Source organism: Triturus cristatus, chromosome 6, assembly GCF_964204655.1.
Source record: "Triturus cristatus chromosome 6, aTriCri1.1, whole genome shotgun sequence".
Lineage (NCBI taxonomy): Eukaryota > Metazoa > Chordata > Amphibia > Caudata > Salamandridae > Triturus > Triturus cristatus.
The window spans coordinates 1,592,441,707-1,592,513,795 of NC_140589.1; positions in this window are offsets into that span (position 1 = coordinate 1,592,441,707).

Consider the following 72,089-nt stretch of genomic DNA (forward strand, 5'->3'; position numbering starts at 1 on the left):
ATTCTGTAGGGACTGCATAGAGGGATTAGTGTTCAAAGTAACTCCAGATCCCGTAGTCGCCAATGCATGTGTTATTGATAATTTCAGATAGGAAATAACAGCACAGCAATTACAGCAGTACATGTAATGTGGGCCGCTGACGTTTATCAAAAATTATTAAAAGCTGCTAGAGTGAAAAATGTACGTTTAATAATGCGCATTAGCTAATAACAATATCAAATTATCAGACAAGGCAAGACTTACAGAAAATGGCGTAGAGTGAAGATAAACTAGTGATGAAAAGACATATTTTAGAGAAGTAATTAACCTCCTTTTCTATTTTTTTTCTAAATGGTCATTGTGGTGAACAATGAACTCTAGTATGAATTGGTTTGGTATGGAGCCAAATTCTATATGGTGAACTAACTACACAAGTAGGTTTACTGTTATTTTTATGTTCTGTTAAACAGATAACAATGTCTGAAAGGACTTCTTACTTTTTGTTAGACTTTGCTTGGCAAATAAAATTTTAGATATCCCAAAAATTCGAAGATGTTTATTTCCAAAGTAATTGTCAAGTTATAAAAACGAATTCTACAGGAGCACATAACATATTATGCTCTTGGTGGAGGTCGAGGACTTTTCGAAATTATGAAAGCGCTTCCCTCTTGTTCTTAAAACTGTTGTCATGAGAACAGTGATTGCATTAGTAGAAACCATCCTGCATTTTAGCAGCCCACGTAGATAATGCCCTTAAAAGTCAGGTACAAAACAGGCAAATCATAATTAGAAGAAAAAGCAAAAAACACTGATATGAAACTAAAGGTAGATGGAAAATGGAAAACAAACAGTGACTGTATGAGAACAGCCATGTTCCTGTTTACAAGTTAAAGAAACAAGGTGATTGTGAGAAATTGAATTAATAATTTGGGAGAGCCGTACACAACAATTTAACCTAATATCTTGTTAGTTCAAAACACAGTTCACCTCAGAAAACTCTGCTCCACCCCTGGAAGCCTAGGCACAAGCAGCATGTTTTCCCCTGAAAAAAGTGTGATTGGATCGAGTAGCATTACATTCAAGAAAAAACAAAATAACATTGCAAAACTAAGTTAAAAAAATCAAGACAAATTAAAAAAGAAAATTACACAAAATGGAAGAAATAAAATTAAAAGAATCAGATGTATGATTTGTTTAAGTATTAGGGCAAAAAGTATTGAAGAAACACTAAGCATCATTTAAAGTCAGTGTTCGGAGTTGGGCACGAGCTAGGTCTGATTTCAGGCTTAACGTGATGGAAAGAGGATCATGCAAGCATGCAAGGGTGGTCTGCACCCTACAAGGTCCGTAGAGGCCCTGCATTCCACTCCACTGTTGGAGGACTGCCAAAGATATCTAGACATCCCTGCTTACCTGGCAGGGTTGCCTATACCTTCAGAGCTTCTGCTGATGTTGCAAAAGTTCTGAAAGCAAGGATGGATGAGGAGTCAACACCAGCCCAGATTCGGTAACAATTCGTGCCATTGCAAAGTATTGAAAAGTGAAGCACAGTAACACATTGGTGTTTACCTTCCATTGCAAAAATACATTTCCCTTGGAAAAGTGGCCTTTTTTCATCCCAGAAAGTGTTTTGCTGTGCTTTGCATTGCCGTACATCTACGGGGTATTCTTGGATCGATACATTGCAAAAACTCATAGTTTTTGATTCGAAGCATGATCAACTAAGGTCGACAGATAAGGCTTTGCGTCCAACAGTAAGACCTCCTTAAAGTAAGCATGATCAGGGCCACACTTAACGTTTTCACACAACTCAGTAAGACAAATTGCTACACTGCACTGAGTGAAAGGGAAAGAGCAGGAATGAATCATATCTATCAAAATATGGTGCATTCCTCTGCCTGCACTGATGCACAATCTGCAGCCTAGCGACAATACAGGCACCCTTGCGCCATGGAGCAAGGTGGCCTGTGTTGCAAGTAGGACTATTTTTGTGCAGGAAGTTGATCCTCTGTGCACAAAAACAATCCTTAGAGACATTTCCCTCTTTCTAAGTGTGCTGCAGAATGCAGCACATTTAGAAAGAAGAACCAATGAAGAGAAATTTAGATATTTCTCCTCATTATGCATCTGGTGGGAAGGCGCCCACTTCTAATGCATTCCGAGGATCACCCGGGAGTGCTTCAGAATTCATGGGTGGATGGGTGGGAACACCCAAGCTCCACCCATGTAGTGCCCCTACCATGCTTAGTAACGCAAAGCAGCGACTTGAGATGCTTTGGACTCCAGATCTACCAAGCTACACAGGGTCACACAAGATGGCCTTGTGTGGCTTGGTAAATCTCATGCTAGGTTCATCATCATGCATCCCCTTGTGAGGTGCAAGGGGGACACAAAACCATAAGAAATCCGGGCCCTAGTGAGTGGATTGGTCTATGTTTCCCTAGACATAGGAACTTGTACTGGAAGGTTAGGATTCAAGTACGAAACCTAGGTTTCTCAGTGCACACTACTCTTTGTGAGGCTGTATGTTGCTCAAGGCAGGCTTTAAGAGATCCAGAGGCAGGGAAGACAGCAGCAAAAGACCATTTTTTAAATAAATCTGATTCGTCACTATTTTCTATCCATTGCGCAACACAGTACAGTAACTTTTCATGCTGAAATGTGTTGCAGCAAAAATGTAATACATCTCAGCCGCTGTACATTTCATGCCCACTTTTTTAGTTTTATTGAAATAAACTCCAACTTTGGAGTTATTTCAACTAAACAAAAAGGTAATTACCCTGACAGCCAGGGAGTTTTCTCGTGCCATTGTTTGTTTCCCCTGGTAAGGTATGCCATAATTCAAACTAAATTCCTCAGCATAGAAATCCAGTGATAGGTGTCCTGGGAAGGTGACTCTCACTGTGACCTGCGGCCTAATGGCAGACATGCAGCAATGTCAAGGGTCTTCCCTGGTGGAGCCAGCTGAGGCTTTCACCCTTTTGCCCTTTGGTCTCCCACCTGAAATGGGATGAGGGAACCACAAAGTTGGTGGGTGAGGCACCCACCATTTTTGGCATTTGTTCCACATCTTCCCACCTTTAAATGAGGCCCTTATTCTTTTTAATGGAACTCATACTCCTTCAGTAGGGATAGGCAGGGAGCCAAAGCCGACAAGGATCTCTTAGAGTCAAATATAAAGAATTCCATGGATTTTCTTCAGTTTTGGTGCAAAAAGCTTCCAGTAAGTCAAAGCTGCCAGTTGCAGCTGCTGAGGTTGCTTCACCAAAGGAAGAACGTTGCCACCTTGTCCCTGTTCTAACTTTCATATTGAGACTTAGTCACTTTTTAATTCTCATAAATCTCCATGGGGCAAAGCAGGAGAGTGTAGCTATTGAAGGCTTTACTGGGTTGAGTACTACCTTTTGATGGCCCGACAGTAACTCATATTTTTCTGGAAAAGCGCAGAGTAGGACAAAGTGGCAATATGTAGCCCACAAGAACACACCATTCTCAGGTAGCTTTGTCCTGATTCTCCAGAGGTCAAACATAAATGACAAAGTATCACATTTTTTCAGGTGCTTAAAATGTCATTCCTTCTCTCACAGGTCCAACCAAGTGAGAAAATTGTAAACAAACATTGGAGACTCCTGGCATGACGGAAACCTCAACCTTCCCAAACCAATATTTGCACACAAAAGGGGAAGGAGCCTGAGGGACATGCTGGTCCACACAAGACCACAACATACCTTATCAATTGAGGCAGAAAATACCCTCCTACCCCCAGTGAAGGTCCATTATCCTTGTGGTAATTGCAGCACTTGACACCTGACGAAGAAAATCAAAAGTATAAAATTCAGGAATGGTTCGGAATGGGAGCAGAGGAGATTTACGAACTGCAACAGCAAGGAATGTAGTTTATATCCTCACTTGCCCACGCGGGATGGAATATGTCGGAATGACAACTAAACCTGTCAAGACACTCATAGGAGAGCACAGGAGCAATGTACGTTGCAAAAGAAGCACTCAGAAAATGACTACCCACTACTTGACAACCCAACACACAATGGAAGACCTACAGTGGACCATTATCGAACAACTGAACAGTGAACATGGTCTTCTCGAGAAGGAACAGCAGTGGGTGTTCCGATAGGGGACACACATTACAGGTCTGTACGACGACATCCCCTGGGGACAATTTAGCTGATTTGTATCTCCCCGTGACTTTTGTCACTATCTCTGGGAAGAGAAAACGACTGCAAATACATTGCATAGAAACTCTTGAAACGACTGGGCAGAACCCTTATGTTAGCCAACCTTCTATTAAACACTTGGGGCCAGCAGGAAAACACCCCTGAAATAATGTGACCTGTACATTACCATGTGGAATTTAATGTCCTGCCACACGTTTTTCCACTCCTATTCACTTATGCCATCTTGAGCTCACCCTTATGTAAAGAGGTGTCATTACCACTATATGTCCTCTACATAAAAATCTGTTGAAGCAACTGGGCGGAAACCCAGTTTTGTTAACAGATCGTTTTTTAAGAAACACTAGGGGCCGACATAAAAACCTCAACAATGTCACCATGAGGGGCCGAATAGAAACATGGGAAGTCATTGCCTTGCCACAAGACTTGCCACTCTTGTATTTATTTGTTTATGCCATCATGAGCTCACCCCTCTACTGTCAAGTGCCAATACCCCCATTTTGTTGTGCATATTATGAAACATGAAAAAAACACTTTGGAGTAACCCGCATGTCTGGCTGCACACTCCCTTGGTACAATGTCTACCATAAACGCGATTACATGTACCATCAATCAATTCTTGCACAGACCTGGTTTGCTTTATTTTTAATGTTATTATTATTTTTTTCATTATACGCTCGCACAACAGGAAGCTTTTTTGGTGAGCCCTCCATCTATTACGCTCTGTATACGCTATCCGGCTGGTCCACATTTTACGCTCGGATAGTTTAAAGAGTTAGGAAGAGGTATTGTCCCTTTAGTTAGCGCACTAGTCTTTTTCGCTCCTAGGGCTATACAACAGGCACCCTTGAGCAACAGGAAGTGAGGAACAAACACCCTCGAGCAACAGGAAGTGAGGAACAAACACATTCAGCCATCTAGGTCAACATCTTGGATTTTCTGACAGTCCTGTGTTTGTACCAATTTGTGCATTTTTTTGGCAGTAAAACTACAAATTATGCTCAGTATTTAAGGACACTGCCCACACAGGCTCAATGTTCCACAGAGCCGGGGCGAGGCAATGTCCTGGTGAGGAGGTAACCAATTTGCAACAGTGAAACGCTGCTCAATTAGGACGGATCTCAAAACCAACAGTTTTTCTTTTTCAATTTCTTTTAACAGTGTGTGACTATAGATACCCCTTCCCTCCCGTTTTGAAGGCTCATGGGGCATTATCTGGGCGATATAAGAGTACGTGAACAGCCTAAACTTTGGAGACTTCTTTATCTGTCACAAAACAGTTTTTTGAAGGAGAGATATATTTAACAGATACTCTCAGTTATACTTATCATATGGATAAGGACACCCCGCGGACCTTAGATATAGAGTGTGTGTTTTATGTTTTGTGTTTGTATGTTTTTGTATTGTCCCATCTTGCCAGCATAAGACAGCACTGATTACCAATTATAATGGATAAAGATAAGAAAGAGGGGTGCTAGGTGGCGCACAACCAAGATGGCCGCACACCTGTGAGGCTCTGGCAGCTTGGCGGCAGGATCCTTGATTTAACCTGAAATCTACCCAATTAATCCTGCCTTTCCAGGATGCTGCTTGTGCATTAACCTATCCTTAGGCTCCGGGGCGGGAATCAAGGCTCTACGACCCCACCAGGCTAATCCAGGTTGGACTCTGGTACACATGGGAAGAGTGGGGTGACTCTCATTGGTGCCCTGCTAGGCTGTTCCTTCCACGCGAGTCCCGGGGCTTCCATGTGGCGACAGGCCCCTCTGCTCAGCGGGCAGTGGGGGCTGGTTTCCCCCCGCCTGGCGATCTCCCGTATGTTTGCCTATGTCGGCTGCTGATGACCGGGGGGCCACAGCCTGTGAAGATACTCATTACTTCCCGGCGTATGCAGTGAGATAAGCAAATTGTCTAAAATGGACTAAGTGCGCGCCATTGCAATCTCGTGCCTACATCCATCTGTCAACAGCTTTCCATCGCTGCACCGCCACCCCTGCCATGTTGCTACATCCCAGAGGCTCCACTTTGTCCTAGTCCGGAGGGCGCTGTCTACATCCCGCCTTCACGGACGTGCTGCCAGCATGCAATACCAGTACTCCGTCTACGGGGGTCTCGTCGAGCGGGGTGGAATTGGCTGCCAGCCTTGCTCCCTGGCCTGGTCTCCGGTGCGTGGTGGGTTGCCCTGGGGAGCCCCTACCATATACCGGCCTGGCTACTCTTGTTGGCCAGTGATCCTCAATAGCCTGCCGCTCCCTCCGGATATACGCTCCGCATAACTTCATCCCTCAGTACACAAGTTGCTCTGCCACCTTCAAGGGCTCGGAAAGGCCTCGCCTGAACCACTTGGGGCAGTGTTGCTTTTATTCACCAACTGCAAACAAATTTCACCAGCCGTGTCAGGCGCTGCTGCTTGGAACCCCCACGGACCGTCGAGACTCTTTCAGCACATAGTGACGAGACGGGTGTTTTTCTTGTTTCTGGGTGGACAGTACACTTCCGGCACCATTGGGGTGCTGGTGTGGGCGGTGGGTTGTTGGGGGTTGGGGATTGTTGAATTATACTGTTATTCATGTGATCCATCAGCAGATAGACATGTCAGCGCACGTCAAAATACCTACGCACTTTCCACTCACTAGGGCATCTCTTATAGCAAGTTCATTCTTTCAGAATGCCTTCCCACGCTGAACCCTTAAATATAAAATTCCTCACATGGAACCTTAGAGGTCTTGGTGACCCGTGCAAACATAGACAAATCCTCACATATCTAGATAGGCATCAAATACATGCTGCAGTGCTTCAGGAGACACACAACGACCCCCGCCGCCCTATTGTTTTTAGGTGCAAATGGGCCTCCGACCGAGTATTTTCCTTTTATTCCACATACTCATGAAGTACTCTGATCTTAGTTAAAAAGAACACACCCTTCATTTTAGAAGGCACTTTCGGAGACTCTTAATCCAGGAGCTGCATGCTTTGGGGTACTCTGGGCACGCAATCGATCACACTTGTCTGCTGCTACAGACCTAACACAGATAATCCTGATTACTTCACTACTCTCTGGGGCAAATTCTCAAGCTGGGATCCACTCATGTCATTTGGGGAGGGGATTTTAACACTACCCTATGCCCCTCAGCTGATAGGTCCAATCCTCTCCCACACCTCTACACGAAAACCCAGGACACACTTTCTCTGCTACTTCTAGACCATGGGCTAATAGATGTGTGGTGGCATATACACCCAGATGAGAGAGCAGGTACCTACTAAACAATGGCACACTCTTCCTGGTCGCGGCTCGATTACTGGATTGCTCTCGCGGGGTTGTTCTTTTGATCATCTCAGCAGAGCATATGGCCAGGACCTACTCAGATCACGCCCTAATATGCATGACAATTGCGCCTCCCAACCTGATTGACACTCCACGTTGCTGGAGGCTTATGCCGGAGGCACTTTTGGATATCGTCTTCAAGACGGAGATTGGGGAGGAGATAGAAGATTTTTTTAGCAGAAATAAAGGTTCGGTCACACACATGGGCACGATCTGGGAGGCATTTAAAGTCATGATTCATGGCTCGTGCATTTCGTAAAGCTTTGGAGCCCTCAGAGATATTTGGTGAAACTTGCGACAACTTGAAAGTGAGTTGTGGCAGTTGGAAAAGGGTCTGGGGTGCGGCGCATCAGTTGCCCAGAGAGCCTCACTCCACGATAAGCTCACTGAGTATACCGCCACAGCTGAGCGTGAGGCTGGATTCCCGGGGCAAATACTACACTGGGGAGGGGGAAAGGCCAGGTAGGGCATTGGCGACTGAAATTCAACGGCCCCACTTTTCTAATTACGTCCTAGATGTGTTGAATGGTGCTGGGGTACGCCAAAGGGATGGTCTTGCGATCTTGCACACATTCACTGAATTCTACACATACTGTTCTCGTAGGACTAAACCCCCTGATCTCTCTCATTATCTTGAGGATGTGGCATTAGACTGGCTAGGGTGTTGTGTTTCGATTTAGATGTCCGTATATAGGTTTTCCTAAATAATGTCCTTACATAGGCACAATTCGTATTGCCCTTATTTTGGTATAGAATCCCAGTCCTTATTTAGGCATTAGCCATGCTATCCAAATCCAGGCATGGTCACCTCCTTCCGTCCATTCCAACGTCACAACGAGTTCTTAGAAACCAGACGCTTAAGCCTTTGGGACTTTCCCTAGCTAGGATTATTGATTTCTCCAAGAACTCATCTATTATGCATGAACTACTATTCCTTAGGGGTTCATTCTCTGCCTGATTTTACGTCAATGCTAACATTCCTAAGCACTTTCCAGGTATAAATATACTTTCCCTTACCATGGCAAACCATGGCTCGGCTGCACAGCTCGATACAGCTCGCCACAGTAAGTTCGGCAGGAATTTGACTCCCCGCCTGACGCACTGACCAGACGCTATCATCCCTGCTCGCAGAGAATCCAGCTTCCAGTGTTCTGACTCCCTTCGCGGGGTGTTAGAGTTTGAGACCCAGAAAGAGATTCCCACCTCTCTCATTCTAAGGTATGGAGCTGACTAGAACGTAGAGGGACTCTTGGCATATGCAAAACTATAGCATACCATACCATAGAATACAGCACCTACTTCTTACCTTGTACTACAGTTAGGTTAGGTACACTGGGGTAAAACTATTTAGAAGCATCAAACAAGTATCCACTTTTTAGTCTAAATTATTTTTGTATGTGTAGATGAATATACGTCATAGCTAGAAGACAATGCTGTTGCAGTATTATTTCTTCTTACTGCTTATGCTGTACGTATTATATTTCGCATACTGTCTTGCGATTGTAACAGCTCATATCTCTTACACGAGAAACAAGACTGTTCAATAAATCCTTTTTATTGAAACACCCGTCTATCTATTTCTGTGTAACTCTGAAGAAACTAAGCATGCATGATTGACTGAGGGAAACTGTTATCTGTTGTTTCCACGATTCTGAGACATGTTCCGATTCTAAGGGAAACAAAGTTACCATGTTTATGCGGTTGCCAGAAACTACTCCCTTCTTGTTTATTCAAGGAGTTTCTAGTGGCCTCTGAGTTAGCTGGCACACAAAGTAATTAAGTTTAATGTACTCTAAAGAGGCATACTGACCTCAGTCCTATGCCACAACTTTAGTGTATATTATTCCAATGCGCAGAGCCTATAAGGGAAATAGGAACTACACTACATGGCGCCCAACGTGTTTGGTAAAGCACTAATTTAACGCTAGATACTGAAGTAACTCAGTCGTGCTGTTCTCAGAGACCCCTACTCATAATACTCCGTTAGACGTCTGGAGTGGGTAGGGTTAATATCCGCCATAGCTGAGTAGGACGAACATCCTATGTACTAGCTGTTTGGTTTGCTCAACGTTGAAGGATACAATGTTCCAAAATATTGTTCACCTTATCTTTGTTTCCTTGAAACTTGTTCTACATTTTTCAAAAACAATGTCCCAAAACGGGGATAATAATACCATGAGTGGTGAGGCTACGACTGACCAAGTCGTAACAGCTTTTCATCTTACAGGTATAAACATCCATCCAAGTTTAAGGAAAGCTATCACTCTAAAACCTATAAAACACGGCCTTACACCAAGAGGTGGTAGAGCAGTTTTTGTGATAGAGGCAGATAAATCTTTTCAGACAGAGGTATTCTATTCATGGATAGTATTCCCAGAATCAAATCCAGTAACAAAAGTGTTTTACTTCTATAAAGAAGATGAACCACCTGAGGGATATATTTCACTCACATACCAGGAGCATAATCTCTGGTTTAAAGGCACCCTAAAACATTACAATCACATTACCAGGCTCGGTCCACTAGGTAGACCAGGAGCAACATGGCCAATTTTAGCCGGCTACACACCTCATCCTGACATTGAAGCAATGTCAGACGAGGAATTACTTAATCAAATACAAGAATTAATAGAATTACACAGTTAAACCACAACTGTCTGAAGGTCCTGAGAAGGACTCTATTAAACACAATCCTACATCTTCTAAAAAGAAGTGGGAAAATAGCAATCAACATTCAAAAGAGAAACATTCTCAATCCCGAGGTAGGTCTCCTCAAAAGTAGCCCTCTGAAAGGAGGTATAACCTCAGGAATAGGGATAATTTGAGATAACCTGACAGGCATCAAGATACTGCTACACGTTCCTCTTGTGCCTTTCAGATATCGACACAGACATCCGACAGAAGAGGACGGTCAGATCACAAAGAAGAACGTGTGAAGTCCAAAGATGAACAACACGTTTAGAAAAACAAGCCAAACCCTAATTTCACTAAGAAGAAGGTAGCAGGTCTGAAGATCAGACATGTGCGAGAATTCTGAGAACACAACTCAAGAATGGAGAATGGGCTCAGACAATGCTGGACAGTTCAGCAGAAGTAACAATAGCTCGCCAGAACCTGAAGGAACTTCGGGAGATAGTGGACTTGAATGAGTACATCACAGTTGAGACTGTAGACACCAGGGTTAGTACTCCACAAAGGTTATATGAAATAACACTCCGGATGGAGGGAGACACACCAAGAAAAGTGAGAGCACTCTTTTGGGAGAAACTTTCAAGGGGTTATGATATACTTCTAGCAGAACAGGACTGCCACCAGAATTAACAGGGAGTGCCCACATGGTGAAGACATCAGTATGCCAGCCTTCTCCAACCATGTTCCAATACACCTAAAATATACATATGCCAGGAAATGGGGAGTTGCCCAGGCCCCAGCATTATACAAAAATCATGTAGGATGGGATGAGGACTCGCCTCACCACAAGATACAGTTAAATAATCAACCTACTGCACAAAGGCAGTACCGAATTAAGCAAGAAGCTAAAAAAACAGGTCAGGGAGATCTTAGATCAACTTGAATACCAAGGGGTGATTGAAACATGCACCTCATCAATGAACAATCATTTGTTTCCTGTCTCCAAACCAGACAATACATATCGTCTAGTTTTGGATTACCGACACATGAACACTTGTTTTAAGACATTTGCAGTGCAAAATGCACACAGTACAGCATTAATGAATAACATTGTGTGTAAAAAATATAAAACCACATTAGACATTTCAAATGGCTTCTTTTGTCAAAACATAGCAGCTGAAAGTAGTTACTTGACAGCTTTCTCAATAATGGGGACCCAGAGTCACTTTTGCTGACTCCCTCACGGGGTCAAGAACAGCCCGGGGTTATTCTCAGCAAGAGTAACAGAGTTACTACAAATTTATATGACGAGGCATTGTCATATGTCGATGACATCTATCTGACAGACGATGACCTGGATAGGCACTTGAACAGGGTGAATACCATTATACTGGGCTTCGCCTCTGAGGGCTATAAATTCAACTTTAAAAAATGCAGAATTGTCAATCTCAATGTCCTTTTCCTAGGATATGAGCTTTCAAGTGAAGGCAAACGCCTGGCAGCTAACCTTTTAGAAAAGTATGCACTGCTCCAACCTCCAAAAACGCTGAAAAACTTACAGTCGATTCTAGGTTTACTGAATTTTGGAAGAACTTACATTCTAAATTACGCAGAAAGGCTTAAACCTCTCTACGAACTAATCAAACCTGATTTCAAAATCAAAAATTGGAGACAGGAACACACAGATATCCTGCATTCACTTCAAGCTGACATGTTAGCAACAAATCACTTACAAACACGCGTAAATACACGCAATTTAGTGATCCGAATAATTACGGGTCAATGCGGATTCCCATACTTAACTTTTAATGAAGGTGAAAAAAATACCAATTGCATACAAATCACATTTGTATACACAAGCGGAAATGCACTTCACTGCGACAGAAAAAATTCTGACAGCAGTTCAAACCGCAGTGGCAAAAGAAAGAGCTCTAGCTCAGGGGAAACGCATAATTGTCGTGACTCCGGTACCAGCCTTAGAGGCAGTTACAAAAGCGAGCATTCCAAATGCAAAAGCTTTACATCCAAGATGGATAACATGGGTTAATTCTCTTGCTGCAACGGATGTTGAATATGTTTTTGATCCTTATTTAAAAACACAAGCATTCCTGCAATATGAACATGAATGTCCTCTGCCTATTGAGATTCTCCCTCTTGATACGAAATTATAATTTATACTGACTGATCAGCACAACCCTCTACAGAAAGTAAGCAAGCTTACAGTGCAGCGTGCGCAATCGTTATTGATCGCATGCTCGATGGTAAATTCCGACCAATGGTCACTAAAACACAATCTCTAGGAGATTGTACAGCTCAGCGAGCTGAACTACCAGCATTCAAATTGGCACTTGAAAATACAGATCGCGAATTCCCCACACTAATAGTGTGCGATTCTTTTTACTGTGTTCAATCATACAATGAATATTTACAGAATTGGCTTCACAATGATTTCAAAGATGCAAAAGGTGGCACGATCAAGCATAAAACACTTTCGGAACAAGTAGTTCAGTTGCGAAACGGAATACAAAACACTCACGTGATACACAAGCTGAGTCATCAACATGATGGCGTTCACGTTGCAGGGAATTCATTGGCTGACGAAGCCGTGAAGGGGGCTGTGCAAATGGCTTCCGTAGCTGCGATCACTCTTTCAAAAACGAGAATAGACAGTGAGATATTGTTGGCTGTCAATGCATCAAGCAAAGGCAGTGGTGCAGCGTTACCTAAAAAATTTCCACTCAAATACTCGTATATAATTGATGCGAACAACGTTCCGTTTGCTCAAATCCCTGGAGTGGGGGATAGGGTAATTCCAAACATGGAACGTAGATTAGGACTAATCCTAGCAGCATATGAAGGGATAGCCTCTGCCCATGCAGGTGTTTCTGCCATAGTATCGTCATTAAAACAGAGATATTGGTGGCCCGGCATTAGGAAACAGACCAAAACCTGTTTTGGAATGTGAAATATGCCAACAGATGAAAGTCTCCACAGTGAAACGTCCTGCGCAGACGTCCCTGTTAATTTCAGATAAACCATTAGCTTGTGTTTACCTAGATCACTGCGGTCCCTTGCAAAGGAATGGTAACTATAAATATATAATGGTCGCAGTGGATTTGTGTTCAAGGTTCCTATGGATGTGGCCTCAGCGCTCGGCTGACGCTCAAACTGTTTTAAAAGATTTGCGAGTCTTTATCGGCACATGCGCAATTGGCACACTGCATTCTGACCAGGGCCTTGCTTTAGCTCTCGAACTTACAAAGAAGTCATGGCCAGGAATGTGGGTTTCAGATCTCGAATGTAAAAGCACAGTGGTGGAAAATAAACAATTTGATATCAAAGATCGTTTGGCTGTTTTACAGGACTTAAATGAACTAAGATCGAAACAAAGCAACGTGTTCCTGAAGCCAACCACCACAGGGGAAATTCCAGCCTTCCCAGCAAGGCCTGTCTGGATCCCAAATCTTGGGGATCTAGTCAGAGAGAAGATCGCGGACAAGAAGGAATTTTGGCCTTCTTACACATAACCAGTACCTGTCCTAGCCATCCACCGAACAAGAACAGTACTTCTGCCGCCCCTTGCTGGAAAAAAGGAGAAAAGATTTGTGTCAATCGACCTCATCAAACCACACTATGTGGCCAATTCTAAGCAGTAGGCCTTTTGGACTCTGACCAAGTAGCAGACGCACTCCTCTAGCTACCATCCAAGAGGTTCAGACTGAAAGACTCATCACCATCGAGAATTCAGCAGTAAGAAATGAAGGACTAAGCAACAATGCTATGGAACTCATCCTTCTTGAAACCCAAATAACAGTTCGTCCTGATACACCTGTCTACAGCAATGTAACACTTGATCAACTGGTGCCAGCGATTTCAACGAATCCTGATGCAATTTCAACCATTGACAGAACTGCCTCTGGCTATTTCATTAACTTTGATATGTTTTCTGAGGATCCAAGCAAACCGGAAACGTTGCCAGCCAAAAGAACTTTCAAAGAACGAGCACAAGACTTTTTTCATCTCCTGGAAAAGACTTAACTGGTTTCACCATGGATTGATCTATGGATTATTTCTGGAATACTTTTCTTTCTGCTTTGGCTAGCTTTAGTAATGACTCTGAGCATGCTGATAAATGGAAGATATATTCACTTGGTTACAGAAAGTAAAAATGTGAACTTACTTTTGAAACCACACAAATCAACCCATCGTGAAGCAAGAGACTTGTCAGCAGTGAACATCACAGCCGTTCCTATACAAGATGGTATAGCTTGGGACAAAACAGATTTTTGATATATTCGGCCCGTCAGAACATTTGAAGATTCCACACTTACTTAAAATTTTATTAAGTGACTTTATTACCTCCAGTTCCTATTCTGATTATTGGGACTTTGAAACTGTTAATAACATGATGTCTGATCTAGAAAGTTCTGCAGCATTCTCTAACCATGAATACTTATAGGGTTCAATGGAATATGAACAGCTTTATTGTTACAACCACTATGCTTATCATTTCTTGCTTAGATTGGCAACACCTAGAAATGCATTTATGTATAACCAATGGGAACACTGTCCTACACCACCAAGGGGTAGCTCAAAAACATTTGCAATGAAGTTTCCATATTTTTTAGGGTACAATACATCCAATCCGGAAACATTTTACTTTAAAAATGGGAACAAAACAGGAACGAAAAATATGTTAACTAATCAAAACAGATTTAGCCTGCAGCCTTTATTGCCCAACTGTCTAGACAGGATTTTGACTTTTGGAAAAACACAATTGACACAAACTCTGTCTAGGGTACAAAAGATTGGCAAGTGCAGGGGATAGAAGTTTTGTTTAGAGCCTGCATCATCCCACAGCAAATAATGTTTTTGAATGACACTGTCCAACAAACGTCTTGCCTTGGGTTAGCCAAGATCAAAGACATGAACACACCGTCCATAACTACACCTCCAAGTAATAGTACTACACAGGGGGAGGTTGACGTACATACTATTTTACAAAACAACAGATCAGATCCTGAATGGGAAAAATGGTTGCTCTGGCCCACAGTCACAAACATCTGTCATGAAAGATTCCTGAACAGAATACAGGGTTTTACAATCGGTAGGCCAGACCCACGTTATGTTCAAAGACAGCATCCAGGGGTAGTAACAACATAGAGTGTATGAAAATTATGCCTTGATTGGGTGCAAAAATCTACACTAGAGGATGTGAAACAACACTTATCTTTACTTAAAGAAGGCGCAGACCGTAGGGATTTCTTGCTAGGTCCAAGAAAACGCATCAAAAACGTTTCATATATGCCGGCATCTCAGCTGCTTATAATTAAATATGGAAGGTTACCCAAGCAGACGCCGCAGAAAGAATACGAGAAATTGATCGTATTAATTTAGAGAAATCTCTCGCTGTGTTCGACAATGGGTTAACTACTATGTCATCCAGGATATATTCACTGGGCAACATTGTAACCTCTGCTATAGACATTGTGAAACAAGATTTGGTCCTGCTGCGACAAGGCCAGTCTAAATTACATTCTATTCTGTTATTAGGCTGGACGCTACAAAACATGCGTGCAGGCTATGTGCCTTGGCATGTCGTCTCTGTTTTCAGAATACAATCTCACTGATAAACAGATCAAACTGGCACAAAGGGGAGCAAAGTATACAGTGCTGAGCATTGAAAAACTGGAAAAATTGCCATTTACAGTAGCAGAAAAACCAGCTACAGAATGGATCATTCATGGCAAAATAACTCTGCCTGTTACAACTTTCCATTTTCAGTATTGCCTCAAACAAATGCAAGCAGGCAAATATGAAAGATTGGGTAAAGAATACATCGAGACATCCTGGGATTTACCTTACACACACAGATGTTGGAATGGGGTGTGTGAAGTGTTTCTTAGCAGTACACACTGTGAAAATGCACTGAGCGGTTCACTCATATGTCGGGATATTAGTTTATACGGGGCCTGTAGCGGTTCTACTGCAAATTTATCATGCCACCTCCAAGGTTCACCAGCCGCTGTGATTAATCCAACATTTGGCCAACTTTCAAATGGGAGTTACCTCATGTTGAATGATCAGAGCTGTTGTGGCATGTTGGCAACATCTCATATCTCATATCTAGTAACGGTTGGTTCCAGGGTCACTTGATGTATGCAAGTTTTGTTCCCCCAAATAGACACAGTCAGGGAGTCGCCTATATGGCCTTCACTGAACATCTCTTCTATACGACTTGATACTTTAAGCAGAATGAAAGCCATTCTTTTACAACAAACCGTGCCTTTGACCTCGGCCAAAGAAACCTATGATCTACAAGTTGCAAGGACTTCAGCTGAGATACAGGCTCTGTTACGTACAAACTGCCCTACACATTTCACAGAAATTTTGGGACGTATCTTAAACATGTCTGATACGAGGGGTATTGTACATGTATATAAGACCATATGTTCAGGACTGTTAACACCTTTTCAAGCAGTCCTCGGAATCATTCCAAATTTTGTGCACTCGGTGTTTGGTGGTCTGCCGCTTTATTCTTGCACTCATTGCAAGAATCCTGTTATTATTCCTACTACTACACTATGGCAAGCCACTCCACCAGCGTCACTCCCAGCACCTTGGAGAAAGCTCTCCTGGAAAGGAAGTGTCGTGAGCACATAGTACAACCACATGGTTTATGTCATTCAGACCAATCTGGCAAGGTTGCATCTTACCTGTTCAACGCTGCCTGCTTTGCAGTGAATAATGCATGCTAGACATCTGTCTAACACTCCCATCAGTCATGCCAACGGATATCTATAATCTACTGGACCCGATAACGGCCCATGCTCTGTGTTGTCCCCAGAGGCTCCCAATCCTGATGATAGCATTCGTTGAGATCTCACAGACGCAACATGCTACTGCTGAGGCACGAGATGGATCAGCAGGCACACGGGTAACATCGGAAACAAACATTGCTACTGGCGATGCTTCACATCTATGTTCAGTTAATCTTCTAAACAAGGTATTCCAACTATCACCGACATCGGTAGACAATCTTTTGTCTACAGGAATAGAGGATTTTGTGTTTTCACCAGCCCCTTACACTGACTTTTGATTCGGCTCACAGTGTACCGGGAAAGCTACGAATTTGGCCTTCATTTTTCAAAACAAAGACAAAACCATGGAACTTGTTCATACAATTTTTTTTTTCTACATTTGAATTTTTCTTTTTATAGCAAAGTAATATGCTTAAAATAGAAAAATTCATAGAGAACAGACTTCTTTGAACACTTCCAGGGACACATTGTCACCTTTCTTCACAACAACTTCATTTATGTACCATGACATGAAATGAACTTTTCTCATGTATTCGTGAACCATTTCATCATATGTATATATTTATGTTCATTCATTTAGCATTCACTGTAAACATATGCTTAGATTGAAACATTGCTTTAATATGTACAGCACCTTTGCAATTCATGTCTAGCAAATGTTTTTTAACAAAGACTTATTTTAGTATGCTTTTACAAATGTTTTTAGCGACATGTGGTACTCAATTTTAAATGTTTAGCATTTCATGTTTAGCATTTAGAATTATCGTTCATTCGAAAGTGGAGTGGGTGTTGTGTTTCGATTTAGATGTCCGTATATAGGTTTTCCTAAATCATGTCCTTATATAGGCATAATTTGTATTGCCCTTATTTAGGCATGGAATCCCAGTCCTTATTTAGACATTAGCCATGCTATCCAAATACAGGCATGGTCACCTACATCCGTCCATCCCAATGTCACAACGAGTTCTTAGAAACCAGACCCTTAATCCTTTGGGACTTTCCTTAGCTCAGATTATTGATTTCCTCAATAACTCATCTATTATGCATGAACTACTATTCCTTAGGAGTTCATTCATGATGTCTTCCTCTGCCCGACTTTACATCAATGCTAACATTCCTAAGCACTTTCCAGGTATAAATATACCTTCCCTTACCATGGCAAACCACAGCTCGGCTGCACAGCTCGATACGGCTCGCCACTGCAAGTTCGGAAGGAATTTGAGTCCCCGCCTGACGCACTGACTAGACGCTGTCATCCCTGCTCGCAGAGAATCCAACTTCCAGTGTTCTGACTCCCTTCACGGGGTGTTAGAGTTTGAGACCCGGAAAGAGATTCCCACTTCTCTCATTCGAAGGTATGGAGCTGCCTAGAACCTAGATGGACTCTTGGCATATGCAAAACTATAGCATACCATACTATAGAGTACAACACCTACTTCTTACCTTGTACTACATTTAGGTTAGGTACACTGGGGTAGAACTATTTAGAAGCATCAAACGAGTATCCACTTTTTAGTCTATGTTATTTATGTATGTGTAAATGAATATATGTCATAGCTAGAAGACAATGCTGTTGCAGTATTTCTTCTTACTACTTACGCTGTACGTATTATATCTCACATACTGTCTTGCAATTGTAATGGCTCATATTTCTTGCACGAGAAACAAGACTGTTCAATAAATCCTTTTTATTGAAACGCCCGTCTATCTATTTCTGTGTAACTCTGAAGAACCTAAGCATGCACGATTGACTGAGGGAAACTGTTATCTGTTGTTTCCATGATTCTGAGACATGTTCTGATTCTAAGGGAAACAAAGTTGTCATGTTTATGCGGTTGCCAGAAACTACTCCCTTCTTGTTTATTAAAGGAGTTTCTAGTGGCCTCTGAGTTAGCTGGCACACAAAGTAATTAAGTTTAATGTACTTGATAGAGGCATATTGACCTCAGTCCTATGCCACAACTATAGTGTATATTATTCCAATGCGCAGAGCCTATAAGGGAAATAGGAACTACACTACAAGGGGATAATCAGCGAGAATTCTTAGCAGCACCATGATGGGCTCCCAATAGACTTTTACAAAACATACCTCGATCAATTACTTCCAGTGTTGAAAGTCTACATAGAGGCTCTGGAGTCACAGATCCTTCTGGATTCAAGGAGAGAGGCACTTATTACCTCGCTCCTGAAGCCCAGCAAACCCTCAGATCGATGCGATTCCTATCATCCCCTCTCCCTCATCAATACAGATGCATAAATTCTTGCCAAGGTGTTGGCCAACCGTCTCAGTCTCCTGATGGAGAAAGTAGTCTTGCCGGACCAGGCCGGGTTCATCCCTGGCAGGGCGACCTCACACAATCTCCGCACGCTTTTTCTATTTTACAAAATGTTGACCCACAACTGGCTCTCGTGGCGGTCTTTCAAGAAGCCACGAAGGCCTTCGACTCTGTAGAATGGGATTACCTCTTTACTATTATTCAATGCCTTCTCTATACTTCACCAAAGGCAAAGGTTTTAATCAATGGCTATGTTTCCTCCTCATTCCCTCTTTCCCGTGGTACCCGGCAGGATTGTCCACTATCCCCTCTACTGTTCGGCCTTGCCATTGAACCCTTGGCAGACAACCTCAGACAACATCATCAGGACAAAGCCCTCCGTTGCTTTCTTCCCCCAATCCTTATTTCTTTATACGCGGATGATGTTACACTGTATGTTAAGGAACCACAGCAAAATCTCAACCCGCTCCTTTGTGAATTTGTTAGGTTTGGTGGCCTCTCTGGTATCCACATCAACTGGTCCACATCCCAACTTTTTCCACTTACTGCTCCAGTGACACCATATGACACTGATTTCCCTATTGAATGGTGCTCAACCGAAGTAAAATATCTGGTGATACATGTCACCACAGATCGCGAAGAATTGATGAGGCTTAACTACAGGCAAACACTAGAACATATTTCTAGCTGCATAACTAGATGGAATGCACTCCCCCTCACTATGGCAAGATGCATTTCGCTTATTAAAATGGTGGTCCTCCCCAAATTCTTTTATTTGTTTTTAAACATCCCATATGATCCAGGCAGGTATTTTTTCTCATCGCTTCGTTCGGAGCTGATCAGACTAGTGTGGGGCGGCAAACAATGGTGTTTACAATGGGACACACTTGCACGACCTTACTCCCAGGGGGCATTCAATATTCCCAACTTTGAATAATATTATCTGTGCGCCCAAACACATTATGCTCACTACTGATTCCTCCCTCCCAGATACTCGTCTCATGTGGCGATTGAACACTGGCTCGCGGACCCAATGCCGCTAGACGGGGTCATACTGACAACACTCGCACCTCGCACATCTTGCCCATCCTCTGTGGACTGCACGGTCAAAGCATGGCATCGCATTGCGCAACATATGCAAGCTCCTATACTGTATTCCCCATTACTCCCACTTACCTATCATCAGCAGATGCCTCTCCTTCAGGAAGGTATTTTTAAAAGAGTGAAGGCTACACGCCATATTCAGTGCTGGGGCGACCTTTATTTAAACGGCAGGCTTCGCACTCTGCAACAACTATTTTCAGACCCTCCACCGTCCACCATGGATATCTTCCTCTATGTTCAACTGCAACAAGGGCTTAAAGAACATACTCCATCATACCCTTTGGAGCCCCCAGTGGTTGCCACCTTGCACCACGTACTGCGTACCACCACCGTCTCTCACCTCGGATCTGCACTCTATCATAGCCTGTATACTGACACTGATTATGCCCCTTATGCTGCTCGGGATAAGTGGTCCAGTGAGCTTGGGCAGGACATCACTGATCGCAAGTGGGTGTACTGCTGTAAACAGACTGAACACACCTCATCTAGTAGTCGGCTACGCACCACCCATTACAATTTTTTACACCGCATCTATTATACCCCAGTTAAGCTCCACAAATTTGGGTTACAGAACACAAACCGGTGCGACAGATGCAAGGCGGAAGCAGCTGATTTCCTACATCTCGCGTGGGAATGCGGCTCGCTCCTTACCTACTGGCAACAAGTGTTCGCAGCACTAGAATCTATGACATCCTCCACACTCCCATTAACCCCTCTCCTGGCACTTCTCGGGTACACAGAGGGGATACAAGTGGCTTACCGTAAATTTGTCTCATTCAGTTTATTACTGGCCCAGAGGCGGGTGGCCTGTTGGTGGGGTCATGGCAGAGTGCTCAAATTCAAGGACTAGATTGGGGACATGACACTTTGGCAAGACCAAACATGCACATATGCTGATCTACTACCGGCTTCGTCACGTCCCCGTGATATTTGGGGCCCTTTCAAATCATATCTCTTTAAACCCCCCCAGAAATCAGACACGATCTATGACCCCCTCCCAGGTATTGCACCCTACGGCCTGAATATTGACTGCTATTGTGTACTGTCTCTACAATTGGATGTATTGATTCCTCCTAAATCATACACTGCTTTGTGTTATCTATGGTAAGCGAGACCTGTGGAAGGTGTCCCTGCTATGAAATGTCCGCTTTTCTTTTATCATATAATTCTTCTACTCTTGGAATTTGCATCATATAAATTCACTGATTCAATGTCACTGTAATGCATGTACCTATCTATGGAATGTCATTATTATGCTGATTTTCTTTCTGTTTGTTTTATGAGAAAAACTCAATAAACAAATTTCAAATGAATAAATACATAAAGATAAGAAAAATATATCACAGAAATATATCACTTTTCTTTACAGGTCATCACCACATATGGTGCAGTTTGGATGAATTATGTTATTTCAACTCTGTTTTTATTCTTCCAGAACCCATTCAGCAATATACCTACTGGGGTATAGTATACTGCGCATGTTACATTTAAGTTCACCACTTAGTTAGGATTACATGTAAATACACAGTTGTTTTGATTTGAGAGTAGAAGGGATCTCTTCTAGGTCCTGATGAGAAGCCAGGGGAGGGCTTGGAAACATGTTGACACAGGAGACACTGCTCATTAAAGCATAGTATCTCCATCTCATTCCCCACTTTTAATGAAACCAGCTCAAAGGAACATTATAATGCATTTTTTCCACTGAGCCAGGTATTTTTTAATTTTTCACCATTCACCATTCACTCACTTCTGACCCTTCCACTCACACTCCTCACCACACACAGTACTGTTTTTCATAACCAGTGCTCCCATGAAGTCGTAGGTCGCAGCACACCCCATCCCGCAGCGGGGCGGGAAGACCCCGTTGATGAAGCATGCCACCAAGGGTCCTTTTGGTGGGTGAGGGGTATTTAAACAAATCTGTGTGCTCTCCACCATTGTAGGAGACACACGTAGTCTGGAGGAACACTTTGATACTTTCCCATAAGGGTGGATCCCTTTGTTTTTTTGACAGTATAACTTGAGAAGGACGTATCCACCTCTTCTGCTCTTTTGAGCAGTACCTCTTCACTCCCTTCTTGTGTTACTTTGAGCTTTGGAGCTTTGTCCTGATTCTCCAGAGGTCAAACATAAATTACAAAGCATCAGGTGCTTAAAATGTCAGTCCTTCTCTCACAGCTGCCAGCCTTCTAGAGAAGGCCTCATTGGTCCTGGGTCTCTCTTCAGACGTGGCTCACAACATGTTCAGTGTACTTTACTCCCAACTGGGAAGCTTTTTATCCCACACAGGATAGAGACTTTCTCTCAATGTTTATGTCCTGCAGGTGGTATTGGGGGCAGCCAACAAGACAGTTGAGAGGATTTCCTATCCCTAGATTCCAATTGACAGCAGGTCTCCATTACAAGCATGTTCAGACAGAATCCTCTGAGTCTGCACCATTTCTAGGAGTATTTTTATGAGCTGGTGGTCAGGTACCCTAGTTGGTGATTCCTGATCTAAGCCCTTCTGTAAACTATCCCAGAAGCCTTTGTTCGAGATTATAGGACCTATTCCCATAGCTCCCAAGTTCCTTCTAGAAGCTCCCATATTGTAATCAGAATCCAGCTAACCTGGCTGTCCTGGACCAGCTTTTCCGACAACTGAGATCATAGGCAAATATCTCAGATTGAGCACCATAAGCCCCTTGTTAACCAATATATGACTATACCAGTCCCCATCTTTGGACCGTGTACACTGTCAAAATAAGTAGCCAGTGATTACCTTTCCTATTATTCGTGCCTGCAGAAGCAGTCTGTTGTACTTGGCCCTCTCTGCAGGGTCACCCTCAATCATTTTGCCTTTTGCCCTCCATTTATTTACTGAATTCATTTTTGTTGGCCTTGTGAATCGGTTCACTTTATCACATCTAATCAAAGTGCTTGTGCTCACTCCCCTCTAACATGGTTACATTTGCTTATACCCAATTGGCATATTTAATTTAGTTTTAAGTCCCTTGTAGAGTGGGAAACCATATACCCAGGACCTGTAAATTAAATGCTACTAGTGCCAGCCACTTAAGTAGCACTTCAAAACATGTCCCAGGTTTACCACTGCAGCCTGAATGCAGGTTTAAACTGGCATGTCGACTTGGCATTAAATCCCTTTGTCAAGCCTCAAACTCTCCTTTCCTTATGAATAAGTGATCCCTAAGGTAGGCCCTATGTAGCCCATAGGGCATGGTGCTGTGTAACTAACAGGTTGGACATGTGCCTTTAGGTTTTGCATGTCCTGGTAGTGAAAAACTCCCAAATTCGTTTTTCACTACTGTGAGGCCTACCCCTCCCATAAGAGAACATCGGAGATCCCTTATTACATTTAATACGCTGTAGTTTCCAATTGGTAGCAGGGGGCTATATCATGGTTGGTGTCTATGAAATTACAATGATAAACCCTCTTTAATTGCAAAGTAGGATTTTCGATTATAATTTCAAAAATTGCACTTTTAGAAAGGTGGCATTTTTTTCTGTCCTTAGCCTCTTTATGCCTGTAGCCTGGTCTGGGTCAAACAGGGTGAAACTGACAGACTTTGTGAATTCCTCCCAGCCAGTCAAACAAAAGAGAAATTTTGTGCGCTAGAATGGGCCATCTGCTGGCAGGATGGGGGACAGAGCTGAGCATAGCCCATTTGCAACTGAATAGCCTGTCCTCTGCCTCCAAACAAAGGGCTTAATGACCTCACATTGTCACTGCAGTCAGCTCACAGCCAGGGCAGGAGAGTCAGGAAAATCCAAGCACTCCAAAGCCACTGTCTAGAGCTTCTCCCACATTCCAGAATCACGGCACCAGGATAAGAAATTAATCCCTCAGACACCAACTCTTCAGTACACATCTGGACCTGGGATACTCTGCTCTGCTGGATTGCTGCCCTGTTGTCCTACTGTTCTTCTACCTTCTGCCTGGGTGCAAGAACCAAATCTTCAACTGTCCCAGGAGCGTCTGAAAGTTCACAAGGGCAAGTTTTCTGGCCACCTGATCAGAGCCACAGGGACACAAAAGCCTTCCTCCATCTTAAGCCAGCACCCAGACCCAGCCTGAAGGAGTCCTGACACTCCAAGTAGTGCCCCTCCAGTCCTGGACCCTTGGAAGTGATGCTAAATGTGCCCAGGTAGCCAAATTCCAAAAGTGAGGACTTAGAAAATATTTGGCTAAAAAATGCTCAGAGAACCAGAAGGAGACCTGTACCAAACGCCTCTCCTAACTGCCCAAGGTTCATCACCGGTCTGATTAACTTTGCGTTTTTCCCACTACTTTCTTTTATGCAGCAGCAAATCTTTTTCAGCCATCCTTCACCAAAGGGGTATCTGGCCTTGTGGATCTGTCTTTGGCTATAGCCCTTTGCCTCGTCCCACTGGAGACTTTTGACTTCCATTTCACATACTAAATCCGAAAGTAGAAATCTTCAATGCAGCTTTGACCCAAGGCTATCTGACGACAACACTCCCTTCTCGTACACCCCCTGCAGTTTTGCCTTGGTGAACTTTACCTCTCTGAACATTTTTCTTAGGAATCTTTTTTAAGCCTGAAGGTATGCGCTGACTGGGCTATATAAACTTCTTGTATCCAAACCATAGTCCATAGCTGTCACCCATATTTTTTTCACATTGACACCGTCTCACACAACTAGATGTCAGATGCTGGTGCTTTGAACTTTTGGGCGCTAGATTAACTAAAAACGTTTTAAAAATCATAACTGCGGGTTTACTGTTTCGATTTGATTTATTTGAGATCAAATTATTTATGAAATTGTGCTCTATTTTTCCAAATTGGTTTGAGATTTTTCTTGTGTTTTGTTTTCACCTACATGCACAATTGAAATTGATTTTTAATAAATATTAACACAAACTTTGAACCAGTTGTTTTCTGAAGTAAATTGTGTAAAGTTAACTTTTAATCACAAGTGGAAATGTACATTCAAAAATCTAGATTTAAGTATATAGTGAAAAAGCACTTTGTAGCTGGTCACTGAATGAACTAATATATAGCTCCTGTCAGTTTTACAAAGTATAGAAAAACCAAAGGAGTTTTACCCATAAACCAAACTGAGATCTGGGTAGGTACAGTATAAATGCAACAATATCTCAGCAGGAGTTATTGTAATTACTTAAACTTGTATGTGCAAGACATTACAATAGGCGAACAAAAGAGAGGAGGCTTCAAATAATTCAATCCATGTGCCCATAGGCGTCATATATTATAAGAAGATCAATAAATATACAAATATACGGGAGAAGCGTTGATTGGGTCCTCAGAAAGGGGGGCGGAGCTGTTACTGAGGACGCTAGGGGTTGGTCCGTGGAGACGACAACGGACCAACCCCTAGCGTCCTTCCCTGCAACTACCTCGATTCATTTCTCAAAGCGGTGAGTTTTCTGTTCATTTCACTTTCGGTTCCTCTCCCTGTTAACTCTCAGCCTTCCGCCCAGTGCTCTCAGCCGTCCTTGTTCCCCACGGTTATATTCCTTTTCTTGATTCCCATAGACTTTGCGGTGGATTTATTCCTGACATACAGATTAATTGCACTCCGACCACTCCATGGCCAGTCTTCACATCGTCATCGCTTCTTCCCCTACGCCAGCGCTTGATTCAATGCGCTTCAGGTATGCCTTTGAGAGTCTTCCTTCCCGCCAATTTTGCTCCCCTTTTCCAATTCCCTTTCAGCCGCCCTGATACTTATTTCTATTCACAGAGCACTCCACGAATAGGCGACCCAGGTCCTGAAGATGATCCTAATTAAATAGGATCGAAACGCCGTCGACCATTGCCCACCAGCTCAAACGCCTTAGGCGCACTTTGACCCTTGGTTCATTAACATAACGGAAATTACTAATTGTATAATTGAACAAGTTGATGTTTGAACCTTTTAATCTGTATATATATTGCAAATTCTCTTGCGCCGTATGCTGTGGTGTTTTTCACGTTGTCACCTGCGCCGTTACTTCACTTTCACGAGCATTTTGTACACATTCCACTAGGGTTGCCTTGGTATTTATACCCAACAGTGCTTTAATAACAGTTTTGTATATTTATTGATCTTCTCATAATATATGATGCCTATGGGCGCATGGATTGAATTATTTGAAGCCTCCTCTCTTTTGTTCGCCTATTGTAATGTCTTGCACATACAAGTTTAAGTAATTACAATAACTCCTGCTGAGATATTGTTGCATTTAAAGTTTTACAAAGTAGGCACACTTAGATGCTCCTAGGTAATATAATTGTAGGTTTTTCTACATGCCAAAGCCCCTTCCTCTGACAGGGTTTTGACCTGCCACTAGCTAGTGCACAGTGGCCGATAGGGAGCCACGTTTTCCCATTTACACATGTAGATAATGTAAATGGATACCGTAGCCCACATGTGACTTTCAGTTTTCAAGCCACTGATGCACATCCCGCATACCTTGCTGTAGTAAGAAAAGTGAAACAAGCCAATTAAGGACAGACAATTTTTCCTCATATTTTAGGAAAGAACACACCCACTGAGGGTCTTAATGGCAGCCTCACTGTGCCCAAAATCGAAATACGAGCACAAAACAAACAGGAACAGTGAAGGAACCACTCAAAGACAAGCATTTCCCACAATCAGCTTCTTCAATGTTCACTAAAAATGCAATAGGCTAGTGGCGGTTGCAGACTGGAGATATCAGTGCTGTATCACACAAAACCTCCAAGCTCACTTAGGGGCATATCAGCAACAACCGGCGATAATTACCGCTCAGCGCTCTTAGCGTGAGGATAATTATCGCCGGGTAACGTGGATTTTTATCGCTGAGATAGCGTGCTATTAGCAACGCTTATCTCCTCAGCGATAAAAATCCTCACGCTAACTGCCTATCGTGAGATTATCGCTGGAAACCCAGCGATAATCTCATGTAGTGTGGCGTTAGCTTGCTGATAGGGACTCACAAACTTAGTCATGATATCCACCTTCCATAGGATATCATGGCTAAGTCAGTCCTGAAGCAGGCGTAAGGAAAGTAGAGATAACAGGGGTTATCGCTACTCTTCCTGCCGCTTTGCTTCATAGCGTGGGGCTTGATGATGGGAGAAATGTCGCTTAGCGTCATTTCTCCTGTCATGTTAGGTCAGGAACTCTCACTTTGCATCTCATTAGAGATGCAAAGCTGGGCGTTAGGAATCCCCACGCTAAAGCAAGGTTTCACCCGTTAGCATGGCCTTGCTAATTAGGCGATAAAATTATCGCCGTTTTTCGCCCGAAAACGGCCGCAAAAGCGGCGATAATTTTTTATCAACAGCTTGTAAATATGCCCCTTAGTACCTTATTTTTGAAGAGCAGATGTTACAGTTGTGATGCGCAACGTATGGGACATTCGGGCTCCTGCATCTGCAGTTGAGATTATACACTAAACACTTGACTTAAACATTACATCTAAATTATGCTAGGATGAGGAGACATGCATACAGTGTCAACCAGGGACAGTAGATAAATGACTAAAAGTATATTGACAGCATGAACAAAAAACCTATTAGCAGCAGTGGACAAAAGCCAACAGCAGCTGCTGATGTGCTGTGTGTGCTGTGGTGTGCAGGGTCATTAAAGTGTCAAGAGTGAGTGAGATCCTTGGGGAGGGAAATCAAATTGTCCTTTACTGTTTCTGGATGGTGTATGCGGTATGAGCTGATGTATATTTTAAAATTGGTAATATTTCAGACAAACCATCAATGTGCCACCTCCCGAACAGAGCCACAGAGGCATGTATCTAGCTATGGGGAGGGTCAGCCAACTTGTTTGTGCCTCATTTTACAGATTCATGTGTATTCTTCCAGCTAACTTCCTGGTCTGTTTCTCAGTTGCTTTGTGTCTTATCATCTTCACAATCCATTGTTTCTGCATGGTTGGAAATGTTTCTCCTGTTTTTTCCCCAATCATTCCTAGTTCTCTGGTCTGTCCAAGGAGTGCAGGAAGGAACACAACGAATCATGCGTACAGCCCAGAAATATACAATTTCCTTGCCTTTAAACACTGAGATTAAACCTTTAAAATAATAGGAATGCGCCATATTTACAACAATATAGAACATTCCTGTACTCATCCCTGAGACAGCGCAAAAAAAGCAGCCTAGTGTCAGTGCAGGCATCCTTGTACCTTGGTGTAAGGGTGCTTGCATTGCAGGGATGATTGTTGTTGTGCAGGAAGGGACACCGTCAATAGTGTTTTGCTTCTTCTAGAGCAAGCAGCAAGGAGAAATAATCAGTCTATCTTTAGTGGCAAAAAAAGACTGATTTTCCATGTTGGCAGAGATGGACGTAGGGTACACTGACCCTAACTTGGACATAGAAAATCAGAGAATGATCCCTATGCCATCAAATGCAAACCTCCATACAGACTATTGCCAACTTGCTAGCCAGACTACATTAACTATAACTCACACATTTTCCACGTGCACAGCTTTTACCCTATCATGTTACATAATTTATAGCAAGTTTAATCATAGCATTCATGACATCATTTATGTAAACATTATCTATGGTAGAGGGGCAAGTTATAGTTAATATAGTCTGCTTTGTGAGTTTACTAGAGGCTAGAAAGAGGTGCACAAGTTTTAGTAATTTTATGGCAAGGTGTTAATTATAACATTTTTTTTTGCTATTGTGATCATTTTATGATAGGGGAAAGTGTATTATGAATCTCAGCCTCTTCTGCTTGATTAGTTTGATTTCAGTGTCATAGCTTAATAGTATCCGCCCCAAAAGCCTTTGTTTTCCTCCTGTCTCCTGTTGAGACAATTTTTTTGATTGGTAATGTTGAAGATGGGAAAAGAAATATAGTTATTTTGATAAGAAATGTAATGTCCTAAAATCCACAGAGCTTGTAACAATATTAATCATATGTTTTGCAAGTATTAGAAATAATACATTGTAATTAATATAGAGACACATGGTAAGTGTAAGGTACTTTACACATGTGACTTGTGGTGGCTTCATGGCAGATGGTAAGTTAATAATAGACTACTACAGTGATATGTGATTGTATTTAATAAACATTACACAAAGCCAACCCACCATTGTTTTACTTTGTATGTGTTTTCTGACAAAACAACCATTTCTCGGAATTATGTATTAAAGAACTAAATGTGCTGGCTACTTACCTGTAAATACCCTTGCTGCTGTTTTATCCTGTTTTACATGTATTAGGTTAAACTGATTACGGATGAGATTGATGTCAAGAGGGGTTCTGGAAATGTGAGACTCCTCAGCCAGGTCGAGGATTCTGGTGAGAGGGCCTAGGACATCCAAAAGACGGTCCTGGCAACCCTTAAGAGCTCTCTCCAAACCTCTTCTAGGGTCTTTGCCTAGCTTAAATAGGAATTTAATCAAGTCCGGATCAAGGTTGGGAGTTTGGGAGACCTTTTCGTGAATAGTAGGTCTCGGGCACTCTGATCTGAGGGTATTCCTGGTCTCCCTTTCCAGTGAATTCCTTATCCATCTTTTAATAAACTTAGAAACATGATCTTGAGGGAACCATTTAGAACTGTTAGGGTGGGAAAGAGTTAGGGGAGAGAACATTTCTTCTCCCAGAGGATTCAGAATAATATTGTCGGAAGAGGAGGGAGATTCTCCTTCAACGGGAAGGTTAAAGTCTAAGTCTTGGTTCGGGTCGTCTAAGTCTAAGACGAATTCGTCAAGGGGATTATCAAAGTGTTCTTCCTCTGAATCAGAGTCTGAATCTGCGACATCCTTAGAAGCATAGCGGCTTGAACCGCGAAGGCTATTAGACAAAGTTGTGCCGCTATGGACACCGGTCAGGTTCGTGCCGCGAAGGGCAGCGTTCTCATACGAGGCGCGAGGGCCTCCCAACTTAAATGAGGTGCTAGGACCTCCCATGTCCACTGAGGTGCCACGACCTCCCATAGGACCTTCCATGTCAACAGAGGTGCCACGACCTCCCATAGGAAAGGATTGTTCGCAGTTCTTGATTTTTTTACTCTTTTTACCCTCGGTAACAAACTCGATGGAACGACCATCTGGATCGGAGGGAAAGGGTCTTTTGGTAGACATCACCTCTTTAAGAGTTGAAAGCATGCATGCACGCATTTCTTTTTGCAGGAATTCTTTAAAGTTGCCACTATTATGGAGGGGAGAGCTGGCTGTGGCATCGTCAGAGTCAAGGTCTGACATTATGTAGGGGGGGGGGATAATTAAGGTAACTTAAAATGAGTAAAATGTATTTGAACAAGGTAAATAATAGAGATTAGAATTAATAGATTTTTTTTTTTTTTTTTTTATTATTTTTAGTTAATTAATCCAATAAAGTTTCTAGCTCCTCTTTTTTTTTTTTTTTGAAATTAATTTGCAATAATATATGAACTAGGGCTTGATTGGGGCAAAGCAAATAAATAAACTTGGCAAATTTAAGCCAAAATCCTCATTTGGATAAAATAGGAAGAATTCCGTTTGAAGATAGTCCAGACGCGATCTCCGGTAACAGCTGATCCGAGTGGAGTAACTGACGCACTCCCTCGAGCTCAGCTGCCGACGGGGAAGCGTAGGCTTAGAGGAAGAAGCCCTGGGGGGTGCCATGGGAGCGTGCACCGTTGCTAATGAGCATTCCTCTGATGCTCGTAACGCGCTCGCACGAGCTAGGCGAGCGCGACGAACAGTTACAAAAGCAGTGAAAAAGGGAATAAGAAGTATGATTTACAAAGAGGTAACGCCGGAATTAAGTCGTAGTACGGTGTTATTAAAGTAGAAAATTACGCGCGCGAGTGTGACCAAAAGAATCGACAACCTTCATAGGAAGTCGATGAAAAGGGTGAGAGGGGGGGGGAAGCCCATAGACGGACACACGATAGCACGGGGAGTACGAAGAAGCGCTTTAGATGTAAAGTTGTAACGAGGCATAAAACAGTGAAAATGATCAGGAGAATATTAACAGCAAGGCCTTGTTATCACCATATTAACAGCAAGGGATTGTTATCACACTTACACCTTCTTTAAAATAAAGGTTAACAACCAACTTAAATGCAATAACTATGGAAGAGAAGAGAAATGTTACTTATCTGCCTGTGAGCCGCATTTAAAAGAGGCAGTCTGTTTGTGCCTCATGCCACTTGTACTCTACTCTCTACATTCTAGAACTTGCTTGTTTATGATGTAGTGCGGCTGTCTGTGTGACGCATTAAAAGGATTAATGCATAATGATAGCCTCCGTGTCTTTAATGAAATCCAGATTCTCTGGTCATGTTAATAGGAGAATCGCAATTTCTTTCAAAGAATATTAGCTCATGTTTCTAAAATAAGCATATTTTAAATTCATTGTTTTATTCTTTTCAATAGTATTTTATGTACCTTGCTGTTAGGACATATGTTGCCGAATAACGCTTATTTGATTGGTTGATTACCTTTTCACATTGTTTCGATGTGTGTACAACTGAGAAACTTCATTGAGGCATAGTTTTTATAACAATTAACTTCTCTGTGGGAAGTATGTGTCCAACGTGTTTGCTTTCAAAATAACTTTGATTGTGGGATTATAAAGTGCAAGGTATTAACCAGAAGATTTTCATCAGGACCGTTATTTGGCCAAAGGCCATAAAAGGCAAATACATACACAAGTACATTTATCACTGAATGAAACAATTATAGAATGAGACATGATAAAAAAACAACTACAAATAACAGCCTAAAATGACAAATAGATAGTAACAATAATGCCATCAATCAGTTTAAAAATAAAAACAATTGTGTATGACATAAAGAAGTGGGTGTATAGGGCAACATGAAATGTTCTAAACAGGCCAGAATAACTACACTAACTACTAAGAGCCCTTTTTTTATGTCGGGCGGACCTGAGTCTGTCCGACAATGATTCGGTACTGGGACCGACTGACCTCCTGTCGGCGGTCCGAAACCAGTAATTAGAATGCGCCTGAATGCTGTTCGGTCGCATATATTCCGACCGGATAGCATGCTCGCATTGTAAAGAGAAGAGGTGCAGTTCACCCCTGCACCCCGTGGCAGGCACCTCAAGGTGCCTGCCACTGGGTGTATGGATCAACAGGGGGTGCACAATAGGTGGCCCCTCGTCCTCCAACCGGAGGCCGTGCACCCATGGGCCCCCCAAGTCGACTTCCAACAGATTTTTTGTGTCAGAAAGGCCGGCATAGAAAGGCTGTTGGAATCTGACATTGTAATCCCTCGGGCAGGTTAGCTGACAAAAAAAAATCCTATATAAAGCAAATGACTTCTATGAATCTGTGTCGCCATTCCCCAGCTTCTTCCCCAAGTTGGCTTCTATCGTCTCTAGATCATCAGGAATTGTACTCACTAGAATCTTGTAGAAGTCTTTATCCTGGACTGGGGGTTGATAATTACTTCTAAGAGAGGAATTCTGCCTAAGGAGAAAAATTCTGTCTTAAGTTGATTTAAGAACTTTGTTATCTGTATATACTTAAAATAAGATCCCGTAGTTACTCTGCTATGGTTGGTGGTGCCCCTACCAGGTATAAAGCCATGATGCCATGGAGAACCTAGATTAGCTATGATCCTACTTAACTGATTTGCAAATATTTGCGTATATAGTTTGGAATCTGAATTAAACCCCCGAAACCGGTCCTAGGATACTTGTTTACGGTCCAGGGAGGACCTGGCTTGGCAGTTCGGGCTGGACTGTTCCCATGAGGGACAGGGTCAAGACTGATTTGCATATGGACAGGTCTAAACAGGTGGCATGGTGAGCAAAAGAATGATGGATTTAACCCAGATCTCTTGACTGGGGGTGAATGTTTTGATTTGTTCTGCATTCCGTCCATCTATTGTGCGTCTTTTGATTTCTCGCCCTAAGTACGCCAGGTATGCCCAGACGTGGGTCATGGGCTCACAGTGCCACTGGAATCAAGCTATCCTGGCTGAAGAGGGGTGGAACCCCGAAACCGGTCCTAGGATGCTTGTTTTCGGTCCAGGGTTGACCTGGCTTGGCAGTTCGGGCTGGACTGTTCCCATGAGTGACAGGGTCAAGACTGATTTGCATATGGCCAGGTCTAAACTGGGGTGGCATGGTGAGCAAAAGAATGATGGATTTAACCCAGATCTCTTGACTGGGGGTGAATTCTTTGATTTGTTCTGCATTCCGTCCATCAATTGTGTGTATTTTGCTTTCTCGCCCTAAGTGCGCCAGGTATGCCCAGACGTGGGTCCTGGGCTCACTGTGTCACTGGAATCAAGCTATCCTGGCTGAAGAGGAGTGAAACCCTGAAACCGGTCCTAGGATGCTTGTTTCCGGTCAAGGGAGGACCTGGCTTGGCAGTTCGGGCTGGACTGATCCCATGCGGGATATGGTCAAGACTGATTTGCATATGGCCAGGTCTAAACTGGGGTGGCATGGTGAGCAAAAGAATGATGGATTTAACCCAGATCTATTGACTGGGGATGAATGTTTTGATTTGTTCTGCATTCCATCTATCAATTGTGTGTCTTTTACTTTCTCACCCTAAGTGCGCCAGGTATGCTCAGATGTGGGTCCTGGGCTCACTGTGCCACTGGAATCAAGCTATCCTGGCTGGAGAGGGGTGAAACCCCGAATCCGGTCCTAGGATGCTTGTTTCCAGTCCAGGGAAGACCTGGCTTGGCAGTTCAGGCTGGACTGTTCCCATGAGGGACAGGGTCAAGACTGATTTGCATATGGCCAGGTCTAAACTGGGGTGGCATGGAGAGCAAAAGAATGATGGATTTAACCCAGATCTCTTGACTGGAGGTAAATGTTTTGATTTGTTCTGCATTCCATCCATCAATTGTGTGTTTTTTGCTTTGCGTGAAGCACTAACAGCTTTTCCCCAGCTTCTCCATACTCATAATTTGCATTTTTCTGTGTCTGAAATTCTTCTACGATCCTCTTGCTATTGTAGCTACCTATTTCAGCTTTTGCCACCACTATTTCTTATCCCAATGCCAATTCTGTCCGTTCTTGTTTATGGCTTATTGCTGAAGTGTGATCTTTTTCTAGAACAGCTAGTCTTCCGATCGTGCCATTAATTTCATCCTTTTGCTTTTTCCTGCTCTTTTCCACAAATATAATGATCTCCCCCGTTAAGTGAGCTATAAAGCTGTCCCAAACCATTCACATGAGGTACTATACCGGTTTATATCAAAGTAGTATACCACCCAATACCTAATGTGTTGGACAAATGAATTGTTGCAAAGCAGTTTTCTATCAAATCCATAATTAAGGGGTTATGGTCAGACACAATCTTGGACTGCTTCTTAATTCCTACTTTAGTGGGCATAGTGGAAGAGACCATGAAATAGTCTAGTCTAACATACTTCTTTTTTTTTTTCAAAAATTCTTTTTATTGAGAGTTCATAAAAACAGAATACACGATACAGAGCATAATTGTAATAAAATTAATTTGGTACAAGGCACGTAGGTACAAAAACATTTTCAAATTTCATCAATTTGGAGCTGGATTATAAAAAAAGAAACAAAAAAAAGACGAGTTTTAACAATTCAGATCTTAATTATAAAGTGCAATGTGCAATTGTAAAGTGCAAAATGCATGATGGGAAACAGTCTAGCCGACTATTAGTAAAGATAATATAATTAAAATTGAATTCTGACAGACAATACAATAGAGAAGACTACATTTCAAACACACTCCAAAACTTCTCATATTTCTTAAGTGCCCCTGATCTCAATGCGTATTTTCTTTCCCTGCCCTGGGTTCGTAATAATTTAGCCTTCCAAGCCTGAAAAGTTGGTACTTGATCGGTTTTCCAGGACTGCAGAATAAGGGATTTGTCTATTAAAGAGGCTATGAAAAGGGACTCATCATATGGAGAATGGTTCATAGAGCAGCCTATTACAGGAATTAAGTCGTCAAATATTATAGTGGCTTTGAGCTCAAGGGAGAGGTATTTTTCAATTTCCTTCCAAAATGGCTGGATTTTAGGATATTCCCAGACAATATGTTTCCAGTTCCCTTTCTCCTCGCACCGGAAACATTTATCAGCAACTAGGGGGAAGATACTATGGAGATAGGAGGGAGTTCTATAAATCAGCCATTTATTGTAAAATTGCATGCGTCTAAAATTCGCACCGCGGAAAATTGTTTTATTAAATTTATTAATCTTATCCCATACTAGCTTGTTGATTTCAATATTTTCCCTCTTTTCCCACCTCTGAATGATCCTACTGGGGAATACCTGCCCTTTGTCCTCTTTAAATACTTTGATCCAGATACACATCTTTTTTTGAATTTTGTTATTCAAAGCTGTCGAGATACTTTCTTTATGGTATAGATTTCCCATATCCAACTCTCTAAGCCTTGGATTAAACATACAGAAAGACCAATTCAAGGTGGAATAAGAATGATGTATCTGCCTGGAGATTTCATCCCATGACTTCCACCTATTTCCGGTGAGGAAGTCTTCAATCTTCACAAAGCCATTTTCTTTCCATAGATTTGATATTTTACTATCCATACCTCCCTCTTCTCCAAAGTTAAAGTTGTTCAAATCCGTTGTATTACTTATTCTAGGAATAGAGTAAAATTTCAAAAACTGAGTGTTGAGTTTGAAAATCCACTGAAGGAACTTGTAACGAACTTTCTTTGGGTCTTTTGTGATTCTAATTGGATCAATTATTTTTACTTCTGACAGCATCTTCTTCATAAAAAAATTGTCTGCTACGTTAGTGTTTGAAAAGAAAAACCGAAAACTATGGTGTGCAAAGGAAGCAAAATAATATTCTCTAATATTTGGAAGAGACAACCCTCCTTGTGTGAAAGGAAGGTATAAAGTGTTGCGTGCAAGCCTAGGAGATTTTTTAGCCCAGAGAAAAGAGGAGATCAGGGCGTCCACTTTATTAAAAAAGGAGACCTGGATTGCACAAGGTGCGGCATCAAACAAAAAATTAAAAAGAGGTAAAACCGACATTCGTATTAATGCTGCTCAGCCCATTAAGGTCAGGGGTAATAAATTCCAATGATCTAAAAGAGACCCAACCTTTTTTAGCAGAGGTGAAAAGTTCAATAAAAACAGGTCTTCCAAATTATCCGATATAAATATTCCCAAATACCTCTTTGGGGATGGATTGCATATCTGCCTGAATTCTGGTATTAAAGTGTCTACAGTGCAGTTTACTAGAATAATTTCTGTCTTATTAACATTAATTTTATAACCCCCTAGTTTTTGGAAATCCGAGAATATTTTTAAAATTTTCAATTGACTAGAGGGTTTAGAGTCTAAAAAAAGGGCAATATCATCGGCATATAATTTTATATTAGTCATGCCAGCTACTGGGACTGTGTCGGCCGTATTTTCCTAATCGCAATTGCCAAAGGTTCGATGAATAACGCGAATAAAATTGGCGACAGGGGACAACCTTGTTGCGTGCCTCTAGTGGCTAGGCAAGTCCCAATATGCGAATTGTTGATGATAATCTGTGCCCTAGAGTCCGTATAAAGAAGTTTTAAAAGAATAATAAAAGCCTCCGGGAAATTAAAGCTGTGCAAAATAGCAAAAAGGCAGTCCCATGACACTAGATCGAAGGCCTTCTCTGCATCTAAAAGCCAGATTTGAGCCTTCACTTTATTCGTTTAAAAAAAATCTAGTGCCTCCAATACAAACTTCGTGTTTGAATGGAGATGCCTACCTGCAATAAAACCACACTGGTCGTTAGCTACCAGACATCCCACTATTTTATTCAATCGGTTTGCTAAAAAATTTGTAACATTTTTAAAATCTGTATTTAGGAGACTTATGGGTCTATATGAATTTATATTCTCCTTTCCTTTTTTTAAAATGCTAATAACCACAGCTGAATGGAAAGACTCTGGCGGGGAGCCTCCTTGGAGTAGGTCATTTAGTAAAAGTAAAAATTCTTTATGTAGGGTTCCTCCAAACTTTAAAAAAAAATTCAATCGGAAGACCATCATCACCGTTAGCCTTACCGTTGGGGATGGAGCTAATGACCTCATCTAATTCTAACAGTGAGAAGTCCTCTGTGAGGCATTTCTTGCCCCCATCATCTAATTTCGGTATTATCAGTTGCTCAATGAACTCCCCAATGGAAACAGAAGAGGCCCCTTCAGTCGCTTGATAGACTCCCTCGTAGTGTTTTAAAAACAACTCGCCAATTGAGGCTGTGGTCTTAGCATACAATTTAGTGATGGGGTTGATTAATTGATCTATTCTATTACGAGCCTGCTTTTCTTTGGCTTGCCAGGCCAAGAGGTTTCCTGTGTATTCCCGCTCCTCATAGATCTTCTGGGCATAGAGATTACTATTAGTTTCACCTAGAGCATAATAAAAATCCCTCATCCTGCTCTTAGCCTCGTAAAGTTTTTGCCCAGAGTACATTGATCTGACCCTGTAGTGTTCTTGGGTTGCCTCCGTGAGATCAGTTTAAAGATTTATTTTCTCCTCCTTTCTTGCCTTCTGCATTGGTATTTCCTTAGATGTTATTAACCCGCGAAGTGTAGCCTTGAATGCGTCCCAAATCGTACTTAATGGAGCAGTACCTCTATTCTGTGTAAAAAACTGATCGATAAATTCTTCAATGTCTGTACACCATTTAGGATCAAGGAGGTTTAGAGTATTAAAAAACCATCTTCTAGTGGGGCTTATGTCTTGCAATCCCAACTTTAACTCCATGCAGACTGCCGCATGATCGGAGAAAGCATTAAACAGACGTACATAATTATATAGCTCTAAATCATGAGAGGTTAAAAAAAAATCTAATCTGGATGCAGAGTTATACTTTGCTGAATGGCATGAATATTCTCGTTTAAAAGGATTGGAGAATCCATGATATCAAGGTCTAATTTACAAGTTTGGATAGCCAAAGCAGTTTGGTGTTTATTTTGCCAGCGATCTATTTTGGAGGAGTCCAATGAAGGATTCTGAAGAAGATTAAAGTCTCCCCCCCATAAGATTAACCCAGGGAGCCCTGTTGTGGTGTTCTTCAGCTGTAAAAATGGCAAAGAATTATCTAAAATTGGTGCATACATTGTAGCGAGAATTATGTCTATGTTATTTAATTTACCATGTGCAATTGCCCATCTACCTTTGTGGTCTATGACTGTACCAGCCAGAGTGAAACCTACGTGTTTTCCTATTAATATGCATACTCCTCTCTGAGCCAGCGCAGCTGATGAGGATATCCTTTGGCCGGCCCAGTTCTTCAAAATTTTATCTGAGTCTACCTGATCTTTATATTGGGTCTCTTGTAAATAAATGATATCCGGGTTTAGATTTTTAAGCCAACATTCAATAGCATTTTTTTTACGAACATTATTAAGACCATTTGTATTAAAAGAAACAAACTTCAACATATTATTGATTCTTTGAGAGGAGAATGATGGAACATGCAAAAAGGCGGCCGTAACAAATGGATATTGCTTAAGGGAATTTTAAACCTCAGCCTGTGCGGACACTTAAGCAACATACATCAAATAAATAATCATACAAGAACTACCACAAATAAGCTCTTTGTACAAATAGGCAGGTAAAGTGTACAGTTGTATAATAATAATAGCAGGATCTCGCTTTGTGCAAATACGCCAATAAGGAACGAGAACGTCTCTCTGAGGAAATAGGCAAATGAGCTGTATGGTTGTACGATACCAGCAGAACCTTTCTTTGTAAAAACTTGGCAAATATGCAGTACAGTTATATGACAGCAATAGAACCTCTCTTTAAGCGAATAAGCAAATAGATAGTACGGTTGTGCAATAATTTGCAGATAGGCAGCAGATAGCCTCTCACTGTGCAAATAGGCAAATAAGCAGTGCAGATATATAGTAACAGCAGAAATCTCTCTTTGTGCAAAATAGGCAAGCCAACAGTGCGATCATATAAAAGCAGCAAAACCCCTTCTTTGTGCAAAATAGGCAAATAAACAGTGCAGATATATAATAGCAGCAGAAATTTCTCTTTGTGCAAAATAGACAAACCAGCAGTGCGATCATATAATAGCAGCAAATCCCTCTCTTTGTGCAAGTAAACAAACCATAACGAACGTATCAGTCCAGCTGATGAAATAGATGACCTTGTCCGTGCCATAACTATGTTAAAGTTTAACATAGTTATGGCACGGACAAGGTCATCTATTTCTTCAGCTGGACTGATACGTTTGTTATGGTTTGTTTACTTGCACAAAGAGAGGGATTTGCTGATATTATAGTCTAACATACTTTTTGCCTGAGCATGAAAAGTATCTAAGCCCTGGATCAGTAGGCTTCGTAGCTGCCCAAACCTTGGCCAAATCACAACTGGCTTTTAAAGCAACCAAGGCCTTATATACTTATGGCTTCCTACCATAATTTTCAAAAGTTTGGGCCAGCTCACCTCCTGATTTATATTCTAATCCCCACATATTAATTACGGATATGGCCAGGATGTCAATTCAATCTCCAGATCATTAAATCCCTCTGGGCCATCCTGGTTCGATCCATAAATGATGCAAACTGTCAATCCCATGGGCAGCAGTACACCCGCCCATTTGCCCACTTATCTGCTAAATACTCGTTTTACAGGGCCATTACAGTTTCTAATATGAATAGCAACCCCCCTTATAGTAGAGGTTTGAGTGGCGCAAGCTGCTAAGGTGTAACCTTAATCATCAGGGTATCCGGGTTCTCCCATGAGATGTGTGTCTCTTGTTGACAAATTGTGTTAGCACCATATGATCTTAAAGCCTCAGCCATCCTTGCTTGTTTGGTCTTTTCATTTAGGCCCCCCACATTGATTGAGATATATATATATATAGATATATATATATATATCCAACACAGGTAATGGCGAAGGATCCATGCCGCTTACAACGGCGGGCCATGGCAGGGTTGCCAACCCCAATAAATCCAAACAAAGAGGTCGTCTTACCACATCACAAAGACAACATGCCTTAGTCCATACTTGCTTCAAACGTGAGTTTTAATGTCACGGAAAAGGATCACCCAATGCGTTTCGAAGCATCCGCTTCTTGTTCACGGGTAGTGGGCAAGTGAAAAACGATAAAGTTAAATACAAAATCATGTGACACTCAAAATAATAGAAAGTGAAAACAGATTGCATAATCAATGTCTCAGAAATTATTTGTAAATAAGTCTAATAATTATTTCTTAGCATTACAACATCATAGTTCGCTCTGGATAGAATAATCATTTAAATAGTGGTATGTTTGGCAAGTGTGTTAACAAACAAAATTATCGTCGCTGTACACGGTAAACTTCAATCACCACAATGTCGCGCGTGCGTCTACTGCTCAATAGTGAAACATCTACGCAGGACAGGCCATACCCGGAATATGATATGGCCATAAATTCTCCACATCAGAGAGAGTTATTCTTGTATGAATAACATCAAGTAAACCACCCAAGTGGGCAGATAAACACACAGCCTCATAGCCCCAATGGGAGGAAATAATTCCCATGTCCGACAAGATAAACGCTCTCAAGTCCAAGTGGGCAAATATACGTTTTACGCGCTGGCAATCTAATTACTGGTATCAAGCCCCACAGAGCTGCGATAACCATACTCCTGTAAATAAATAAAGCCCAAGTGGGCAATGCTACCAAACAATGTCCAACAATTCAATAAACAGCTGTTGACATTGGAATCACCCGTTACAACCAGGAACTAAATATTTCAGATATTTGTGCTTCTATCGCCTTCCACTTGCATCTGAGACATTTCAACAATCTGAAATAAAAGAAACAGATGAATGTTCAAATATACATGTAAAATGGCACATCATTACATTGACTCAAAGATAGTGGGAATAAAAACAGCAGTTAAAATTCCAAATAGCATATTAAAAGAGAGGTCTAATGCTATGGACAGTCTTAGCCTAAATGTATAGCCAGTGCTTCATCGATATTATGGCCGCCAGGCTGTGTAGTGTTATATTTAATAATCATCATGGATTCGAGACGTCTAAGTTCTTTAGTTCTGTCTCCTCCCCTTTCCCTCTTTGGGACACAATCCAGGACAATAAATGACAGTAGACTGGTATTCTGATGGTGCATAGAATGAAAATGACGCGCAATGGGATACTGTCTATCATTATGTGTTATAGCCCTCAGATGCTTCAAGACCCGTTTTTTGGCCTTGTGGATGGTACTCCCAATGTAAAATGTATTGCATGGGCATCTGAGGGCATAGACAGCATACTCAGTATTACATGACACATGTTTGGGAATCTTGAATATTTTTGAGTCAGCAGACAAGCTGACTTTCTTACAATTAGTGCTGTACCGACAGGCCTTGCATCTGCCACATACAAAGAACCCTTGGACAGCACTCCTTTGTGTCATACTCAATTTGGGTAACAGGGCAGGGCACATCATATCGTTGAAAGACTGAGCTCTCCTATATGATACCTGGGGATAGTCGCCTAAACAGTTTTCCAAATCTGGATCCATCTTAAGGATGCTCCAGAATTTACCAAGACACTTCTTTATCTCCTTGGACTGATTGTTATATGTAGTGATAAATCTTATCTTATCAGAACCATCGGTGTCAACATTACATTTTTTGACTTTGAGTAAGTCGTCCGTGTTTCTAGCCTCTACTTTCTTGCATGCTGTAGCAATGCATTCATGGCTATATGCTCTCTCACTGATGCGTTTGATCATGACGTCTCTCTCCGTGTTATAACTCTCAAGAGTACTGCAATTTCTTTTAGCTCTTAAAAGTTCCCCAAGGGGAATACTTTTAATCAGATTTGACGGATGGCAACTTTGGGCATGTAATAAACTATTGCCCGCTGTTTTCTTTTTATACAGCATAGTTTCTAACTTATCATTTTTAACTTGTAGCTGTCTGTCTAAGAATTCAATAGTCTGATCACCAAAATAGCTTGTAAAAGTCAAATTGAGAGTATTATCATTTAATGCAGTTACAAAAGCCTCTGCTTCATCTTGGCTCCCTTCCCAGATACAAAAAATATCGTCAATGTATCTGGTCCAGACTCTTACGTGTTTATTATGTGCGTCATGGATCCGGACCACCTGCTCCTCCCACCAGCCAAGGTAGGCTTACCTATTTTAAATGCTTGCTGAGATATTGGGGGTGGGGGGGTCGCCACTGAGATGGTGCTAGTGCGCCAGGCCCTTGCACCAGGTTATGTTCAACCAACTACATTGGGGGCAAGATGATGTGCATACATGGGAGTGGTGGTACTAGACCCCACCCCCCCTGCGGGAGGGGTGGAGATGTTATGCAATGTCAGAAAGTAATTTCAACAATCTTGGTGACATATAACCCTGACTGAGCATGTCCTACTAAACATAAGGTATGCACCTCTATATCTTAAGGTGGCAGTCTGGGCTCTTCACCTAAGTGCAGCAGCAATAATACATGTTTAAGCAACACTTTAGAATTACAGTACTCATCACATTTGTGGATCACTAGAATGTATTGCAATTGCAGCCCCTAAAGGCATCACAGATAAAATCATTGGATTACGCATATACAGCCAGACACCCTAGGAGGAATGTCTGGCAACAAAACCCCACTTTGCTTATGACATCACCTCACATGTACATATAAAACATGAACTTTAGTCCCTCTAAAAGAAATAACCATTAGTAAATGCATTTCCTGGTGCAAATACACCTCTTCATCTCCAGGGGATGCCCTTCTCCAGACACCCCCAACTCAGCTCTTCATTCAATGATGCACTTTTCAATTCACCCTGAGCTGTAGAACAAAATTTCCAGCCAAGAAGCAGTTAAATGCTGGCTGAGCCCTTGAGGGGTTAGTCTTTCAAATCCCCAAGACACTTAGGGTGGGACTTTTCTCTTAGGGGGGAGACTGCGCCTCTCCAGCAGCTCCACCAGCACCTTCCCATTCATGTGGTGGTGACCCCATCCTCCTGGGGCCACCACAAGTAAAGAACACGCTGGTTTGATCCTGGCCTGCAAGGCATTATGGGTAGGCTTGCATATGAAAGCCGCTGTGTCAGGGAGAGCCGCGATCATCTTTATGGCGCTCCGCACCGCCTCCTGGGCCTCGGTGGGGGGCCCGGTCGATCTGCTTCATTTTCGGGGGCCTGGTCCCACCCGGGCCCCATGAAATCCCTCCTCGGTTGCCGGGGTTAGGGGTCCCGGTCCCACCCGGGACCCCAGCAGGCCATCCTCCGTGTGCGGCCGCGGGAGCTGGCACAGTCTTCTGGTCTGCCGGTCCGGCAGCCGTTGGGGGAGTGCGACGGCACTCCCCCACCTCCCTCCATTTTCGGGGCCTGGAGATGGGGTCCCAGGCCCCCTCCATGACTTCGGGCCCGGGGATGGGGTCCTAGGCGCCTACCTCCGTCTTCACAGGCTCGCTGGGTGGCCAGGGTGGGCTCCTGGTACCTCCTCCTTCAATTTTCACGAGGAGCATGATAGCGCTCCCTGACTTTGCTTCGGTGATGGGGTCCCGGGCCCCTGAACCTCTTCACGGAGGGGGGTGTGACAGCGCTCCCTCATTCTCCAGCTTTGGTGGGTCAGCCCCCGGGGCTTGACCCACCCCGGGGGCCTGATGGTGACCAGCGACGGAGCCCCATGCTCTTCATCATCAGTCCCAGGCATGGTCAAAGGTCGCCTATCTTCTGGGAGGCATATCTCTGCCCCCCGAGTCCGATTTGCGTCCTTTTCGTGTCCTCACGCTCCTCTCGGCCAGACCCAGCCACTAGAAACACTCCCCTTGGCCCTTGGGGCCTGTGAGAGGGCCATTCTGCAGGGAGTGCTCTTCACTGGCTCCCTGCGCCAGCCTTTCGCCTGATTCTCATCCTGGGCCTCTCTTCTCCCTGCGCATAGGCCCCTGCTTCTAGGCACCGGTCCTGGGCTCTTCTTCTGGTGCCGTTAGGGTCCTGGGGGGCAGTAAGTGGGTCTCCCCTTCCAACTGCCCATTGCCAGGCTCCAGCACCTTTTGCCTCCTTAGACCACACCCCAGAGCGAGCTTCTCTTCATGTGCAAGCACTTTTTAAAAATTGAGTAGAGGGCTGGCAGGAAGTCTCTGTTTGGCCTACCAAACAGCGACACATCACTTCCCTGCCCCTGCTCCCTCCTTCTTGTCCAGCCTCTGGGTTTGTTCAAAATTTGCGCCGTCCAGGGTCTCTGGCCACATGCTCCCCTTCCCCCAGTGCTGACTTAACCTTGGTTCAGCTTGGTGCCTGGCACCCAGCGAAAGCGGTTGATGGATTGGCCTGTAGCTCCACCTATCTCCTTTCCCTTGGAGGGAAGATCTTCGCTCCGGCCCCGAGTGTCAGAACCACCTACTAACACTATAGGAAAATGGCAACATTCTATTTGGCGCCGATTGATGAATCTTATCGAAATTTTCAAAACTAATTCTTTGTTGAGATCAGCTCCTATGTTGAAAGTTTGGGGGTGATTCATCAAGGGGGGGAGGGAAAAAAGGGGATCCCAAAACGTGTTTTCTCCATGTTAATTTCCATCGGAAACTTTAGACAAGGCTACAGGTCGAATGGGTGAAAGGAATTACCCCAAATTTGGCAGGGAGAAGGGTTTTGGTCAAGAAAGCACACTTTTGTTTATTTGGTGTAAATTTGTTCAGTAGTTTTTGAGAAATATAGAAATTTACAGATATCGATATTTGGGAATTCTGCCATCTGATTGGCTGAGGTGTTATGAGCACAAGCTTGTTGCTGATTGGCTTCGAGCGGTGCGAGCGGTTGCAACTGAGAAGTGTTGGCCACCATTTTATGATTCCATTGAAGCAAGTAAGGTGAAAAAAGGGGGAAAAAGTGGGAAATAGGAGGGTAGGAGCACTGTAACCTCTGTGGGGTGTTTAGGGTGTGCTATAGAGAGGGTGCGAAGCGAAGTATTTACCCCTACCGGTGTGTAAGTGGTGGGCTACAGAAATTAAGTGAGGTATTGGGTAGAGTCTGATGCGGGTAAGATGAGCTGGTGCGGGACTTGGGGATTAAAGCGTGAGCCCATATTTTGTGTCTTATCCTGTGAAGTCATGTGCTGTAGCCGCTGCACTACAGTTGTGGAAGTAGTGTCCGGATGTGTTTATAACTACTAGGACGAACTACTGACCCGTACTGGTATGAAAGTCCTGGGGTACGGAATATATGTGAGGTATTGTCTAGAGTCTCATGTTGCTAAGCTGAGCTGCTACCGGAGTCGGGGATTAAAGCATGAGCCCAAACTGTGTGTCATATGTTGTGAAGTCATGTGCTCTGGCCGCTGTGCCACATCTGTGCAAGTAGCGTCAGCATGTAGTCATAGGTACTTGGATGAACTTTTGTTTAGAACATTGTAGCTTTTGTATGGTGCTTAGGTGGTGTTGTATAGGGAGTGCGAAGGTAAATCAATATGGTATTTGTAGAGCGCAAACTACTCACCTCTATCGGTGAGTAGAGCTGGGGATCAAAGCGAAAGGTCTGTGCTGCAAAGTGAGATGGTCTGGCCGCTGCGCCACAGCTGTGTGGAGAATACATTTTCGGGAGGGTGAGGAAGTTGGCGTTATATGTCCCTAAAATAGGGGGCCTAATTTGTAAGTTATAGTGTGGCTCTAAAAAGAGCCCTTGTGTTCATTAGTTGGAGCTACATATAAGTGCGGATGCACAGCTTCAACTTATTCAGGAATACTCGGTTTCCCTGATCTGTGAAGTGTAATCCATTACTTCTGTATATATCCGCCATATCAAAAAGTATGTTGTTGTTGTATATGGATCCCATTTTGTGGTCTCTGAGGTATGCATTGCAGAGACAGCTTTGTTGACTTTTTCCGAGATTTTTCAATCTGAGGACAAAATTATTTTGACCATTTCCACTTCTGTCTTTGGCATATATTGGAATATACAAAGACAGTTTGAGGCAAAAGTAACATCAATTGTTCAAAGGTGTCCTTCATAAGCATTTCCAAATCCACCCCAGTCAATGTGCCTAGGTCGTTTCCACCACAGTGCACAATCATGAGGTCAGGGTGTTGGAGATGCAAACAGGTTTTAACCAAAGGCAGCAATTGGTGCCACTTCAATCCTCTCTGCCCAAACCATTTAATGTCCACATTTTGTAAACCTAGGTCTAAGTCAATACGTCTCTGTTCTGCATACCTCTTGCACCAGAAAACATATGTTCTACGATCCACACTAGCATTTTGAAGGTGTGGCTGGAAGGTATGGAAAGATGTCTGTAGCTCATGCCGTTCCTTCGTAGAATAAGAGATATGTTTAAAGATGGGAAACTACTTTCTTTTCGCATACAAAATGGTACCTGATTGGGAGATGAAAAGCATTGTTTTTTAAAAGTAGGGTGCACATTCGTCTTGTGGAAAAGTATATTTGTGATTGGTTAAGAAAAAGCAGTTGGCACGTACATATCATAGTACATATTATAGGATAAAATTTGCTCAACTCAACCACACCTGCTACTGGATTTGGAAGGCACTGTTCGAACTTAAAACAATTGTGAACTTTTAACCTGCACGTGCCGTTAAATGATTGAGAAAATGTTGCAAAAAAATATCATTAGGTTTTAAAAAATTGATGAACTTTTAACCTCCACGTGTTGTAGAATGTCCTAGAAAGTGTGTTGATAGAATACGTTGCAATTCTGACTCCGATGTGTACTTGAATATTAAAAAAACTATTTATATGGTAAAGTAGAAAGACAGTATTAGAGCAAATTGTTGAAAGCGAAAAGAATCAAGGAACTATTGTAATTTGTTCTTGATTACCTACTGGCAGTCGCCAGTAGGAAGTTATCACTGTTAATGGTCTAAAAGTGCTGTGTTGCTCAGAGTGGCATGGTGGTAATATGATATGGTGCTACACTCGGGTATGAAACCGAGAGTTTAAACCGTGAGGTCATTGCTGTAAAGTGATGTGGTCTGGTGTTTGTAGCATACATGTGCAAGTAGTGTTTGTAGGCGTTTATACCATACAGCGAGTGGGAAGCAAACTACTGACTGCTACTGTGTGTTGATAGTATACAGGAAGCGGGAAGCGAAGTAGTTACGCCTACCGGTGTGAAGACTCGGGGATGAAACCGAGCTGATTGCTGTAAAGTGATGGGCTCTGGGTGGTGTAGGATACAAACCGCTGTAGTATGTGTGTAAGTAGTGTTAGTATGCGTTTATAGTATATAGGGAGTGGGAAGCGAACTACTCATCCCTACTGGTGTGAAGACTCGGGGATTAAACCTGGATCCTAAATTGTGAGCTCATTACTGTAAAGTGATGTGCTCTGGGCGCTGTAGCATACTTGTGGAAGAAGTGTTAGTTTACGTTTTATACAATATAGGGAGTGAGAAGCGTAAGTCTTACCCCTACCGGTGTCAAGACCCGTGGATGAAACTATGAGCTCATTGCTGTAAAGTCATGTGTTCTGTGTAGTATTCCATTGTAAGTCATCGTAGAATGTTAGTATGTAATTCTACTAGAATCTAAGGGGCATATTATCAAGGAACGGTGTTAAAATTATCGCCGCTTTAGCGGCAGGAAACTTCCGCTAAAATGGGGATAATGGGCTTGATAATATGCCATAGAGAATTCCAATAGAAGCCCATTTTAACACGAGAACATGGGCTTCTGTTAGAATTCTCTACGGCATATTATCAAGCCCATTATCGCCGTTTTAGCGGCAGTTTCCTGCGGCTAAAGTGGTGATAATTTTAACGTCGTAACTTGATAATATGGCCCTCAGTATGTAATGTTAGAATGTAGGGCTGTCATGAGGGGAACCTTGGGGAGATTGCACACGGTGCTAGATTAGACCGTTGCTTTGCTATCTACTCCTGTTGGTGGTTGTTTCAGGTTTCTTGTTTTCTAGTAATAAATCTACTTATTGGATTCACTGCTGTCTACCTCTTCACTACATAAATTTGGCAACAAGTGGGAGAAGGCAAAAAGAAGGCACCACTCACCAATATTTCAAAATCGCATGCGTTGTGCTGCAGACCCGTTTTGTTTGTGTTGCTGTTTCTACTCATGCCACCGTCGTCGGCTCATTGAACTATGTCATCCGACTTCTGGTAGGATTCATATTTTTAGATTTTGCACTTCCTCTGCTTCTTCATTACATTCTGGTCGCTGTACTACACGTGTGTAAGTATTGTTAGTATGCATTTATACTAAAAAATGCATCATGGTAGTGGGGAGGGCAACCTCTCAGGTGCAGCTCATACAATGTCCCGGGGTGTGCATTCGCTGGACATTTGTGTTTGCTATTAGAGGGTGGTGCATGGCTTCCACCCTGTGATAGCCAATACTTGTTCGACTACTTGAAGTGAGAGGAGGAAAACTTCATATCGCTGTAATAGACGGGATGCGGATGGTAAAAATGGAGAGAAAAGAACAAAACAAAAAAAAAGCGGGGTCTCACCCGTTCTTTTAAATGAGGCCCCTGGTGGCTGGGTAATGTTCTGTGGCCAATCCAATTATTATATTATGCAGGGTCTCTGTAGGACTGGGGATCTTAATGTCACATGTAAATTAGGCGCGGAAGGGCCCAGAGACGATCTGCAGCCTAGGGGAGCGCCACATCCCTGGGTATTGTTTACTAAATGTTCGGGGGTTCGAGGCCAACTGAAGTCCGGGGATCGCCACACTCTGAGTCTTTATTTAAATATGCCTCGGCAGTCCCTGAAGCCTTGTTAGTCCTAGGCAGTGCCTTATTTGTTCTGTAATCACACAGGCAGTACTCATGGTGTTATAAAGTGATACACTCATAGAATTCTTGCAGTTGTACAATTACCCAGGCTTCATTTGTCTAATAGTCAGTTAGATTATGTTTGGTAGGTGCACTCTAATATTAAATAATGTTGTCCTTAAAATCTCCTATACACAGATGATTTTCACAATAAACAATAGACACGTGTCGTCAGAAAAAGAAGACCTATACACTCAGTTATTTATTTGAAAAAAGAAGTAACCTTTATTAAAACAGAAATAAATAGAAATGTAACTTTAATAGAACAGTATAATAAAAAAAACGTGGGTTGGACTCCAGTGGAAGCAGCGTGTGCTATGTGGAAGAGGTAAAGAAAGGTAGTCCAAATGAAAGGACCATAGTGAGAATGGAAGGGAGGGGGAGTGGGTGGAAGGGAGAAGGGAGGAAGAGACAGAACTTTGGCCTATTGCACCCAGCCCTTAGTGTTTATCCTCCGTCACCCGTTTGTCTAGGACGCTGGGGTCTGCGAGAAAGAGCGTGGTTCAGCAAGTCCTTAAAATTAAATACATAAGGCCAGAGATTATGGGCCATATTATGAAGGAAGGGCAATAACATTATCGCCGCTTTAGCAGCAGGAAACTGCGGCTAAAGCGGCGATAAGAGGTTGATAATATGCCCTTGTGAATTCCCTTAGAAGCCCAGTTCCTGGTGTGAACCTGGGCTTCTATGGGAATTTACAAGGGCATATTGTCAACCCCTTATCGTCGCTTAAGTGGCAGTTTCCTGTCGCTAAAGTGGTGATAATGTTGTTTGATAATATAGTCCTACCCTATTAGCTATATGAAAATCGCTTGCATGCACCTGTGCACCCAGGGTGCTGCACCCCAACCCCTTCCCCCGCACTGTGCTCAATTGTAGGTCTTGCACTCCGAGGCTTCACTGCTCACCTGCCACCACTGGTGTGTCCCACGACGTGTTGGTGCAAGCTCCTAGTCCGGGGTATGTTTGTACGATAGACCAGGTCTCCGGTCGGGGATGGTGTTTTGATACCACGATGGAAGGTGTCAGAATGCCAGGGCATCATTGCAGGGTCATCTCCCGCTCCGCCCTTCCTGTAGCAATCAATGGAATGCCTGAAAAGGGAGAAATAATTTAATGGTGGTAACTAAAGGTTTATTTCAAGCTTGATAGAAAATAGGAGTTGAGTGCATCCTTCGTTATTGAAGTACGATCTACCAACTGTTAATGGTAATCGTGGTTCAAAGAGGAGTTGGAGTGCACGAGAATACACAACGTTAAATAATAATATGTTATGCCAGCGTTCACATACAAAGGAACAGAGTGCATGCTAGAAGCATAATGTGTCCGTGTAATGCAGTGGCGGGAGCCTGTGTGCATGTACACTTAGTAAGGAGCTCACTACAGTGTCCTAAAAGCCAACGCCACATGTCCGTAGGGCAGCGCTGCCCGCTGGCTCAGGCCTACAGTACGGTCCAGCAGGTCCTTAAAATTAGACCGATGTGACTGAATGAGGTCAGAGATCACATCATTACGCACGGAAACATCTCTTTTTCGCACGTGCGCACTCAGGGTGATGCACCCCACCCCTCCCGCAGAACCGCCCTCAACAGGTGTCTGTAGGGCAGCGCTGGCCGCAGGCTCAGGCCTACTGTACAGTTCAGCAGGTCTTTAAAATGAGACAGAGATGTGACTGAATGAGGTCAAAGATCACATCATAACACATGGCAATATCGTTTGTTCAGACCTGCGCAGCTAGGCTGAAGAACCCCACCGCTCTCGCCGCAGCACGCTCAATTGGAGGCCCTGTGCACCCAGGCCGCTCTGCTTACCTGCTGTCATTGTTGTGTGAGCAAGCACTACGGGCAGCAGTGCTCACAATTCAGATGGAGTGCTGATTGCAGGAGAGTGTACACCTCATGGATCCCTTTCGTAGACGACGGGCAGTAGAGCTCACAATTGAGATCCCGTGTTGATTGCCAGGATGAAGTACACCTCATGGATCTATTTCTTTTTTTTATTGTGCATTGTGATATGCGCGGTGGGGGAAACATCATTTATAATGCGGGGATTACATCGCGATGCCATTACATCGCGGTTTTTACAACGCAAGCCGTTACAACGACTTGCGCTAGATGGCGCTCTAGGACAAGGAATAGTATAATTTACTATCCAGCACCTTCCCTACTGTACGTAGACTGGAGTTGGAATAGTAAATTATACTACTCCTAAGTCCAGTGCCCTCCAACGCAAGTCGTTGTAACGACTTGCGTTGTCAAAACCGCGAAGTAAAGTACCGCGATGTAAATGTATGCGTTGTAACGTCATACATCCGCGCGGTGGATGCGGCAAATCATTTGAGGTAGTGTGGAAGAAGAGGGACGTGTGGTGTCGTGGTTATCCTATTTATACGTACGCAAAGTGGGCTGGGCTTGCGTACGCCAAGCCAGCGTAGGGGTGTGAATAATTATTCCGGGGACTTGGGCGTTGTTCAGCTCCTGCCTGGCCAGGAAGTGTACTTAGGTGTGTTTCTTTTGTAGTTTTGACCTCGCGGACTGTGCAATTTAGATTAGTGAAGCATGTGTCGGGAGGGCGGAAACTATCGTTAATGAGATGGCATGTGATCTAAGATGTGCAGTCTGCCCGTGGCTGATGATGCTCCTTAGAGCCAGCAATACCCAACCCGAAAGGCAGCACAATAATGTGCAGACACACACACCAGGGGCATCGTGTAACACATATTTTTTTTTTGATGGAACGTTTGAGATGCATGGCAATCACACGTGGAAGGCTAATGTACAGAGCATGAATATTGATCAAGATGATCGTTGCATGTTGTGTGTAGTCTAAGATATGTGTATACAGGAAAACACTTTTCAAAAAAGCTTTCTTAGCAGAAGAGGTGTCTCTCATCAAATGCTGTAGAGAGAATGAGTAAAATGGGTGGGGTCGTACAACTGTTACAATCGGAAATGTTATGAATCAATCAAATGCTTTTTTTTTAAGGTCACATGGCAATCGCGCACCGAGCGCGCAAGGAGGCCGCACCCGATGCGATTTTGAAAAAGTATATTTATCATAATAGTTTATTACACTTAGAAATATATAAATGTTTAAAATAATTTTGATTTTCGCGTGCTCTTTGACAGCATGTATGAGTGAATCTATAGGTAAGTGATTAGATGTGTGTATGGATCTAGGAATCACTGAGTGGGTGTTTAGAAACTTGTATTGGTGTGTCAATGGTTTTAAATCTGGCACTCTGTATTTTACAGTGAGTGATGAAAGGTTATACTAGTGTATGATGAGGTGTATCTGATTGTCACGTGGATGATGCCATCAGTGATGTCATCAGTGATGTCATTTGAGATGTCATCAGTGATGTCACTGACCATGTTATGAATGATGTAATATGTGACATCATCAGCAGTGGATTGCGGGCGCACGAGATGTAGTTAGTACAACTAACTATATCGGAGGAATGTCAATGGTTTTGTTCGAGTGAAATGTCCAGCTAACTATAACACCCCTAAAACCTATTGTTTTTTCAGTGAATTTCTAAGGTTTTTTAAATGCTAATTCCTAACTATATATTAGGCCTGAAACCTATGGTTTTTTCAGTGAATTTCAAAGGTTTTTTAAATGCTAATTCCTAACTATATCAGGCCTGAAACCTATGTTTATTCCAGTGAATTTCAAAGGTTTTGTAAATGACAATTTTTAATGTATTAATTGTTATACTGATTTTTTTTTTTTTTTATACTGATTTACTACATTGTTTAAACTGTTTATTTTTAGGTATTGTTTTTTTTAATTTACTTTATACATTACAATAAAACATATACTTTCTCAGAATGAATTACTTTAGTTTAAATACTTTTCAAATAGGCAATAGACTTTTAAGTACAGAAGTTACAGTTGTTGCAATGGGCAACACAATTTGAAACACAAAGCAACATTGAGCTCAATGTAAATTTCTAGTCAAATGCAATTAGTTACTTTATGGATTACTTTTCTAACCACAGGACTGGATGCTGGATTCAGTCCTTGCGCATCTCCTGTAAACAGTTGAGTAAAAGCGTTTTGGTTACAGTAGTGATTTTTAAGAATTATTATTGTATTTTAAAAGTTGACACAAATTTTTTTTCACATAGAATCCTATGGCAGAAAATTCATGTAGCAGGTAAGTACTGTTATCGTTACTTTTTCTTACTCAGTGGTGGATCCTGGATCCAGCACAGGTGAATCTCTTGTAAACAGTTGAAAGATTGTGTTTAAGTCATACAGACGATTTTTTAGGAATATTTTTAGTTTGTGAAAATAGACACTTAGAAACTTTTCTGCTGAAAACCACACAATGGATTCCTATGGAAAGAAATACAAGTTACTGGTAAGTACGCTTAGAATTACTTTTCAGGGTCAGTGCTGGTCTAAAAGATGCAGCCCTGGGCTCTCTCCTGAGAACAGGTGAGTAAATCGTAATTCGTTGTTTGGCTGATTTTAGAGGAATATTTGTATGTTTCAAAAATGGACACAGAAACTTTTCTGCTGAAAACCACACAATGGATTCCTATGGAAAGAAATACAAGTTACTAGTAAGTACGCTTAGAATTACTTGTCAGGGTCAGTGCTGGTCTAAAAGATGCAGCCCTGGGTTCTCTCCTGATAACAGGTGAGTAAATCGGAATTCGTAGTTCGGCTGATTTTAGAGGAATATTTGTACAATGGTAAAGGAAGGGGGCGGGGCCTGAGGTGACGTGTGCAAACACGCCCTGTGGCGCGTTTTAAGTTGGGGAATGAATTCCTCTTCAATCCTGCGGTCCCCTGGGGGCCAACTAGCCCACCAGGTACCTCCAGTATGCGTCAGGGAGCTGCGTTGCAGAGCGGTGTTCAGAGGCCACGCCCCTTTTTACAACACTCTGCAACGCAGCTCCGTGGTGCTTCCTGGAGGTACCTGGTGGGGTAGTTGGCCCCTAGGGGACCTCTGGATTAAAGAGGAATTAATTCCCCAACTTAAAACGCGCCAGAGGGCGTGTTTGCACACATATCACCTCAGGCCCCGCCCCTACCTTCACCACTGTGCAAATGCACCCCATGGCGTGTTATAAGTTGGGGCATTAAGTTCCCTTGAATCCTGAGGTCCCCTGGCGGCCAACTTGCCCACCAGGTACCTCGAGTATGCGCCACAGAGCTGCGTTGCAGAGATGTGTAAAAAGGGGCGTGGCCTCATTACACCTCTCTGCAACGCAGCCCACTGGCGCATACTGGAGGTTCCTGGTGGGCTAGTTGGTCCCCAGGGACCCCCAGTATTCAAGGGTAATTAGTTCCCCCTCGCAAACGCGCCAGGGAGCGCATTTGCAGAGTGGTGTAAGGAGGGGGCGTGGCCTCAGCCCGCTCCCCGTCTTTTTTTTAAATTTATTTTTTTTAGAAGGGGGGCTGTATTCTCAGCCTCGCATCTTGGTAAGAGAGAGGCCCGCGAATGTCTTAAGTTGTCCCTTAGATTGTCACCTGACGTTTGGTACTTATTGTTTCGCTTTTCCGGTTACAAAACTTGGACTACATATCCCAGAGTGCCAAAAAGAAGCAGGCTTGTATGAGCAACTCACGAGTGACACCGACAGGCCGCTCAGCCAAGTCACAGCTATAACATTTTAGCTGCCTTGCTTCAAACTGATCAAAGTGCCTAGACACATCAGAAGTGCTACAGTGTGCTATGCACGTGCAGAGTTTTATTTGTTACAGGTGGCTGCAGGAACGGAATTCCTCGCCCCCTGGGGCTGTTCACCCTCCCCTGAAACTGCCGTCACAGACTCGGTGGCCTTGAGATCTGTGGGCGTGCGCCTGATGCTGCTCCCTGGAAGGGCCGGTTGGCTCTATCTGCGGGTATTGCGTTAATTAGCTGTTGATTACATTCAAGTCTCCCACAGCCAGACCGGACAGGACCAAGCATGTGTGCAAAAGGAGACCGGACAGGACCAAGCATGTGTGCAAAAGGGTGATTAAGGGTGCCTTGGGGCGCACCCGAGGCACGACCCACCCTCACATACATTCACATGCTTCACAAACACACTCGGACAGAAATTATGTCCTGGCACCAAAATAAAAGTGGCCCTCCTTCGCATATCAGGGCAGTTTTTAACTTGTAAAGACACGCTGTGTAGATATATGTATGACAGCTCCATCGTGTGACAGCAACATTGCTCGAGGATGTTAAAAGGTGTTATTACAACAAAAATTAATGGCACTTTTCGTGTTGAATAATGCAGGATAAAAGGCCGAGCTAGCTCTGTGGATTTAAACCAGTGTCCCCAATGTCTTACCAGCACCTGCAGCAAGGATGCTAGCCAACTGAGCTACCGTGTAGGCTTCCGCCATGGCACCCCTCTGCTCCTGTTCACACCCTGGAGTAAGGCCAGTTCTTCAACCTGAAATGCAAGTACACACCAGCCTGGTACTGCGAAGTGCCTGTACTCTCCCTTTAAAAGTATCAAGACCATGCCGAGAAGTGCTGGTACTCAATTTCGAATTAAAGAAGTGCAGTACTCAGTATCCCCACTTGACCACCATGTGTGATTCTGTGCACAACACTTATCTCTCCGCCGCACGTCTCTTTCATCAATGAGCTAACAATGCCAACAGTAGGCGCTACAAAAACACACCAGACCGGCACCTGTACAGGTGTTGGGATATGGTAAAGCAAATAACAGACACGGAGTAAAAGTTGGAAGAAAAGTAACCTTACCTGCCAGAAGAGAGAGTGGCAGCAGAAGCCAGTAGTGGAACCCACACAAGACCCGCAACTCCATGGCCAGGTTCCCTGCGCGGGAGTGAGGGGTCACCCCGGAGGAAGGCGATCAAGCACTCGGCATCACCGCCCAATCTTTGCCAGCCAGTGGGGTGAGCAGGTGATTACGAGGTCGTTCCTGCAGAGCTCCAACATAAATCCACTCGGTCCGGTATCTGACTGAATGTGCCCTGAAGAAGGGCCCGGCCGTGCCCGCGGGACTGTCCCAAAGGACCGAGGTGCAAAGTGTGAGCAGGAAGTGGGTGGCAGCGAGGGGTGCCCGCAGGAGCTGCTCCTTCTTGAAAACTTCCCACAGGTTCTGTAACCGGACGCTGCACTCATATGGAGGAGGGGGCGGGGGGGGCTGCTGCTTCCAGACCTGCAGAAAGGGAGAGCAGAGGAGAGTGACTGGGTGGAGGCAGTGCCACGATCATCTAATGCCCAGGTCTGCCACACATGACCAGCCTGCTGGCTGTGACTGATGTATACCTTTCGCATGTGTCAGCACGCCCCCTGGATGTATCACGTCGAGCCCAACCCCAAACTTGTGAAAAGTACCTTTTGTTCTCAAACTCTCCTCAGAGAACTCCAGTTTCACGCGTCCACGTGAGAGTGACTCGTGAATGTAAGTTATTTTGTATTTGCACTCTGGAATTTGTAGTCCTGCAGATCTCATTGCAAAATCAGGACTGCACGTCCCATAATTCAAAGAAAGCCCTGGGATAAATGAGGCACTGGAATATGCATCGTCTTGTGAGACACTGAAGTTCGGAGGCTTCCTCGTTCAGTAGCCGCTCATCCTTGCCCCTGTCCCCCTTTCTATTGGCCTCGCGGCCAGTTTACTAGTGAATGCTAATGACGCTCCTGGAATCGTACACTGATCCTCATTCTCTTACGGTTCTGGGAGATTTTAACTATCACTTGGAATTAAACAATAGTTCGGAAACCGCGAGACTCTTAGATAATATGGCGGCTTTTAAGTTAGGTCAGATAATAGTGGGTCCCACGCACATGGCGGGTCATACGCGGGATGGGATTTTCACTAATGATGCAGATATCTCCCTCTCCAATCTGGTGGACCTACCATGGACTGACCACAAGGCCATTCATTTTAAACTCAAAATTCTTAAAAGGCGGCCCACAGTACAAGCTAGTTCAACCAAAATTCCTATCAGACGTTGGGATAAAGTAAAGGAGGGAGTTTTTGAATCAGCTTTGAGTCCAGGCCCTACTGGGTTAAACTGTGACAACAATACTATGATGCAGTATTTTAATAACTGGCTTCTGGGAGCAGCGGATAAGGCTGCACCATTAAAGTTAGTAAAAATACAGAAAGGGAAGTCATCGTCCCCGTGGTATACCTCCAAACTTAAAAGTTTAAAGATTACCTGTAGAAAGGCGGAGCACCTCTGGAGGATTGAATACGATAATTCAAAGAAAATTTTATATAATCTCTCCATTCAGGAATACAAGGAGGCAATAGTGGCTGCCAAAAAAGACTTTTTCTCAGCCAAAATCAAGGAGGCGGGCAATTCTTCTAGAGAACTGTTCAAAACATTCAACTCATTGATGAAACCCCAGCAAACTAGTATTTTTAAACCAGACTAGATTTTCTGCAATGCTCTTGCGGAACATTTTCAGGAGAAGGTCAAGGGAAATTATGACAAATTCTCTAATACTATACAACTTCGGGATACGCCGGTGTTCCCTATACAGCTTTCGAGCAGGCTGTGGAGTTTTCAGCCGATGAGCAAAGAGGAGGTTAGTGATATCTTGCTCTCTCTGAAATCTGGAGCCCCAACTGACCCTTGTCCACCCTCTTTTATGCACCGAGCAGCTGATCCGATTTGCAAACACCTTACACCGATTTTGATTCAAATCATAACATCTGGACAGTACCCCGCCATCTGGAAACGGGCGGCTATCACTCCCCTTTTAAAAAAACCTAGTTTGGACCCAGCCAATGTTAATAATTATTGCCCCGTTGCCGGCCTTCCTTTCACAGCCAAGGTCTTGGAGAAGTATCTGAACAGAGTGCTCACAGCTTATTTAGATACTAACAACTTGTTAGACCCTTCCCAACATGGCTTTTGGCCACGACATTAGACGGAATCAGCCCTGGTTAAGACAGCTGAAGAGATCCGTAGAGCAGTGAATGGCGGTGGAAAGGCAGTTCTGGTACTCCTTGACCTATCGGCTGCCTTTGATACCGTCAACCATTCGGCTCTGAAGCGGCGGCTGAGGGAAATCAGGAACAGCCTTGGCCCTTCTGGTATCCTTTCTCAGTAGCAGGGAGCAGAAGCTGTTTTGGGAAGGAATGACATCCCTGTGGAGTTCCACTGGGGTCAGCCCTGTCTCCCACACTGTTTAATCTGTATGTGACACCTTTAGCTGATCTCGTCAGGAAACATGGCTTTGTCTTGGTTTCGTATGCCGATGACTCCCAACTTGTCCTAGCTACCAAAAATCAGCGCTGAGCTATAGCAGGCAGATTCCATTCTTGCCTTACAGAGATCATGTCCTGGATGGGTCAGAACTTTTAAAAGATAAATACAGATAAAACAGAGGTGATGGAGTTTGGACCAGGTTTGCCCCTGTGGAATAAATCATGGTGGCCACTAGAGGCTGGATTATGTCCGTCCCCAGTAGAGAAGGTTAGAAATCTAGGGGTCCTCTTTGATAACAAACTAAATCTGGGGACCCAAGTGAACAGCCTTGTGTCTTCTTGCTTTTTTCTCTTGAAAACTTTGAGAAAGGATTTTCCTTTCATTCCATCAGAACGCACAAAAAACAGTGATGGTGGCCCTGTTTCTCTCTAAGTTGGACTACTCCAATGCCTTATTTTTAGGGATCGATAAGTGTCAACTGTTGAAGCTGCAATCATTGCAGAACGCAGCAGCTAGGCTGTTGCTGGGTCTTGATAGAGGACAATCAGCTTCAGCAGGGATACGATCTCTTCATTGGCTTCCCATAAAACAACGTGTAGAATTTAAGGCGCTTACTTATGTGCACAAGGCAATTTATGGTGGCGCTACAGAGGACCTAGAGAATTATTTTGTGCTCTATGTCCCTGAACGCCCCCTTAGATCAGCTATGCAGGGTCTGGTCAGAGTCCCAGAAATCTGAAGAGCACGCTGGGGGGGTCGGACGAACACATATTGTGCGGCCAGGCTGTGGAATAATTTGCCTCAGGCCATGAGACTGCAATCCGACCTCCAGGTTTTTAGGAAAGAACTAAAAACGCGCCTCTTTGAAACCATATGAGTGATTTCCTTATGTTCCCTGCCACAACACCTCAGCGCCAAGACACCTCGGCATTCGAGCGCTTTAGAAACACATAAACATAAACAATGGATCCCCTTCCCCCTACTCTTCCACTCCCCGCGCTGAGATCCCAGGGATACCATAATGTCATTATCCGGACTTCCTGTCACCGAAGATACAAGTATCATCCAAGTGTAGTCCGTTAACAGAAAAGTGCATTCTGGAAGTGGCAGTACTGTTTCCCCCTCATATAGGCTAAAGTTCACAAGAAGGAGGGTGGATTTTTTAAAATTAATGCCCCGGGATTTAGCCCCCCGGGGGCAAATTAGAATATTCAGCGCGGGAGACCGCGCTGAATTATTTTTTTATTTTCGGCCGAAATTCGCGCTGGGTGCGCGAATCTCGCCGATTTAAAAAAAAAAAACCCTGCCCCTTTGTCGCGTTTTTCGCGTTTGTTTTTTAGGTTTCTTGTGCCTCGGTTCTAGATGGCTGCCAACACTTCCTGATCTGGAGTGTTGGCAGCCAATTAGCATTCAGCTCGTGCTCGGGAGGGTTCGGGGAGGGTGCGGGGAGGGTACGCGGATCCTCCGTGGCCATAGATATATATGTACTTTTAACTGTAATTTTCTCAGGAACTACTGAACGGATTTACACCATTTAAGCAAAAGGCACGAGTCTGAACTGAGGACTATCTCTTTGCCAAATTTAGTGTAATTCCATTCTGCAGTTCGGGCTGTAGCTGCGTCAACAGGTCCTATGGGAAAATGCATGGGGAAAACGCGTTTTGGGACCCCCCTTTTTTCTCTGCCCCCGCTTGATGAATCACCATGAAATTTTCAGGATAGGAGCGGACCGGAGCTGGCCACAAGTTTGGAACATTTCGCGAAGATTCGTCAATCGGCGCCAATGTTATTCCAAATAGAATGTTGCGGATTTCCTATGGAAAATAGGTCCTAACTATATTTACCTACTGGCGACCGCCAGTAGGTAATATATATATATACATATGTATATACACATATATATATATCTTACCCATTTATAAAATAAAAAGCACTGCCACTCTTTGTACTCCCAGTTGCCTGCCTGCCCCATTCAATCCTTTTACCAGACTTATTGTGCTCTCTCTCCAATTTTTCTATCCCTTTTTTCTGCCCTACACCCTGTGAACCCCTCTCCTGCAACCCCACCCAAACCAACATCCCCCTACTATTACCGTTCCCTCTAAACAATTACCCCCACCCCACCCCTTCCCTACCCACCCAATACTGATAAGCTACCATACTGACTATCAGTCTGTGGTGATAAAGGTGGACTCCTTGACCAACCTTCCAACCATTACTCATTCAACAGTTTAAGACAGCAACCATGACAACAGGAAAAAAGGTGGAAAAAGAGAGGAGAAAAACCCAAGAGAAAACACATAGAAAATATATCCCTCAAATACTATAAGCAAATCCTGCACCAGGCCCTTCCCCCTGCTATCTTTACCGACATTTAAACACCCGCCCCCTCTAGAAATTCATTTGCCTTAATTCCTTTGCCCTCAAGGTGGCCACCAAGTAGGAGCTCTCTGCAGGAGCTCCTGGGTTGGGGATTACCGTACAAGTTTATAGCCCCTGGTTAACCCCGCCATCCGCCTTTCCCTGACATCTTTTACTGTATGATACTGGATCGTCTGGACCTACGTGGACTTACCTGCAAAGAAGATTTCCTTGACTCCTGATCTGCCTTTGCCTCCTCTGCCTCGTCTCACCACTCCCCATTTGGATAGAACGCCTCGAAGTCTTTGCAGGACGTTCAGCAGTTCCTCCGCCTCTGACAAGTTCAGTGCTGTGGTACGCCTGCAGGGATGGTCTCTGGGAGCCCGACAAGCCTCTCGATATCGCTCTCAACGATCGCCTGAAGGATTTCACCACCTGAGTGGCTGATGCGCGAAACACCTCGCTAGATGAACCGTAAAGGTGTGTCTACTGCTGCGCCCCACTGCTCCCCTGCAGCGTTGCCCCTGCGGCAGCCTGCCCAGACTGGGACACCACTGTTGGCCGTGGGGCCGCCTCCGCTGTTGGGGTTGCGGAGCTGCTGCGTGGGCGACCACAAGACACCTGCGTTGATGTACCCATGCTCGAAAGACGCCCCGGACCGCCCAAGCTGTGACTGCTTTCCCCCTCCCGGTGGCACCTGCCGGCTCCCTGGATTGGAGATGCACAGAGGTGAGCTGAGGCCTACCACGCTGACGGCAAGGGCCCCAAACACCATCGAGAGAATTGGGAGGCCTCCGCCAGGCTGGCGGTGGTCACAAAGATCCTGCTGAAACCGGGTGTACCCGTGGGTGGTTCCTGCCGGCTGGCCAGGGGCTGGAAAATGCATGTGGAGGCGCATTCCCCGAGCAGAAGACGTACTGAATAATTAACTGGCACACAGGTACGGAGGGAGGATACTGGATCAAGGATTATTGGCCTACACTAATGAACTGCTCAGAATACTGGCTTTATGTTCAAACTGTATTTGTGCTGCATGAGCCCTTCACGGCGATCGCTTCCGAGATACTGCCTGTACCTGCCTGACTTTGAAATGGTGGCCGCAATATCCCTCGACCCTCATCTACACACACCTCGCCACAGTATTTGTTTCCTGTGTAATGCTGATTTCAAAGTTTGCCAACGCTCTCTTCACTCTGTGGCCCTTTGACCCGTTATGACTGCTCACTCACTCACTTTAGTCCATGAGGCTAGCAGCAACTGAAGGAGATATGAACAAAATGGTCCCCCAGCCCATGTTAATGCTGTACTTTACCTGCAATATCATTACCACCAACATTTGCTGTATTGGGGCAGCAGATTCCCAGGCAACTGAACTAGCGACCCAACTATCAATTCCCCCTAGAACAGTGAGGGTCTTTCCTACCACCCTGACTGTCCCTAAGCTGGCTGCTACGAGAGGGCCTTTTACAAAAGCAGTCTTTCTCCCCTTGTTGATGAGGGATCCAGCATTTTCTCTCCCCGAGATTTAGAGACCTCTCTTAGAGTGACCACAGCGGAAAGGGAGACACACTCAGTAGAAGATTGGGAGTGGTCCCACTACCACTGGGATAATAGCACCATACACCGGGACCAGTGCTTTCGATGGAACTTTTGATGATGCCCCCCAAGCGTCAACCATAACTGTCTGTACGTACCGCGGTGCCCGAGCAACCTTGGCCGATACCCGGTGGAGCTGTCCTATGTAGCTATAGTGGAGCTTGGCTCTGGTTCACCCCTCAGCTGTCACTTACCCAGCAGGACATCGGACATTGTTTTCCTTGTCTCCCCGTTGTGTTTCTTTTCCCTCCCCGCCTCCTACCTCTGTGATTCATTGTCTGCCTTCCCTTTTCCAGCCTGACCTTTTCTGCGACCCCTGTAGTTCTTTCCCCCTTGCCGTTTTTTAAAATGTTTTTCTATGCTTTAGTAACTAATGTAACTATGGTATATTGTCTCCATTTCTATGTTATGCGACGCTCCAGAAATTGATGTAACTATGTAACAATGTTCTGAAACAATGTCCTACCTCATGTAAAGCGCTCTGATACCTCCGGGTCTAGCCAGCGCTATTTAAAACTTTTCAACTAAATAAATAAAATACAATAAATAATCTCTGAAGTAAAGAACTGGGTTTATTCCCCCTGAATCACTTTGAGGTGGGCCGGATTTAACAAGAAGGCATGTGCCCCCTTAACCTGAAATGGTTTAATCAACTGATGCAGACACCAGCATCTCTCAACTGTAAAGTGGCAAAGTCAGGCCAGTTGAAGGAAGAGAAACCTCCCCCATTCCGTTTAGCTTCAGGTCTGGCCTTCTCAGAGATGGAATGCCACAAGAGAAAGTTACCAAAATAAACAAAAATAACATGGGTGTTCATATCTGGCCTAACTGGTTGTTTTAAATTAAATCACACCCAATGGGCCCTCTGTAACTCCAGAGACCAGTTACAGCCTTCTACATCTGGGAATGCTATGGCCAACATGTCCACCACATATGTATGGGCATCTGATCCTTCCTTGCCCTCCGAAACACCTAGAACCCGTAGATTATTATGGCATTGGTGGTTTTCTTGGTCTTCCAGTTTCCACTGTATATCGACAAGTTGCACCTCATGAGCTGATGTCTGTGCTTGGGTACCAGCCACGTCGCTCTCAAGGGCCTCTGCTCTGATTTCAAGGCTAGACAACCGCTCTCCATTGGCACTACATTTCTTTGCCACTTTTCTTACAGATCCTTAAAGCTTTTGTATAGCTGCCTGTGGGGACAACGGTCCTGTCGGGATTCCTCACGATGGGAGAGTATAGATTTTAGTATGGTATCCAAGTTTGGAGGTATTAAGGTAGGTGAATCTTAAGGGGAGTTATTGAAGTACCAAGCAGTTGCTCCGTAAACGAGTAATCCCACTTTAGATCTTTCTTGTGCGGGTTGGATCGCCCTGGATTCCTAGCTGCTTTACGGGCTGTAACCACCGGGTCAGTTTTACTCATATCTGATATTGTTATATGGCCATTAGGGTCACTGTCGACATTGCTAAGTTAGCATGAGCTTTACTCCCATGATGCTGCTTTTGCGCACGTTACTACATGACTTCAATTTTGCAAGACTTTGTTTATGCCTTTCACATGAGAACTGTCTGCTTTTCACGTTCTCTGCTGAGTTCCTGGAGTTTAGTCTGAAGACGATGTGCAAGGTCGATAAACAATGCCCCTTGTTTTTCTGTTCTGGTCAGTCCTAGCACCTAGACATAACATGCTAAACACAGCTGCAATGCTGGAGACTCATGCTTTGATATTACGGGGATGCATGTTGTTTTAACACTCACTTGGAGGGAGCCCTTTCCATGGAGAAGAGCTGTGCTGTTCTTATGATGTAAACCTTACATCCAGGCTTTAAGGTATGGGGTCTGCTGACAAAGCCCAGAGATCTTCCTTTACATAATAAACTTCTTCCAGCCAAGGGGAGGGTGGTTAGGCCTTAAAGTCCTTTTTCCACTGTCTTTATTATAATGACTTTCCCCTTCTTCATTGTAACAAAGCTAAATGTTTTAAGTTTATGCATTTTGCTGCTGGTAGTGGCTTGTGTACTGTATTATAGAGCACGATAGTTAAAATAAACATTTAGAACTATTACAGTGACTCTGCCAGTTCTTATTGTGGACAAGTATGAGTGAGCGAGCAAAAGGATATGTCTTGCTACTGTGATTCCTGAGAGAGTCAGGAGTGTTCTGGGTTGTCTAATCATTTGTAGCTTCGTGATTTTTGGAGGAGAACGAATGAGACACTATAGCTAGTTGGTTTTGGGATTTTGAGTACTTAGGTGGTAGATTGGTACACCCCTATACACCGAGGTCCTGTTTTCCTGCGCATAGTTCTGTGTAGGTAAAGAATCCTCGCAACAATATACTTCCATTCTCACTAGATTCAGTTAATGGTTCCGACTCAGATTTATCTGCCGACCATACCTCATCCGATAAGGGGAAAAAAAAAGTAATTATTCTCAATGTCTTGCTCATTAATGGTTAAACCAATGGGGTATTCCATTGGCTGTCTGCCAAAGTTGGCAAATTTTAAATATAGACATGTCTACAGAAGGCGATTTCATTCCTAAAGCTCTATTTGCATATAGACGCAACAAAAGCTTAAGGGATCATGTAGTTAACTCTAGGATCAAAGCTACCAATACCTTCTTGCAGACAAGTATTGAGAACAATAGAGCAGTGGTAGGAAACTTTAAATGCACCACCTGTAACTCTTGTGATACTGCCATAGAAGCTCCCACTCTTTCATTTAATGGTCAACTTATATCTCCCAAGACTCTAAACAACTGCAAATCGACTGATGTCATTTATTTAATCATATGCCCGTGCCAACTGGGATATGTGGGTGAAAAGGGTAGAAGCCTTAATACAAGACTGATAGAACATAGATCAGCTATCCGTTCTAAGAAATTAACAGCGCCCATGGTATAACATTTTGTGGATAAAGGACATGCACCTGAAGGTATGCAATGGTACATTTTGGAAAACATTTACCATAAACAAGGAACAACTACAGAGAAAATTAGAAAACTAAGAGAGGTCTTTTGGATTTTTATCTTGGGCACATTATTAAAAGGGCTCAATCAAGAGATACCTTGGGATCAGGCCATTAGAAATACCACATAATTCAATATATAATAAATTACGTTCTGAATATTAAGTCCTTATACATGTTTAAACAATGATTTATTTTTCATCCTGTGGTTCAATTAGACTTTTCATGGAGATCCCGTTACATCTCAAGATTAGTTCAGAATGTGCATCATCTGGATTTGTGCATCTTTGAATAGGGTATTTAAGAGCAGCTGATTCCATCATAAGGGCTACTGTTAAATGTGGACACCAGTCTCCATATACTAATAAGACCCACTTATTTTGTGAGATCGGGCGTCTTTTGAGGCCCATAGTTTTAGTATGGGGATTCAATCGTATGGACTCATGCTTAGCCGGTTTTACTTTCACCAGGCAGCCCAAGATAGTGCTGGTCTTATAGATTAGACAGCGTGCTCTATTAGTCCTATTACCATTTTGACTTTTTGTCCGTAGGAACGCGAAGTATATATAAAAGAACGACTGCGTTTCATCTAGCCGTACGGTTGACTCCACTCAGAGCGAAGGAAGTTTACGTGGCCGTTAGGTAAGGTGTAGCGGCAGTTCTAGCAGAAATTTTGATTCTATCTAACCAATGTCCCGTCGGACATCAGGGAGTAACACCCAAACCGTTCCCACATTGTCGGTTTGTTGTAAATAGGCGCCATTAGTTTAAACGTGAGTCTCTGCCTTCTTGGTAACCCCGTAGAGACCGGTATCATGGCATAGTCTTAGTTTATAGGTTGACTCTACGAGAGTGTATATTCATTTGTTTTATCATTGTGTAGTATAATATGCCATCTTATGTGCTTTTAGTACTGTAGTTTTAAATAGTTGGTTAAGGGAAACATCGTTTACATCGCATTCAGTACACCTCGATGCTGTTACATCGCAGTTGTTACAACGAACGCGATGTAACCACGCGATGCCATTACAACGCAAGTCTTTACATCGACTTGCGCTAGATGGCGTGCTAACATTACAAATAGTGTAGTTTACTATCCCAACACCTTCCCTACTGTTAAGTGGACTGGAGTTGGAATAGTAAATTACGCTTTTCTAATGTTAGCACGCCATCTAGCGCAAGTCGATGTAAAGACTTGCGTTGTAATGGCATAGCGTAGTAACATCGCAGTCGTTGTAACGAATGCGATGTAACTGCACGCGTTGTAATGACTCGCGTTGTTACGTCATAGATCCGTTGGTTAATATTGACACCAGCCTCTTCTGCTTGTCTCCTAGCTGCATTTAATATAATGAAGCACACAGTAATTTCTTGAAGCAGCTTTAAACAGTACTCAACCACAGGAGGATAGTTTTATCTTATTATCAGAAGGTCAGTATTCAACTGAGACGTTATAGCATTATGACAAGCTTTGCTTTCCCGCATAATATATTATAGATCTGCTCCCCTTGCATCTTATCTTCTTTTTTAGGCAAGAGAATCCTGTCTTTAGAGTTTCCCCTGAAAACTGCCTAAAATACGAAACTTTGAATTCGTGACTGGCGATTTCAAGGTAATAATCTTACTGTTTATATTGCTGTTATTGTGCAGAGTTTTATTCAACCAATATAAAGAGTAGATATTCATTTGCCGGTACTTATACTTTGTTCCTTTGTTCATTCCCCTCTTCTACTACTATGAGTATTAGGTTTGAAGCCTTTTTGTACAGCTCTAACCTAGAGCCAAATCCACAAAGGTATAGCACGTAGAAGGAGATCCAGTATTCTGTCGAATAAGGTACACATCCAAAAGATAAAATCGAGTTATGAATCTTTAACTTTGTTATATATGTAGATGGAGCTATTTTACTATTTTATCATGTTCTAATCAATCCAGTTACGTGCTAAGCGGACATTGACGTCATTTCATATCTATATCTACTTTACGAGAGTCACGTCAAGATACTGAATAGGTAGGCTCTAGGTATCTATATCTTTGCCCATGAGGAATGTCTGCACGTATTTTCAGGCCACATATCGGTGATCGTGTGCCATTCACTTATCTTCTTTGCGGTACATGCACTGTGGTGTGGGGCTCATTGGATCTCACTATTACTATTGCTATTTCTGTACACTCAAGCTAAATGCTGGCCACACTAGCAATAATCTTTCTTATTTTCTTCATCCTTAACTCCTCTTTTTTTCATATTTATCATTTATATAGTTTTTTGTATATGGACACACTATAGATAGACTGTGTAAGGGTATGTTTTCTTGTAATCAACAGTTTTATCTGTTGGAATTTAGCCTGACAACAGCACTTGAAGCCTAAACTGTATCTAGCATGTTTTTTAATTCTAAATTGATTCATTTTTAGATTGGTCAACTCTAGATTGCAATTATGTCTTAAAATATTTTTTCATATAGTGAACCACAATAGGCGGATTCCTGACGAAGGCTTTGCCAAAACACGTTGTTTGTCACCCAACTGCCAATAATTTGCCAATAAGACGCTAAGATTCCATTGTCTAGTATTAAGTACTGTAGATCTAATTAACATAAATGTATCAAATTAAGATGTGATGTATTAAAGCTATGTTATGAGCATAAATTCAACCTCAATGTCATGAAAATATAGATTCATGTATTTTTCTTATGTCTATGGATGTTACCAATTGTGGTTATTTATTCTTTTTCATGTATTTATGTACATTTTCCATATACCCCAAAAAAATTTAATCTTGTGTATTTAAAAAAGCTGAATAAATTCTAAAAAAGTAATTCATCAATTTTTTTTATTGCTTTATTACTAATTGTATTTTCAATTTATATGATTTGTCTTTGTCTAGAGTTGACGTGTTTTACAGATCAAATACACTGTGCCCGGTGTCCTTATACTTTTTTCTTTAGAACCTATGGCATGTTTCTACATACTAACGTGCAAAATGATTTCAAATCATAAAATATTAATATTGTTTCAAATGGTTTACATTTGTACATATATGAGGATCATATCTGAAAGCTTCAGGAGAATTGCACTGAAAATGGTTATGCAGCACTCGTTTTTAGGTCTCGCCTGACCCAGCGCAAGCGCTGGTCTGGCGAGACTTATTGAGAGGGCTCCAAAAAGTGCTACCAGGCCAGCCTAGAGCTACAGTGCAGGTGCGCGGGCGCGCGTGCCGCGCTTTACCAGAATTACTTTCACTTTCTCTTTGATGTTTGATCGTGATCGCAATCGCGATCACTTTTACTTTTGTGGCCGCATGGCCGCTTGGCATAGCCAATAGGTCTCGCTTTTGGGACCTTATAAGTATTTAGTTATGCAAGTGTTGCATGGCTAAACACGTATAAGGTCCCAAAGGCGAGACCTATTGGCTATGCCAATGCTTGTTTCTTTTCTCATTCAGTGCACCATTTCAAATATGCAAATAAGGAAATACAAAGAAAACCTTTAAATATCACACGTAAAATTATCTAGATCATGTTAGATTTCATTAATTCTTTAGACACATTGCTATTTAAATGAGAATAATTAGAAGGTTTATGAAACATGAGTATATCACTTTACCTTTTTCATACACATTGAGTCAACAACTAAAGCTGGCTAATAAAATATGAAACTATATTATTCAATGTATATGATTTCACCTATCCTACAATTTATCTGCATGCTTTTACAATGCAGTAACTACATTTTCTCACATTATTTGTAATGCCTCTTTAATGTGAGATTAGTACACATTTGTTCATGTGTTGCTTGAAACATCTCAAAATTAGTTTATGTGTAACGTAAAGATTCATATGGCTTTTCAGCTGTATCACTATGCTATGTCTAAATGTATTTTTGAGAGTTTGCTAAGCTACCTCATTTTTTCAGCAACATTACAACAGTAAAACTTATATTTCACATTAAAACATCGGCACTTTGGCGGCCATATTGGGTGAGTGAAGGACGCCTGGCGGCGCCATCTGTTTTGACGGTCTAGCGTCACAAGGACGCTCAACCTCTTCTTAAGGAGGGTAAATCAGAGGTTCAGTCTTGCCAGTCGACTGACTGACCTTACAAGAGCGGTTAGAGCTCGCTGCGCTTATTGCTGTCGTTTTGCCTGTTTACTAGGCGCTTTTAAAATCCCCGTTTTGTATTTGTTTTATTTTTGTTTTTCTCCCCTGATTTTATAGTGTTGCCCACTTACTTGCACAGTAATAGTTTGATCCACCGCTCTTTTGCGGGTCCTTTTCCCGGCCACTCGGCACTTTGGCGGCCATATTGGGTGAGTGAAGGACGCCTGGCGGCGCCATCTGTTTTACCGGTCTAGCGTCACAAGGACGCTCGACCTCTTCTTAAGGAGGGTAAATCAGAGGTTCAGTCTTGCCAGTCGACTGACTGACCTTACAAGAGCGGTTAGAGCTCGCTGCGCTTATTGCTGTCGTTTTGCCTGTTTACTAGGCGCTTTTAATATCCCCGTTTTGTATTTGTTTTATTTTTGTTTTTCTCCCCTGATTTTATAGTGTTGCCCACTTACTTGCACAGTAATAGTTTGATCCACCGCTCTTTTGCGGGTCCTTTTCCCGGCCACTCGGCACTTTGGCGGCCATATTGGGTGAGTGAAGGACGCCTGGCGGCGCCATCTGTTTTGACGGTCTAGCGTCACAAGGACGCTCGACCTCTTTTTAAGATGGTCATGCTGACGCACAGCGGAGACGCCGGATCCCCGCCAGAGTCACGCCAGAGTCCAGCCCGTCTGTGCCAGTCTGTGCCCGTCTGTACCCGTCCGGGCCCAGACGGGGTTAGGGCCAGGATTCTTGGCCAAAACGCCAGAAATAAGGACAACATATTCTCGTGAGGACATCATGTCATAACGCCCCCTTAAAGATATAACTTGTAAGTATATCCACAAAGGATCTAAACTTTTCTCTGGCTGCAGGATATGTCAGTCGATCCAGTCAGCTAAGGGAAAGAATGCCCTGTTTATGGCTCTGCTGAATTGTAGATCCCTTCCGAGCCACTCATTAGAAATTAATTTTCTTATACAAGATCATGATTTAGATATTCTGTTCTTGACGGAAACATGGATTACATCCTGTTCTGGGGTGGATATAGTGCGAGCCCTCCCCCCAGACTTTCTAATATACCATCTGGATAGGCCTGTGGGACGAGGGGGCGGCATTGCCATTATATACAGGGTTACTTTTGTGTGCAGGGCTCAGATTGGGGGTGTTGGATTGTGAGAGCTGTCAGTTCTCCCTACGGATTTCATCCACGGTGTCGGTGTCAGGCCTATTGGTATATCGCCCACCGGGTTGTGTGGGCAATTTCGTCAGCTCGCTGATGGAAACAGTCACGTTTTTGGCTTCTTCCATGGCCAACTTTATGGCGCTGGGAGATTTTAATCTCCACTTCAATGACCCAGCAGATTTAGTGGCGGTAGACCTGCAGTGTGATTTGAAAGCTTATGAGTTTAATCAACGCGTGAGCTACGCACAATAGGGGTCATCTGCTTGACCCTATTTTTGCTAACATTTCCCATCTTAGGTCTATACCCCCTTATCCTCTCCCGTGGTCAGATCACTTCTTGGTTCCTTTAACTTGGCAAGTTGAATCAACGGCCACCCCTCTCCCTAGGGTCCATACTTTGGAGAGAGTCTGGTCTAGGTTATTGGTGGACAACTGGATTACTAACCTTGAATGTACGTGTCCCTCCCCAGTTTCGGACCCGGTAATCGCAGATGCGAACCTCGATCAGTGGCTGACCAGCTCTCTTGACGCTATTCTCCCTAAAAAGAGAGTGCTAAAGAGGGAGAAGAGAATGGGTTCTGCCCCATGGTATACACCCAAGTTGAGAACCCTTAGGAAGGGATGTAAGAAGTTGGAGAGGGCTTGGAGAAAGGAATGGGTGGAAGCCAGGCAAAAGGAGTATCGTGCGGCAATTAGGGTGGATAAATCTGCTCTTCGTTGCGCTAAGGCTCAATTTTTTGAGGAGAGAATAAAAAGTTCCTCTAACTCCTCTAGAGAGACTTTTAGAGTGATAAAGGAACTTCTTAAAGTTCCCGAGCCCTTGGTAACTCATGATAGCCCAGGTGAGAAATGCAAGGAGCTGGCGAACTATTTTCATATGAAAATAGAGAACATTCTAAATGCCTTGCCCCAGGCTGTCCAGAGAATAGATACTGGCAGTCAGCCAGGGGGAGTTCTCGTCCATTTGGACACCTTTGGGCCAGTATCAGTAGATGAAGTCCTTAAGGAACTGGGCGCTATGAAGAGTGGTTCCCCTAGGGATCCGGTCCCTATGAAATTCCTGAAACAGGTAGCAACCGTTATTGCAGTCCCGGTTACGGACCTAATTAATGCATCCTTAGTCCAGGGCTTGGTGCCACCGAGATGGAAGAGAGCAGTGGTAAAGGCTCTCCTGAAAAAGCCAAATCTGGATCCATCGGATCTGGCAAATTTCAGGCCCATTTCCTTGCTTCGTGGACTCGGTAAGATCGCTGAAAGGTTGGTGAACCGTCAGTTGTAATACTTCCTGGAGTCTAATGGCCTGTTGCGAGACTCTCAAACTGGATTTCGCCAAGGTCAGGGCACCGATACCGCTCTTCTGGCAGTCGTTGAGGAAGCCAGGAGCATTTTGGATTCAGGAGGGTCCGTGGCAGTGATCCTCCTGGACCTTAGTGCGGCCTTCGACACTGTGAACCACCAAGTGTTGATCCAACGGCTGTCAGATATAGGGGTTACAGGTGTGGCTCTGAAGTGGCTTATGTCATTTCTCTGTGACCGGACGTACCAGGTTTGGGAAGGCAGTGAACGGTCGGCATCTATCCCCCTCCAGTGTGGTGTGCCACAGGGCTCCTCCCTTAGCCCCACATTGTTTAATGTATATATGGCCCCCCTGGAGGATGTGGTGGCCCCATTTGGTATTAAAATCGTCAGCTATGCTGACGATACTCAGCTGGTGGTCGCTTTATCCCAACTTGTGGATAACCCAGATTCGCTGCA